The sequence below is a fragment of the Papio anubis genome, chromosome 9, assembly GCF_008728515.1.
Source record: "Papio anubis isolate 15944 chromosome 9, Panubis1.0, whole genome shotgun sequence".
Taxonomy (NCBI): Eukaryota; Metazoa; Chordata; class Mammalia; order Primates; family Cercopithecidae; genus Papio; species Papio anubis.
The window spans coordinates 30,673,177-30,745,265 of record NC_044984.1 but is presented as its reverse complement, the minus strand read 5'-3'; the positions used below and the strand labels follow the sequence as shown (position 1 = coordinate 30,745,265).

Below are 72,089 nucleotides of genomic sequence, written 5' to 3'. Positions count from 1 at the left end.
GCAGCCCGTGTTATTGGGAATAGATCTAATTCCTTGAAATCATCCTTTTCCTTTGATTCCTTCTTTTCTCCTACAGGAGGAAAGGCACAGAGAAAACCTGACCTGACATAGGCAAAGAGATTGGAGGTGGAGCCAAAGGGAAATCTTTTTCCAAAGGAGCAGAAGGGAAGGTAACAGGGAAGGCTTGTGGCAGAAGGAGAAACAGGAGCAGCAGCACCTTGCAATTTTAACAACTGTTGTAACATCTCTAAAATACGCTGCAAATCAGAATTTCCTTCAGATGAAGGAGGCATTAGCTCTTCTTCTAATTCCTTGTCCTCAGCAACCGGGGCGTAAATACGTTCCTCTCTAGGATCATTCCTCTCTAAAGCTTCAGATGCCTCACCTCCCGTGGCAGTATCGCCACGCTCTGAGTCCATTTCAAGTAACTCTAATGCCTGAGTAATGGAACTACACAAAGTCCACAAAGTCAGAGGCATCGTTTGCCCTCCCTGATGAGCTCGACGCAGGACTTTAACCACTTGTAACCATTCCTTTCGATTTAACTGCACTTTGGTTTGATATTGAAACCAATAACAATGTTGTTCAACATGGGCAAACAATCGCTTCAAAGTCTTTTGTTTTACTTCTACTCCTATAGACATCAACAATCCCTGGAGTAACCGCAAATATTCAGAGGCCAGAGAGGTGAAATTCCCCATAATTTTCCCGTGGGTCCCCCTTTCTTTATTTACCTGCCCGGGGTGTTCCCCCTCCAGTTCCTTGCTCTCATGGAGCCACGGACCCTGCTCGCTGCACCAGATGCTGGGGTCCGTGTGTTTCCTAAACAAAGGAATGAACACACAAGACAACACAGGACAAGACAAACATGGCGGCCGCCCTGAATGACATGCTCTGCTTTATTTTATACAGTTGTTTGTGGAATGTTTGTGGAATGTTGCCAAGTCACAAGACACATTGTTGTTTTTCTGACTGTTCCCTTTCTGGAGTTTCAAGATGTGTACACATAAATCAGCCCCCAGGGTCTGCTGTTTGCGGCTGGCTCCTTTGTCCTCCCTGTTTGCAGGGAAGGAACGCCCTGCTTCGTTTGCAAGAGCAGGACTTATCGGAACGTCTCGTTTGCGAGCACATAGTCCTCTACAGCTTAGTGCTGGCAGGACCATGTCTGGCAGGCAAATTCATATTTGCAATATGTTTCTATTCCCAAAGGGACAAATTGCTTCTTCTTCCGTATAGAAAGGGTCCAATGTATCAATCTACCACCAAGTGGCTTATTGGTTCCCTGCAGAATAGTGTGATCAGTCAGGGGCCCGGCACAGCCTTGACTATTGGTGCATGGGCAGAGAAGCCTCAGTGAGAAGTCCATGCAGACCTCCTTTCCTGTTGCCATGGCACTTTATAAATGGGCCTATTAAGCACCAGGGTGGCTGAGGAAAAAGGCTGACATCCATAGGACTAGCTATCTTACCCACCTGATTGAAAGCCTACTCTGCAGTAGATGCCAAACAGGGCATTTTCTACATATGTTCCAGTAGTTATTTACCATTGCTTTTTGCCTGTCTGCACTATGCCAGTTTGCAGATGCTATGAAGTACTATTTTTGCTTTTCATTTAATCATGCCCCAGAATTTGCTCTTGTAAAGGCTGTGGTGTATTATATCACAGTATAGATAACTCAAAAGCTATTTATTTATTTACTTAATTTATTGAGGCAGTGTCCTACTATGTTGTCCAGGCTGGTCTCAAGCTCCTGTGCTCAAGGGATCCTCCCACTTCACCCTCCTGAGTAGCTGAGATTTTAAAGCCTCTTAAAAGAATTACTCTCATCTGCTTCTGGTAGCATGATGTGAGGTTGGCTTTATCACTGTCTTTTAGGGTCATCTCTAAGTGAGGCTATGTAATACTTCCAGCTGGACTCAGCAGACTGTGCAGACCAATTCATAAACCAGGACCCTCCATTCTTGTTTTCGGTCAACTCTCATGAAGCCTTATGTGTGGACTGAGGGAAAGCCAGAGAAGCAGAAGGAAGAGGTGTTATGGAACCCTGAGCAAGCTACTTGCTTGTATGTTTTAATTGTGTCCTCAGGAACTGCTTGGGCTAGTCTTATATATACTATTTTCATTTAACAATGAAATGCTGCTGCACAAGTCAAATTTTATGGTTTTTGGAATCAGATAACATCAAATTCATGAACAGTTCAGGTTTTACAATTTGTGTTCAAATGGAATGTACTTGTCAGAAAACAGGTCATGGTCATAGGGGGTTTACTAGGATTCTCCCAAAAGCAAGAGGTTTCATACAGAGTAGAAATTCCCTGTACCATTGGGCCTGCTGGGCCACTAGGCCTGAGGGGCAGGGCAGGTTGCATCACAGCCTGGTCCTGCTGTGGAGTCTTTGCTTGCTTGAGGCTTCACATAAAATTAGAGCTGTGTGGGCTGGGCGTGGTGGCTCACGCCTGTAATCCCAACACTTTGGGAGGCCGAGGCGGGCAGATCACGAGGTCAGGAGATCAAGACAATCCTGGCTGCCTGGTGACCCTCTAAAAAATACAAAAATTAGCTGGGTGTGGTGGTCGCCTGTAGTCCCAACTTCTCGAGGCGCTGAGGAGCAGAGATGGGTGAACCCGGAGGTGGAGCTTGCAGTGAGCGAGGTCGTGCCACTCCAGCCTGGGTGAGCCTGAGACCTCTGTCTCAAAAAGAAAAAAGAAAGAAAGAAAAGAAAAGAAAGGAAGGGAAGGAGGAAGGGAAGGAAGGGGGAAGGGAAGGGGAAGGAAGGGGAAGGGGAAGGGAAGGGAAGGGGAAGGAAGGGAAGGGGAAGGGAAGGGGAGGGGAAGGGAAGAGGGAAGGGGAGAAGGGGAAGGGGAGCTGTGTGAGTTACCTGATAAATTGCTTAGGGTGGCATGTCCATAGATGGTGTACGTTCCCTCCAAACTTCACACAGGCTCATCAAACATTCCTCTTTCTTTGTGGTAGATAGTACAATATACACAAGACTACAATCAGACCCTAAAAACTTCACGGATGTGGTCAATCATGAATTTTTATTCAAGATTTCCTTCCCATCCCCTGTCATGCATGTGTTTTATTAAGTCTTGTAGGATGTATATTATTTTCTGCTTGTCAGGTCCAATTAGCACATCATCAAAGAAATGGACCAATGTTGTGTGGGCTATCAAGATGACAAAATCCATTCTATTATAACAGAAAGCAGGATACGGCCAGGCATGGTGGCTTATGCCTGTAATCCAGCACTTTGGGAAGCTCACATGTGAGGATTGCTTGAGCCTGACCAGACTGGGCAACACAGGGAGACCTCATTTCTCCAAAAAATAAAAAATTATCCAAGGATGGTGGTGCACGCCTGCGGTCTCAGCTACTCGAGAGGCTGAGGTGGGAGGATCACTTGAGCCCAGAAAGTCAAGGCTGCAGTGAGCTGTGACCACACCATTGCACTTGAGTCTGGGTGGCAGAGCAAGACCGTCTCCAAAAAATAAAAGCAACAACAAAAGAATCACTAGACATTTGTATTTTATTTGAAAAAAAAGTAGAATATTCAAAGACAAATATCTAAGCTTAAAGTAGCCACAGCCAAGTATACTAAATGTTAATGGTCCATGTCCTAGAGGTTGAAAGATTCATGATCAGGAGAATATAAGGCAACCAGGTGCTGAGTCAGCCCACAGGGGAATGCAGATAAGACCTCAGGCAGGCTTTAATAGGGTCTTAAAGATAAAATAACTATCCCGTCTAGGCACAAGCTTATAGGAATCCCAGTGACAGAGACATACATTTTCATTTTTTTGAGACAGAGTCTCACTCTGTCACCCAGGCTGGAGTGCAATGGCATGATCTCAGCTCACTGCAACCTCTGCCTCCTGGGTTCAAACCATTCTCCTGCCTCAGCCTCCCAAGTAGCTAGGATTACAGGCACATGCCACCATGCCTGGCTAATTATTTTGTATTTTTAGTAGAGATGGGGTTTCACCACATTGGCCAGGCTGGTCTCCAACTCCTGACCTCAAGTGATCTGCCTGCCTCGGCCTCCCAAAGTGCTGGGATTACAGGTGTGAGTCACCGTGCCAGAACCAGATATACATTTATGGAAATTATTCATCTATCCTATAAGACTGTGCTATCCAATAAGGTACCCATAGCCAAATAGCCAGAGGTAGCTATTTAATTAAACTAATTAAAACTAAGGCCGGGCACGGTGGCTCATGCCTCTAATCCTAGCACTTTGGGAGGCCGAGGCGGGTGGATCACTTGAGGCCAGGAGTTCAAGACCACCCAGCCTGGCCAACATGGTGAAACCTAGTCTCTATTAAAAATACAAAAAATTGATGGACGTGGTGGCATGCACCTGTAATCCCAGCTACTTGGGAGGCCAAGGCTTGAATCCGGGAATCACCTGGATCTGGGAGGTGGAGGTTACAGTCAGCTGAGAGCATGCCACTGCACTCCAGCCTGGCAACAGAGCAAGAAAGATTCTGTCTACAAAAATAAAACGAATTTAGTTCTGCAGTAGTCACAAGTGCCCAGCAGTCACAGGGCTAAGACAGTGCAGATACAAAACTATCAGACAGTTTTGCCATAAAAACTCAGGGTGAAAGGAATAGCCCAGTGATATTCCCCTAAATACGTAAGGGACAAGGTTCTTAAAGGCCCATCAAACCAGACAGGACATTCCCCGTGCATGTTCTGCCGGTTGTTTAATGTTAGCTTTTCCCTGTCTGCACTATGCTGGTTTGTAGAGATATAAATGTGAATGAACCTCAGCCTCCTGAGTAGCTGAGAGTACAGGCATCCATCACCAGGTCCAGCTAATTTTTTTTGTATTTTTAGTAGTGATGGGGTTCACCATGTTGGCCAGGCTGGTCTCGAACTCCAGACGTCAGACCTCAAGTGATCTGCCCACCTCAACCTTGCAAAGTCTTGGGATTACAGGCGTGAGCCACTGCTCCCGGTCGGATTTCCACTTCACTTTTAATCACTCCCCAAAATTTGCTCAAGAAGGGCTATACAATACTGCAGAATAAGCAACTCAAAAGCTAGTATTCTCAGTCGTTCCTGGTGGCAGGATATAATCAGGTTGGCTGCAATATCAATGAATTCTTTTTTGGTCACATACCATAATATCACAAGTGTCTCTTAATGCTTATTTCCATAATATCCCCAATCACTTTTGTATGTTTTCTGATATTTAGTTATATACTAACTGCTTCATATAGCGATAAATGATGGATTAGTTTTTTGGTAGGGCTTAAAATCCTTATTAATGTGCTAATTATCAACTTATCAGCTCGCCCATCTGTCCGTAGAGGAGGACATGAGAGCGCAGAGTTGGTCAGAGTGGGTTTGAATCCTGGTTCTGTCATGCACCTGGACAAGTTAACATTTTTAAGCCCAAATGTTCATTCCTCAGTAGTCATTCATTTACTTATAGAATAAATATTCATTAAGAAAACAAGACAGGAATTGCGTACAATGGTGAATAAAACAGTTTTCTTTTTAACATTGGGGATAAAGATACCGGCCTGTCAGGTTTGTGTGTGTATTAAATGAGATAACTATATACCAAGGATCAAGCAATAAATTGGCATAGCACTTGACAAATTCGCAAAAAATGAGCAACTCCCAGAACAGCGATTATCAAAAAGACAAAGAAAACTGTTGACAAGGATGCAGAGAAAGGAGAACTCTTACATACACTGTTGCTGGGAATGAAAATTAGTACAATCATTATGGACAACAGTATGGAGGTTCCTCAAAAAACTAAAAACAGCCAGGCAAGGTGGCTCACACCTGTAACCCCAACACTTTGAGAGGCCAAGCAGGGAGGATTGCTTGAGGCTAGGAGTTTGAGACCAGCCTGGGCAACACAGTGAGATTCGTCTACGAAAGAAAAATTAAAAAATTAGACAGGTGTGGTGATGTGTGCCTGTAGTCTCAGCTACTTGGGAGGCTGAGGTGAGACCACTTCTCACCTGGAATGCCACCACACTCCAGCCTGGAAAACAGGAGCAGACTGTCTCAAAAAACAAAAATAAGGCCAGGAGTGGTGCTCACGCCTATAATCCCAGCACTCTGGGAGGCCAAGGCGGGTGGATCACCTGAGGTCAGGAGTTTGACACCTATCTGGCCAACATGGCAAAACCCCGTCTCTACTAAAAGTACAAAAATTAGCCAGGCGTGGTGGCAAGCACCTGTAATCCCAGCTACTCAGGAGGCTGAAACAGAACAATAGATTGAACTTGGGAGGCAGAGGTTGCAGTGAGCCAAGATTGCAGTACTACACTCCACCCTGGGCGACAAGAGCAGGACTCCGTCTCAAAAAAAAGAACAATTACGTATGAATTAAAAACAACAGTTTAGTGCTTTGTGTGTAAAAAAAACCCAAAAAGTAAAATATTAAAAAATGAGCACCTTTTATGTGCTAGCCTGTGATGTCCATTTTTTTTTTTTTTTTTTTTTTTTGAGACAGAGTCTTGCTCTATTGCTGAGGGTGGAGTGCAGTGGCATGATCTTGGCTTACTGTAACCTCCACTTCCTGGGTTCAAGCAATTCTGCCTCAGCCTCCAAGTAGCTGGGATTACAGGCATGTGACACCACACCAGGGTAATTTTTCTATCTTTAGTAATATTCTATCTTTAGTATTTGTATTTTTAGTAGAGACGGGTTTCACTATATTGGCCAGGCTGGTCTCAAGCTCCTGACCTCAAGTGATCTGCCTGCCTTGGCCTCCCAAAGTGCTGGGATTACAGGTATAAGCCACCATGCCTGGCCTGTGCTGTCCAACTTAATTGCTACTAGCCATGGAGGGATGGTTACTGAGCATTTGAAATGCTAATCTAAATTAGGATGTACATGTGTAATACATACCAGAACTGATTCTCAATATAAAGTGCATTTTAATAATTTTAAAATATTAATTACATGTTGTTTTAAATATATTGGGTTAAATTGTTGTATTTTTTATTGGTTTTTTTTTTAGACAGAGTTTCACTCTTGTAGCCCAGGCTGGAGTGCAATGGGGCAATCTCGGCTCACTGCAACCTCCATCTCCCAGGTTCAAGTGATTCTTCTGCCTCAGCCTCCCCAGTAGCTGGGATTTCAGGCTCATTCCACCATGCCCAGATAATTTTTGTATTTTTAGTAGAGATGTGGTTTCACCATGTTGGCCAGGCTGGTCTCAAACTCCTGACCTCAGATGATCTACCTGCCTCAGCCTCAGCCTCCCAAAGTGCTGGGATTACAGGCGTGAGCCACTGCACCTGCCTTTCTCTCTCTCTACATACATATATATACACACAGACACACACACACACACATATATATTTTATTTTATTTTATTTTGAGATGGAGTCTCACTCTGTTGACCAGACTGGAGTGCAGTGGCACAATCTCGGCTCACCACAACCTCCGTCTCCCAGGTTCACGCCATTCTCCTGTCTCAGCCTCCCGAGTAGCTGGGACTACAGGCACTCCTCACCACGCCCAGCTAATTTTTTGTATTTTTAGTAGAGACAGGGTTTCACCGTGTTAGCCAGGATGGTCTCAATCTCCTGACCTCAGGTGATCTGCCCACCCTGGGCTCCCAAAGTGCTGGGATTACAGGTGTGAGCCACCACACCCGGCCGTGCCTGGCTAATTTTTGTAATTTTAGTAGACACAAGGTTTCGCCATGTTGGCCAGGCTGGTCTCCAACTCCTGACTTCAGGTAATCTACCCACCTCAGCCTCCCAAAGTGCTGGGGTTACAGGCATGGCCATGGCACCCAGCCTCCAGAAACTTTTAAAAAGCACATTTCCTAATATTTATGCCCTTGGGTAAGTAACCCTCTTGAGTATGGGCTGGAATTCTGTGACTCACTTCCAGCAAATAGAAAGTAGCAAAATTGACAAAGATGCCATTTCTGAGATTAGGTTACAAAAAGACTGACTTTGAGACTGGGCATAACGACTCACACCTGTAATCGCAACACTTCGAGAGGCTAAGGTGGGCGGATTGCTTGAGCCCGGTTCACCATCCTGGGCAACATGGAGAAACCCCATTATCTACAAAAAAATCCCCAAAATACAAAAATTAGCAGGCCGGTGGCATGGGCCTGTGGTTCCAGGTACTTGTGTGGCTAGGGTGGGAGGACTGCCTGAGCCCAGGAGGTGGAGGTTGCAGTGAGCCGTGATCACGCCACTGCACCCCAGCCTGGGTGAGAGTGAGAGACCCTATCTCCCAAAAAAAAAAAAAAAAAAAAGTATTTATTTTTACAAGCTTAAAAACTGAAGACTACCAAGAAACATTTATCAGTATCTATTCCATGAGAACTTGAGACAAATTTTGAAGATACTTCATTTTAAAATGATGAACCCATTACATTTACATATATATATTTTTTGAGACTGAGTCTCGCTCTGTCTCCCAGGCTGGAGTGCAGTGGCATGCAGTCTTGGCTCGCTGCAACCTCTGCCTCAGACTCCTGAGGAGCTGGGACTACAGGCGAGTGCCACCACATCTGTTTAACTTTTTTTTTTTTTTTTTTTTTTTTTTGAGACAGAGTCTTACTCTGGTGCCCAGACTGGAGTGCAGTGGCTTCATCTTGGCTCACTGCAACATTAGCCTCCCGGGTTCAAGCAATTCTCCTGCCTCAGCCTCCTGAGTAGCTGGGACTACAGGCACGAGCCACCACACCCAGCTAATTTTTGTATTTTTAGTAGAGGCGGGATTTCACCATGTTGGCCAGGCTGGTCTCGAACTCCTGACCTCGTGATTCATCTGCCTTGGCCTCCCAAAGTGTTGGGATTATAGGCGTGAACCACCAAGCCCACCAATGTTTGCATTTTTTAGAAGGGACGGTGTTTCACCATTTTGGCCAGGCTAGTCTCAAACTTCTGACCTTAGGTGATCCGCCCAGTTCGGCCTCCCAAAGTGCTCGGATTACAGGCATGAGCCACTGCACCCAGCCAAATGTTTACGAAAAATACTCACCAGGAGAATGAGGAAAGATGGGCAGTTGTACATTTTTGCAAATCTGATTTAAAAATATATATAGTACATAATATTTGACAGTGATAATGACTGTTAGTGGTTTGTGTTTAGTATATTATGCTTTTTATGTATGTTAATGTATTCCTACTTATCTTTTTTTGAGACGGAGTCTCACTCCGTCGACAGGCTGGAGTGCAGTGGTGCGATCTCAGCTCACTGCAACCTCCGCCTCTGAGGTTCAAGCGATCCTCCTGCCTCAGCCTCCTGAGTAGCTGGGACTACAGGCGTGCCCCACCATGCCCAGCTAATTTTTTGTACTGATGGGGTTTTACCATGTTGGCCAGGATGGTCTCAATCTCTGGACCTCATGATTCGCCCGCCTCGTCCTCTCAAAGTGCTGGGATTACAGGCATGAGCCACCATGCCCAGTTTTCTACTTTTTAAAAAATTAAAAAATATTTTAAAAATTTAAATAAAATAAAAAATAGGCTGGGTGCGGTGGCTCACGCCTGTTGTCCCAGCTACTCGGGAGGCTGAGGCAGGAGAATCACCTGAACCTGGGAGGCGGAGGTTGCGGCAGAGCCAAGATCGCGCCACTGCACTCCAGCCTGTGCAACAAAGCTAGACTGTCTCAAAACAAACAAACAAACAAAACCTATAAAACAGCCTCAGCCAGGTCCTTCAGGTGTTCCAGAAGGCATTGTTATCATAAGAGATGACAGCTACATGCGTGTTACTGCCCTTGGTGACCTTCCAATGGGGCAAGATGTAGAGGTGGAAGACAAGTGATACTGATGATCCTGACTACATGCAAGCCAAGGTTAATGTTTTTCTGGTTCTGTGTGTTTTTCGCAGGGGGACAGGACTGAAGTCATCCTCCCACCTCAGCCTCCCAAGTAGCTGGCATTACAGGTGCACACCACCAAACCCCGCTACTTTTTGTACTTTTTGTAGAGACAGGGTTTCAGCACGTTGTACTGGTCTTGAACTCTTATTCAAGCAATCTGTTTGCCTTGGCCTCCCAAAGTGCTGGGATTACAGGCGTGAGCCACCATGTCCGGCCCTGTTTTAGTTTTCAATTTGAAAAAAAGTTTAAATTAAAAAAACAAAAATTAGTAAAAAAGAGCTTATACAAAAAGTATAAAGAAAATTTTGAAAAGGCCAGGTGTCGTGGCTCACACCTGTAATCCCAGTACTCTGGGAGGCTGAGGCGGGCAGACCACCTGAGGTCAGGAGTTTGAGACCAGTCTGGCCAACCTGGTGAAACCTCATCTCTACTAAAAATACAAAAATTACCTGGGCAAGTGGTGGCAGGTGCCTGTAATCCCAGCTACTCAGGAGTCTGAGACAGGAGAATCACTTGAACCCAGGAAGTGGAGGTTGCAGTAAGCCAAGATCACACCAGTGCACTCCAGGCCTGGGCGAGACAGCAAGACTCGGTCTCAAAAAAAAAAAAGATTTTGTATAGCTCTACAGTGTACTTGTGTTGTTTTTTTTTTTTTTTGAGACGGAGTCTCGCTCTGTCACCCAGGCTGGAGTGCAGTGGCCGGATCTCAGCTCACTGCAAGCTCCGCCTCCCGGGTTCACGCCATTCTCCTGCCTCAGCCTCCCGAGTAGCTGGGACTACAGGCGCCCGCCACCTCGCCCGGCTAAGTTTTTGTATTTTTAGTAGAGATGGGGTTTCACTGTGTTAGCCAGGATGGTCTCGATCTCCTGATCTCGTGATCTGCCCGTCTCGGCCTCCCAAAGTGCTGGGATTACAGGCTTGAGCCACCGCGCCCAGCCTGTACTTGTGTTTTAAGCTGTTATTACAAGTTAAAAAGCTAAGAATTTGGCGGACAGGCACAGTGGCTCACACCTGGAATCCCAGCACTTTATCGTGGGAGGCCCAGGCGGGAGGACTGCTTCAGCCCAGGAGTTCGAGACCAGTTCACAGCAAAACCCCGTCTCTACCAGAAATACAAAATTAGCAGTTTCATAACCCTGTCTCGAAATGAATTAAAAAACTAAAAATTAAAATTAATGGTCAGATGTGGTGGCTCACGCCTGTAATCCCAGCACTTTGGGAGGCCAAGGTAGGTGGATCACCTGAGGTCAGGAGTTCAAGACCAGCCTGGCCAACATGGTTGAAACTCTGTCTTCAGTTAAAATACAAAAATTAGCTGGGCGTGGTGGCACATACCTGTAATCGCAGCTACTCGGGAGGCTGAGGCAGGAGAACAGCTTGAGCCTGGGTGACGGAGGTTGCAGTGAGCTGAGATTGCACCACGGTACTCTAGCCAGTAAGGGGGAGAGAGCAATACTGCGTCTCAAAAAAAAAAAAAAAAAAAATTAAGTTAAAAATTTAGAAAGTTTATATAGTTACCATAAGCTAAGTTCTACTGAAGTTTTAAATAAATTTAGTCACAAAAAATTAGCTGGGCATGCTGGGTTGTGCCTGTGTTCCCAGCTACCCTGGAGGCTGATGTGACAGGATTGCCTGAAACAGGGAGGCAGCGGTTTCAGCCAGCTGAGACTACAGCAGTGCATTCCAACCTGGGTGACAGAGTGAGACCCCGTTTCGTGATAAAAATTAAAAATAAATTTAGTGCAGCCTAAGTATACAGTGTTCATAAAGTTGATAGTAGTATACAATAATGTCTTAGGCCTTCACATTCACTTGCTCAGAACAATGCACTCAACTTGCAAGCAACCTCTAGTCCTGCAAGCGCCATTTATGGTTCATATTAAGTGCCCAATACAGGTACATCATTCATTCTTTCATTGAGATGGAGTTTTGCTCATGTAGCCCAACCTGGAGTGCAGTGGCACAATGTCGGCTCACTGCAACCTCTACCTCCTAGGCTCAACTGATTCTCCTGCCTCAGCCTCCCAACTAGCTGGGATTACAGGCATGCACCACCACACGTAGCTGATTTTTCTGTTTTTAGTAGAGCCGAGGTTTCACCAAGTTGGCCAGGCTGGTCTCGAACTCCTGACTCAGGTGATCCACCCCCCTCGGCCTCCCAAAGTTCTGGGTTTACAGGTGTGAGCCACTGTGCCCTGCACCATTTATTTTTTATACTGTATTTTTACAGTAGCTTTTCTATGTTTAGACCCAAATACTTAACTACTGTTATAATTTCCTACAGCATTCAGTACAGTAACATGAGGTCCATATTTGCGGCCTATAAGCAGTAAGATATACCATACAGATTAGGTATGCAGTAGGACATCTAGGTTGACTACACCTTATTAGAGATACTTGGGACAAAATATTTCAGATATTTTTGGATCTTGGAATATTTGCATTACACTTACCACCTAGGCATCCTTAATCCAAAGATACAAAAATCCAAAATGCTCAAATGAGCATTTTCTTTGAGTGTCACATTGGTATTCAAGAAGTTTCAGATTTTGGAACATTTTGGATTTTTTTTTTTTTTTGAGACAGAGTTTTGCTCGTGTTGCCCAGGCTGGAGTGCAATGGCACAATCTCGGCTCACTGCAACCTCCGCCTCCAGGGTTCAACCAATTCTCTTGTGTCAGCCTCCCAAGTAGCTGGGATTACAGGCATCTGCCACCACACCCGGCTAATTTTTTTGTATTTTTAGCAGAGGCGGGTTTTTTACTAGAGATGAGGTTTCGCCACGTTGGTCAGGCTGGTCTTGAAACTCCTGACCTCAGGTGGTCCACCCAACTCAGACTCCCAAAGTGCTGGGCTTACAGGCATGAGCCGTGCCCAGCTCTGGATTTTAGATTTAGGATATTCAACCTGTACCATCTAGGTTTACACAAACCTAGTACATTCTAGGATAGTCACACAAGACCAAAATTGGCCAGGTGCAGTGGCTCACACCTGTAATCCCAGCACTTTGGGAGGCCAAGGCAGGCAGATCACCTGAGGTGAATCAATCTCTTTTTTAGGCATTTAAGCATGATAATATTTACAGTTTTTAATTATTTAAAAAATGAAGTAGGCTGGGCGTGGTGGCTCACATCTGTAATCCTGGCACTTTGGGAGGCTGAGGCGGGCAGATCACTTGAGGTCAGGAGTCCAAGATCAGCCTGGCCAACATGATGAAACCCCATCTGTACTAAAAATACTTCAGCAAGGCGTTCTGGTGTGTGCCTGTAATCCCAGCTACTTGGGAGGCTGAAGCAGGAGAACTGCTGGAGCCCAGGAGGTGGAAGTTGCAGTGAGTGGAGATCATGCTACTGCACTCCAGCCTGGGCAAAAGAGTGAGACTCCATCTCAAAAAACAAACAACAACAATAAAAAAATCACCTAGAGATGTATTTCTCAGAACATATCCCTGTCATTAAATGATGCATGACCGCAGTTGTTTCCTAAAGGTTGGTTGTAATATGAAAGCTAAAAGCACAAGAAATTGCAATGTTTCATTAAAATCCATTGGTCTGCCTTGTACAGTTTTTAAATGAAAATTATATATATATATACAGCATTAAGATTTTATAAAAATAACCAACATGCTCTGGGCATGGTAGCTCACATCTGTAATCCCAGTACTTTGGGGGTCAAGGCCAAAGGATTGCTTGAGCCCAGGAGTTCAAGACCAGTCTGGACAACATGGTGGAATCTCATGTCTCCAAAAATGTATGTATTTTAAAATTACATGCTCAGGGCCGGGTGTGGTGGCTCACATCTGTAATCCCAGCACTTTTGGAGGCTTAGGCAGGCAGATTACGAGGTCAGGAGTTCAAGACCAGCCTGACGACCAACATGGTGACACCCCATCTCTACTAAAAATACAAAAATTAGCTGGGCGTGGTGGTGGGCGCCTGTGATCCCAGCTACTAGGCAGGAGAATCCCTGGAGGTTGCAATGAGCCAAGATGGCGTCACTGCACTCCAGCCTGGGCAACAGAGCGAGACTCTGTCTCAAAAAAACAAACAGGCAGGGAATGCTGGCTCAGGCCTGTAATCCCAGCACTTGGGAGGCTGAGGCGGGCGGATCACCTGAGGTCAGGAGCTCGAGACCAGCCTGGCCAACCTGGTGAAACCCCACCTCTACTAAAAATACAAAAATTAGCTGGGCATGGTGGCAGGCACCTGTAATCCCAGCTACTCTGGAGGCTGAGGCATGAGAATCACTTGAACCTGGGAGGCGGAGGGTGCAGTTAGCCAAGATCACGCCATTGCACTCCAACCTGGGCAATAGGGCGAGACTCGATCTCGAAAAACAAAGAAACAAAAAAACATTAAAAAATCCCAAAGATTAACAAACAACAACAACAAAAAAACCAAAAACAAAATTATGTGCTCACTTTGGCAGCATACACACTAAAACTGGAAGAATACAAAAATTAGCAAATTAAATAATTTTTTTAAAAAAATTAGCCAGGTATGTTAGCACACTGTAGTCCCAGCTACTCAGGAGGCAGAGGTGGGAAGATTGTTTAAACCCAGGAGCAGTGATTGCAGTAAACCGTGATCACACCACAGTACTCCAGCATTGACAACAGAGTGAGACCCTGTCTCAAAAGAAAAACTCCGACCCTTTTCTAGTAGATAAAGTAAAACTAGAAACAGTTAAATAGTTGTATCTTGCCTTCCACACTTTCTTGAAATTTCCTGAACCTAGTAAATTTTTTGTGTTCTCACGTGAATGCAATCTAAAAATATATACTGTCACAGCTGCTGTGGCATTTAAGCTTTTTTTTTTTTTTTTTTTTTTGAGGAGTCTCATTCTGTCGCCCAGGCTGGAGTGTGGTGGTGCAATTTTGGCTCACCGCAAGTTCTGCCTCCCAGGTTCATGCCATTCTTCTGCCTCAGCCTCCTGAATAGCGGGGACTACAGGCGCCTGCCACCACGCCCGACTAATTTTTTGTATTTTCAGTAGAGACGGGGTTTCACTGTGTTAGCCAGGATGGTCTGGATCTCCTGACCTTGTGATCCGCCTGCCTCGGCCTCCTAAAGTGCTGGGATTACAGGCGTGAGCCACCTCGCATTTCAGCTTTTGAAAGCACTTTCCAAAATGCGTCCTTTTAAAGGTAGGAAACTAAAAAGAAACTGAGCTGTGAGGGTTTCAAATTAGTTTTTTAAAAAATAAATGTTTATTTCAAGTATGAAAAGTAATGTTTAAACGTTGTCCCAAAATTGTGTTCAGTTTCACAAGTATAAAATAAGACTTCCGAAAAACAGTTTACAATTAGTTATAAAACACTTAAGAATATATTTTGACATTCACATCACAGTGGGTATTTTTGAAAAATAAGTTTTGCTAATATAGCTTAAAAACCAAAACATATTTACAGTCCCATTTAAATAAACAAGTCCTTAACTGAGGAACAGTCCTCCCTCAGGATGGGTAGAATTTCAAATTGATTTGTATAAGCACTCCTTTTAAAATAATGGTAAACCTGGCTCAATAAAATAGAAATTCAAATACCTTATGGTTTCCTTGGTGAATACCATCCATTTCTTACACATGGCTACCCAAAGTTCTCAAGCCTTTTCAATTAAGCACTTTCAATGAAATACAAAGAAAATGGGAACCAAACTCTGAGAAATCTTTATCATGGCATTTCTCATTAGCAAAATATTTTGAACAGAAAAGGAAATTTCTCAGTGACAATTACAAAACCACATCTTATAATTATTTCACAGGACTGCTACCAAGGCTTCTGCTTCTCTTCTCCAGGTACATCTGTCTGTAGGTTTGAAACATTTCTTTCGAATCTCTTACTGGGTTTTGTAGCATCTCAAATCCATCTGCACTGAAGCTTCTCTTTGCGAGTCTTGAATTAACATTATCTAAGGGAAATAAAAATTTTACTTACTTTATTTCTCTTAATGTTAGCTGTGATCAATATATAATCAAAATTCAGAAGGAAAATACATATTGGTGGGATAAAAAATTAAGGCAAGGAGTTAAGCAAAAGTACCACAGCTCTTCACCTACAGAATTGTAAGTTACATATACATGACATCTCGTCTTTCTTTTGAGGGCTGTTTTCTACTCCTACCTCCTTGCCCCATCTTCATTGCCCTGGGCTATTCTGTTCTACCTTACTCTTGGCTCAATAAAATGTATCATTGCATATCATTAATATGAATCATTAATATGAATGTGACTTTTTAAATGGCTATCTAAACTAGCAATACAAAGAGTACAAATACGAGTCAGTCCCAAACAGTACATGAAAAGGATAGGTTTCATATTTTGGTCTCACCATGCATTAGATATTCTAAAACATGTCTATAGTTTCCTGTTTCTTTAGATCATTTCAATGTTACATTAGCTTCAGTGTCCTTTTTTCATAATGACCCATCACATCTATTGAAAATATGTTGAGGCTGGATGTGGTGGTTCATGCCTCTAATCCCAGGACTCTGGGAGGCCAAGGAAGGCAGATCACATGAAGCCAGTTCGAGACTAGCCTGGCCAATATTGCAAAACCCTTTTTTTCTAAAAATACAAAAATTAGCTGGGCAGAGGTTGCAGTGAGCCGATATCACAACACTGCACTCCAGCCTGGGCGACACAGCGAGACTGTCTCAAAAAACAAACAAAACAAAACAAAACAAAAAAAGCTGAAAATATACGTAATGCATGTAACCTACTGAATATCATAGCCTAGCCTACCATAAACACACTCAGACCACTTATATCAGCCTACAATTGGGCAAAATCTAACACAAAGCCCATTTTGAAAAAAAAAAAAAAAAAAAAAAAAAAAAAAAAAAAAAAAAAAAAAAAGTTCAATGTCCCGTGATTTATTTAATACTATAGTGAAATGAAAATTAATAATGAATAGCGAAAATGAAAACCAGAATTGCTGTATGGGTATGCGAAATACACTTTCTCCTGAATGTGTATCACTTTCATACCATCATAGTCAAGAAATCCTAAGTCAAATCACTGTAAGTCAGGGACTATCTGTACATTTCATTCCTGCTGCAGCTATTTCCTTCTGAATAATGGGGTCCTGTTTTGTCTTTTTCTATCTGTGTGAGTGGAATATTCTGTCCTGTTAGTTCTTTACAACTGCTGCAAAGTCTTCCACTTTCTTGTTTGTTTTCTTTCAGAATTAGTAACACTAGTAACATTAGAGGCCCAAGATGGGTCTCTTAAGTTGCTTTCCAAGAAATTCTTGTCATTTCCTCTTTATCTCTTTACTCTAACTTAGGACTTCAAGTCTGCTGCAACCTTTGCTACCGAATTTAGACATCTGTTTCTCCTGTGGGGTTTTTTTTTTTTTTTTTTTGAGACAGTGTCTTGCCTCTGTTGCCCAGGCTGTAGTGCAGTGCTGCATCAGAGCTTATTGCAGTTTCAACTCCTGGACTCCGGTGATCCTCCTTCTTCAGTCTGCCAAGCAGATGGGACCACAGGTGCACACCACTACACCAGGCTAATTTTTAAAAAAGTTATTTGGAGAGACGGGGACTCCTGATGTTGCCCAAGCTGGTCTCAAACTCCTGGGCTCAAGTCATCCTCCGGCCTTGGCTTCCCAAGTGCTGGGATGACCCCCATGGGCCCCACACCAGGTCAGATGTATGTTTCTTTATAGCAGTTTGGGAGTTCGTGGCATTTTTCTCAGTTCATAGTTGGTTCACTGTTCTCCAGCCTCTTCGTCTAAGGTGTATAATTCACTATTTCCCAGAGATCCCTTCTCCAGAACCAGCTTCCTTCATCCCTAATACACATTTTAAAAATGCCCATGAGGCCAGGCGCAGTGGCTTATGCCTGTAATCCCAGCACTTTGGCAGGCCGAGGCCGGTGGATCACCTGAAGTTGGAGTTCAAGATCGGCCCCAACAACATGTGAAACTCTGTCTCTACTAAAAATACAAAAATCAGCCAGGTGTGGTGGTTCACGCTACTCAGGAGGCTGAGGCCGAGGCAGGAGAATCACCTGAACCCAGGAACCGGAGGTTGCAGTGAGCTGAGATTGCACCACTGCACTCCAGCCTAGGCGACACAGCGAGACTCTATCTAAAAAATAAAAAATAAATAAGTAAATAAAAATGCCCATGTAGCAGCACCTGAGATTTTTTTCTTCTCCCTTAGGTCTCACCTATTTGTGTCTTGTCATGCTATGACAGAGCTATATGACTTGTCTCCTGGATTGTCTCACCCAGCCTTGCCTTAGTGTACTCGTGACTTGGCTTGTATTTTCTTTTCATCATGATTTTGAGTATTTCAGCCTTACATTCACCATGCATTGCTCATCCTGCTGTGCTGTCTGCACATGTCATTCAACTCATGCTTATCTCTGAGCATCTCTGGTCAATCTGTGTATCTGTCTTTTGAGTGTTTTCAGCTTCAGATTCCAAACATGCCTCTCGCTTTCTCTTTGAGATAATAATCATGCCTCTCCTGTTTCCAAGCTTTTTTCTTACTCCAATCTTCGTGCCCATTTGTATCTTTCTCATTTTTGGCTTTCTGTCTTCCAACCCGAGAGGGGTATTGTTTCCCACTCTCAGGCCTCTCACTGCTCTTCATTCCCTCCTCTTTAGTTATTTGTCCTGTCCTGATTAAGAGTGCATTTCTTCGTTGATGCAAGTTTTTTCCCATATGCATGTTTCCATGCTGACTTTTTTTTTTTGAGATGGAGTTTCGCTCTGTCGCCCAGGATGGAGTGCAGTGGTGCGATCTTAGCTCACTGGAACCTCTGCCTCCCGGGTTCAAGTGATTCTCCTGTCTCAGCCTCCTGAATAGCTGGGATTACAGGTGTGTCCGAACTCCCGACCTCATGCGATCTGCCTGCCTCAGCCTCTCAAAGTGCTGGGATTACAGGCATGAGCCACCTTGCCCAGCCTCTACTCAACTTTTACATGCCTGCTTCTGTGTATCTGTTTGAAGCTCTCTTCACAACCTTTGGCAATTCCTTTTATAAAATGTGCTGCTGCTTATTGTTTCTCTTGGTGAGATTCTGCTGCTCTCCATTTCTGAGGCTCTGAACCTCTCTTTGCCTATTTTTTTGAGACGGAGTCTCGCTCTGTCGCCCAGGCTGGAGTGCAGTGGCGACATTTCGGCTCACTGCAAGCTCCGCCTGCTGGGTTCACGCCATGCTCTTGCCTCAGCCTCCCAAATAACTGGGACTGCAGGCACCTGCCACCACGCTAGGCTGGATTTTTGTATTTTTAGTAGAGATGGGGTTTTACTATGTTAGCCAGGATGGTCTCGATCTCCTAACCTCATGATTCGCCTGCCTCGGCCTCCCAAAAGTGCTGGGATTACAGGCGTGAGCCACCACGCCTGGCCTCCTCTTTGCCTGTGTAATGAACCAAAACTAAGACAAAACTCTTGAGCTCTAGCTTTTAGTTCTCAAAGTCAAACCCTAAAAACAAGGTACTAATTAAATCATATACTCAACTGGACGCAGAGGCTCATGCCTGTAATCCCAGCATTTTGGGAGGCTGAGGTGGGTGGATTACCGAGTTCAGGAGTTTGAGACCAGCCTGGCCAACACAGTAAAAGAAACGCAGTCTCTACAGTTGTTATACTGTATTGCTTTTTAAGTATCTATTTTTATGGTTGTATTAATTTTTTTTCCCAAATATTTTTGATCCACAATTGTTTGAATCCACAGATATAGAACACACAGATGTGGAGGGCTGACTATACCTCACCCACAATTAATGGACTTTGAAGAGAGGGGACCAGATTCAAGTCCCTATTCAGTAACTAGCAATGAAACTTAAGTCAGATGATGTAACCTCTCATCTATAAAATGGAAATACCCTTGCCTAAATTGTATTGACGATAAATCAAATTAACATGTAAATAATTGAATCCAGGGTCTGGCAAACTAAGTCAAGCCTGCTGCCTATTTTGGTAGATAAAGTTTAATTAGAGGCCAGGCACGGTGGCTCATGTTTGTAATCCCAGCACTTTGGGAGGCCGAGGCAGGTGGACTACCTGATGTCAGGCTGAGACCAGCCTGGCCAACGTGGTGAAACCCCACCTCTATTAAAAATACAAAAATTAGCTGGGCATGGTGGTATGCACCTGCAGTCCCAGCTACTTGGGAAGCTGAGGGAGGAGAATCGCTTGAATCTGGGTGCAGTGAACCAAGATCACGCCACTGCACTCCAGCCTGGGTGACAGAGGGAGACTCTGTCTCAAAATAATAAATAAATAAATAAATAAATAAATAAATAAATAAATAAATAGTTAATCAGAACACAGCTGAAACTCATCTACATATTATCTGCAGCTATTTCCTTGAAACAACAGAGTCAGGGCAGACACCTTATGACCCAGAAAACCTAAAGTATTTGCTGTTTGGTCCTGTTAACAGGTAAAATATGCAAACCTCTTAGCTAACTCATTGTAATAAGAATTATTTTCCTGTTAAAAGAAAATAAATCTCAGCTTTTCATTCCACAGCATGACAACACAAAAAAGTGTCCTCCTACCACTCAAACACAAACACTGAATGACTGAACAAAAAAAAATGGATAAAATCATACTTTACAATCGTATCATAACTATAATCCAACTTCCATATATCACATAGGGAGATAAGTAGAATCAAGATTTAAAAAGATGATGACTTTACCTTTCTCTTGGCTGTCTTTCTGTGTTCCTTTCTTTGTAGCAACACATTTTAACCAGTCTTCTTTTGTACTTTTTATTCCTGAAACTATTTAAATATTCATTTTCAGAACTCTAGATATTGCTAATCATCTCCTTTAGTACTAAAACAAAGGAAAATCATGTAAGCTGAAAATAGATTTTGGAAGGCACTAGATACAACCATATATAACACAACCCAAAATAAAGGACTGGAAAAATGATTTCTCCTATTTGAAATGCTTATCTCAAAATTAAAAATGAGTTTATCTTTACTATGTAATTATGTTCCCCTCACATGGGCTGAACAGGTTAATACATCTCAAGATATTAAAGGACACGAGATAGAAAGTTACACTGCCCCGACCCACTTCCAATGTTCCGATTATATCCACAACTCAAGTTCTAAGGATCCAAATGAAAGGACCTACTGAAATCACCAATTTTTTTTACAAATGAATATATCCCTATCTCCTTTTCCAGGAAAATGTATCCTGTTTATGCTACTGTTTTATGAACCCCAAAAATATAGTCAGAAAAGCAGAGCAAAGGCTCCAGTTTCCATTCAAATCCTTCAATTTCCCAATCTGAGTTTCTCAGCACAATGCTTTATATATAATATCCACTACTTCTAAATGTTCCCTTAGTACCACAAATAACTAGTTACCAATTTTCTCCTTCCTTCCTGCACTACGTTGAGAAGTCTACCATTAAGCTACCTAATATTCGTAACTGCCAGCTTGGCTTTACAGATTTTAAAAAAATTCGAACACTGGACAATACTGCTTTCATGGTTCTTCTATCTTATGAGTAGCCTAGATGTTACCATTTTAACTATAGTGATAACGCAGTCATCAACTGTTTCAAAGAGGACAATTAGTTGACCCATTTCCAAATAACAAAAAGACTTCAGTATTAATCATTATTTATCCTCTAACATTCAGAAGAAAATTTCAGGTTCACAGGGCTTTCAAATTACAAGTCCAAAGGAGAATTTACAAAACCAAGACTCTTAACATTATCAGCTACTTGACACTTTTCTGACATGCCCACAAGGAATGTGGAATGTTTTTCACAGTACAGCCTTCTTGGCACTAACTGAAATATTTCTATCTGGCAAGTTTCATATAGCTTGTCATGACTACCAATTTTCTACAATTTACAGTAAGGTGGCAATAAACATAAAACAAATATTGCCCAATGAAACACCGGTTTACCAGGCTAAACAAATACTAGGTAGCGGCATAACACATTGAAGTCTTTCCCAGCAGCCCAGACAGCATGAGAGGTGCTAGCCCAAATATTGACCTACGACTCTTTACAATGTTGTAGACACCACCAAGAAAATCATACTGGACCTTGCACAGTGGCTTGCTCCTTCCTGGGATGAGGCTTTACATCCTTCCGTTCCTCCACAGAGTTTGTACTCTTTAGTAAGATATCTGGACATAATTTAAACTCCAGCATGTTTGATTTTTCTGTGTCACCTCTCACAGGTAAAGGGGTCTTATGTTTATTTTCCTGTCTCTTCTCTTTATCTTTATGAAGCTTCCTGGGTGAACTTTCTAATTTGGTGAGACAAATGCTCTCACGTTCCGTGCATTTAAACGCAACTCTATTCAGATATAATTTATTTTGATCTTTTACTTGGGGAGGCATTTGGCTGAATTGAGCTTCATTGCTTATATTGGTTAATTTCTTGTCTAATTTAGTCTTATCAATCCATATTTTGTCAGGCTGCTTCCCACTAACTTTTTCTTTAACATTTCTTAGAATGTTGTATGTTTTAGACTCCTGAGAATGGTGGATTGTGAGGTTTTTACCATGGCTTGTCAAGCCATTTAATGATTCTTTAGAGGTCTGTACACCGCTGCTGTGTTTCTCATTTGATTTCCCACAACTTCCGACCTGCACAGCAAGTTTACTTGGTCTCATATGTTCGGAATCACATGGTACATTTTTCAAACAGATTTTCTTCGATGCTTTATTACTCATAGCTTCTTTATGCTTCTGCCTTTGTAAATACTCCTTAGGAGTTAGAATTCTACCAAATTTAGATGAACTCGCTTTCGTGTCTACAGACTTAGTATTTGATACTATCTTTTCTTTAACAATGGCTCTTTCGTTTGGGTTTGACAAAGAGTCACCTAATTTGAATGTAGCTCCCACACTTCCTTTCTGTTCTTGTTTATCATGTTTCTTCTTCTTTACTTCCGTATCTAATACATTCCCTTGGTCTAACTTCCGTTTTTGTTTGAAGCTAACTGATTTGAATTTCAATTTTATCTTTTCTGGTGATGACGACTGTCCCAAAGAACTATGCTTCTTATATAGATCTTTATTTGGCAAAAAAGTTGTTTTTGCTTTTAATGGACGTGAGTTCTGTGTTATATGTTTCTTCTGTCGGGTTTCTTGAGAAGCTTGTTCATAAGATGCTGTCATTTTATTACTAGAGTGAAAGGTTACCTCGTGAAACCTCAGTTTTTTTCTTTTGTGATTTTGCAAGGGATCTAGTTTATCACATTTAGATGAAAACTCACCAGCAGTTAATTCTTGTTCCGTCCTTGGCAAGCTTTTATGTTTTGTTTTGGATGTCTCTTTTCTATTGTTGTCTTGTAGTTCAGGAAAATGACTTTTCCCATCTGGAGAAGTTGGAGGAGTCTCTGGATTATTTACAAGGCTCTTAAATTGAACAACAGTGACATCTCTATCAGAGGTTCTCTCTCCTTGTTTACAACTGTTGGTCTCCAAAGAACACTGCTCTTTTTGTTTCTCTTCCTCTGAAGTTGAGTTCTTGATGGAATTACACTGACACTGGGGTACTCCTTCGTAAACCATGGAGAGCCATCCCAACGCACAACAGTGGATATCGTCTTTCTCTGAGTCCAGTACCACAGAATCACGACTTTCTCCTCCTGCAGGTGCCTGGGTAACTACTTCTGTGATGGGCTCATCTTTCTGAGGTTCTGTCAAGTCGTCTACTACACAGGGTTGATCATCCTGTTCAGGAAATATTTCTTTCATTTGCTCTGAGCTTAATACTGTAATTTGTATTTGATCTGCTGGGTCTTTGGAGTCAGAACTGGTTTTATCAGCAGTTTGATCTTCTGAGGTCTGGTATGCAGTCTGCTGGCCCACAGACCTTTCACGTGTATTCACAGCCTCAATGCCATAAGGAAACTCTTTTAAAAGTTCTGACAGCTGGTCGTGTAGGTATAAGATAGGTGCCTTATCATTGTGAATTTCATTTCTTGCAGGATCTTGGGGAGTATAATTGCTGGATGCATCTATTTCCGGAGGGTAAATATCCTCCTGAATAGCAGCCAACGAGCATGTATCATTAGCTGTGCTTTTTTCAGTGGCATGCTCCACACTACTTTTCTCTAGAATTCCTCTGTTTGTTTCAAGATCGTTACAAGATGACTCTAAGGGTGGCTCTAACTTTGACTGATCACATATTTTATGTGAAACATCTGTGCACTGTACAGGTTTATCTTTTTGAAAACCAAAGTCTTTATTTTCAGCTGTATTATCTAATTGTTTTTCTGGTTCTCTGCTGCCATTCCCTTGCTGATTGGGTACAGAAGGTTTCTGTGGCTCAACCATTTTCAAAGGAAGAGAGCTGAATATCTTTGCTATTTGGGAATTGTAAGAGGTATCACCTTCAACCAGAGAACAAATATTGTCAATCTGTAATATATCACTACTCACAACAGTACTATTCCTTGATTCCTGTGAGGTCTGCTGATCGTTCATAGAATGGATAGCTGACTCTAATTTGTTATGCTTCCCTTGATTGACATTAGGTGTAACTTCTGAATTACCATTTGTTGACTCATTCTGCTTTTCCTTCTGAGTTAGTGGAAAAATCTTGGTTGATGTTGCTGTACTTGCTACTGGTCCACTAACGTCGACTTTCAAAGCAGCAGCTGCCTTTGCGTTTTCTGCCAATTGATTTTGTAGACTACAGACACTACCTTCTTTAATAACGGGATACACTGTTTCAGGTAATGCTGCAGGTGTTATTCCTTTGACAGACAATGTTTTGACCTCTGACAGAACTAACGGTGACACTACAGCAATCTGAAGTTCTGTTCCCTTTGTTATATTTATACCTGAAGACTCATAATTGTGCACTACCATCGATAAAGCTGTCTGCTGTGAGGGATTACTTATTTTATTCTGAGAATTTGAATTTCCCACAACCGAACAAGGACTCTTAACGTGGATGTTAGTAGGTTTTGAAATTCCAACTACTGTTGTATTTGTTCTGAGTTTATCACACTGCTTTTCTTTTGTAGTTTCTGAAGGTTGCTTTTTCCACAGGGAAAGACAGGTTGCTAGCACTTCCATGGAACAGCTGTCACTTTTAGCAGGCATTCCTTTTGTTGAGAATTCTTGTCCACTGCAAAAAGAGTTGTCCAAAACCTTGCCACTTACATTAGAAGTACTTGGAGTTTCCATGGTCTTCAAATTCAGTTGGTTACCAGTCATTTGGGTATTTGGATTCATTTCACAACTGTCTAGTTTAGAATCCTGAATAGTTTGATTAGCATCTTTTAATACTGTCTTCTGAGTCTTATGTGCCTGTGAAAGCAAAGCGAGAAGTAGCATATTTTCATTTTGAATTTTTGATTTATATTCCTCAGTGGATATGGACTTAGGAACAGAAATTGTTTCACAAACTGCTGGTGAATTCTGCTCAACTTTGGTAACATTTTCTGATGAAAGCCGAGTATTCAATACTGCCTGGGTCATCTCAACAGTTGATGTCTTCGAAGTGAGAACTTTCACATCATGAGACGGGTCTGGCATTGGCCGCTTTTCAGTATAGACAGGATTTGGTAAAACAGAATCAACTTGGTTAAACCTTCTGCAATTGACTTCCTGAATGTCAGAATTCATCATACATTGAGTCTTATTTGTTTCTGTAGATTCCACTACTGTTGGTGGTTGTCTCTCTGCATTCTCTGGCATTACTGGAGTTACCTGGGGTCCAGACTGGATTTTGGTAGTTTGTTTTAGAGACAATTGAGAATTCTGAGCTGGTTTACTGTAAGAAGTATTAGTCATTTTAATACAACCTGCTGCCATCAAAAGATCTTTATTGATTTTAATTTTCCTTGCAAGTTCTGAAAACTTCTGTTTTATTTCTACTAATGTTTTAATATCCCTTACTAGCTTTTCTTTTGTGACATTTGTGTCCAGTACTTGATTTGAAGTTGGATTACAAGAATCCGTTATTTTCTCTTCATTAGTTTGAGCAAGAGTCTCAATACCATCCACAGAAGATCTAATGGGATCATTAACAGGTTGTTTGCTGCTGGTATTTACTTTCAAGTTAGTGAAATTTCCAATTGTGCTGACATTTTCATTAGGGTTTTGCCACTGCTGTTGAAAGCTGGTCCTTATTTCAGATGAGAGCATTTCTCGACTCTGAGGAACTTCCATAGACAAGTGTTTAGTAACATGCTGAGTACTTTGCAAAGGCTGGCTTATGTACCTACAGTTGTAAGGAGGAGGAGGAGGTCTTTTGTCAGTTTGCGTGGCATACTGCTGTGATGGTACAGCTGCAGTCTGCTTTGATGGTAAAGTTAGTACAGAATTTGGAAGCTGACTGTTTTTAACTTGTAATGATGTACGTGGCATAAAGTTTTGTTTTTGAATGGTAGAATCTTGTAAAAAGCTTTGTGGTGAGTAACGGTACAGCTTTGGAGGTGGTCTGTAATCTGGATAAGTCAGTCCCTTAGATATACACTGTTGTGTCCAATCAACCTGTTGCTCTGAAAAAGACTGGTTTAGTCCCTGATTTCCTTGGTAAGCTACAGGAAGTCGTGTAGGATTAGAAGGGATCATTTGCATTTGCATAGAATAGGTATCTGATGTTACCAGTTGACTCTGTAGTGCAGGCATATTGGGTGCATTAGTTCCAAAATCAGTTTGATGAGATACAGTTGCCCCTATATGAGAATGCACAGGATTCCTCATTGGTGAGTTCAACCATACATTTTGTGTAACTCCTGACGACATCTGCAAATTGTGAGTTAGTTGTTTGGGTCCGTTAACATTTGCATATGTTATTCTTTCTACTGAAGTGTGTGAGGCCACAACTGTCCCGTTATGCATATCAGAAACAGAGATTTCTTGAGGATAATTTTGGATATTCAGCAGTGGCTGTGAAATTGGATTTGAATTACTGGGATACATGCATGCTTCTTGATTACTTCCAGGATAGCTGAAAGAACTTTGAGGTGTTGCGGTAATTTGGTTTATCAAAGACTGATGCAAAAAAGGTGGCTGGCTTTTAGGATACAGTGGTGGTAATGTAGCACTCTTTGGTTTTTCATTCCAATTCATTGTCGGTTTGATATAGTAGCAGTGTATTACAAGTCAGTTATAAGTCAGTTACAAGTCAGTTGTTTGTATGTCAGGAATCTGTAAGAAATAAAGATATTTTATTAAAATGCTGTTTTGCCTAGATAGAATATCTAAGAAAATTAGTAACTGACTGTCCATCCTAATTACTGAATCTTCAGAGCAGCCTCATCTTTAATTTGGGAAGTGGTAGAGCAATAGATACAACAATAAATAAGGCAAGTGTCAATGAAATTTCTAAAGTGTTTAACAGAAATTCATTCCACAAAATAACAGCTAGCTTTCTGTTACATTTAAATGCCAATCACCTTCTGTTTTTAATTTTTTTAAAAAAATTTTTATTTCTTTTTTTTTGAGATGGAGTCTCACTGTCGCCCAGGCTGGAGTGCAGTGGCGCAATCTTGGCTCACTGCAAGCTCCGCCTCCCGGGTTCACGTCATTCTCCTGCCTCAGCCTCCCCAGCAGCTGGGACAACAGGTGCACACCGCCACGCCTGGCTAATTTTTTGTATTTTTAGTAGAGACGGGGTTTCACCATGTTGTTAGCCAGGATGGTCTCGATCTCCTGACCTTGTGATCCACCCACCTCGGCCTCCCAAGGTGCTGGGATTACAGGCGTGAGCCGCCACGCCCGGTCTGTTTTTACTTATTTTTAACAGACTCTCTTCTAAGTAATCCATGCTAACTGTATTTTTTTAAAAAGCTAAGATGACAGTAAGAATGAGAATTTTTTAAAAAATTCAAACATATGGCTAAAAAACATTCTCACTGTTCATTCGCAAAGTCTAAACTCCTCAGGGCTATTCAAGGTTACTTTAATGAACTCAGTCAATTTCCGGCATAAGGACGGGTGCTGCGGTTCATGCCTGTAATCCTAGCACTTTGGGAGGCAGAGGCAGGTGGATTGCCTAAGGTCAACAGTTTGAGACTAGTCTGGCTAACATGCCAAACCCCATCTTTATTAAAAATACAAAAAATTAGCTGGGTGTGGTGGTGCACACCTGTAATCCCAGCTACTCAGGAGGCTGATGCACAAGAATCACTTGAACCTGGGAGGTGGAGGATGCAGTAAGCTGAGATCATACCACTGCACTCTAGCCGGGGTGACAGAGTGAAGATTCTGTTTCAAAAAAAAAAAGGAAAAGAAAATTTCTGGCACAAGCAAACACTAATTCATAAATATCTTGTTATTCATAATGAACTCTGTTTGCACACACCTGAGTCTATGCTACTGAGGTGGCTTAAAGTGGGGGCCCCTAGATACCATCAGGATAGAGCTGAGAGTCACCAGGAATACCAAGTATTAGAGGGTTGGAACTTTTAGTTCTAACCACTGACCTCCATAAAGCTGGTGGGGGGAGCTGGAGATTGCACTCTATAAAAACTCTCAACTGGGTGTGGTGGCTCATGCCTGTAATCCCAGCAGTCCGTGAAGTTGAGGCAGGAGGATCTCCTGAGCCCAGGAGTTCAAGATCAGCCTGGGAAACATAGTGAAACCCTGTCTCTACTGAAAATTTAAAAATTAAAAAAAAAAAAAAAAAAATAGCCCGTCATGGTAGTGCATGCCCATAGTCCCAGCCACCCACTCAAAACAGAAGGCAGTATGGGAGGATCATCTGATCCTGGGGGTCGAGGCTGCAGTAAGCCATGGTAGCACCACTCCACTCCAGCCTGGGTGACAGAGTAAGACTGTTTTTTTAAAAAACAAAACAAAACTCTTGAACATTGAGATTTGATGAACCCAGCTTCTGGGTTGGTGAACAGAACACACTGAAGTGCTGGGAAGGCAGTGACCTCAGAGAAAGCATACCTTATTTGCTTTATAGCCAGTTGGTCAGAAGTACGAGCCTGGACTTGTGACTGGCTTCAAGTGGGGGCAGTCTTGTAGGACTGAGCCCTTTAATTTGTGGGTTCTGATGGTAATGTCAGGTAGACAGTGTCAGAATTGAATCGAATCACAAACCACCCAGTTGGTATGTGGAAAGAACTGGTCAGTTGGGAAAAAATTCCCACACATCTAGTGTCAGAAACATTGTGGGGCCGGGTGTGGTGGCTCATGCCTATAATCCCAGCTACTCGGGAGGCTGCGGCAGGAGAATTGCTTGAACCTGGGAGGCTGCAGTGAGCCGAGATTGCGCCACTGCACTCCAGCCTGGTGACACAGCGAGAGCCCATCTAAAAAAAATCAAATCCCTACATAATTAAAAAATTATAAAGGATAGAAATTTCTTTTGAAGTAGGTGAAGCAATTAAATAGTAACATAGAAGATGCCACTATCACTCCTATTAATCATTTTACTGGAGATCCCAGCTGCTATAAAGAAAAAAATATTAGGAAGTATAAGAAGCAGAGAGGAAAACACAAAACTGAGTATCAGATATTATATAGAAAATCCAAAACTATGTAGAGATTTTTTTTTTGTTTTACTGTTTATTACAATCCCTGAAAATAAGGTCAATATGTAGGAATATTATCAGCAGTAATTTTTAGAAATACCATAAAAAAACAAATACTTCAAAAATGAAGGATGTGTCACATCTCTAACAAACAGCTGAGTGTAAAGATATGCCATGTTCAAGTTTTTGAAGGCAGCATTAAAGATGCCAATGATCTCAAAATTTAGGTCAAGCGCAGTGGCTCTTGCCTATAATCCCAGCACTTTGGGAGGCAGAGCTGGGCGACTGTTTGAGGTCAGGAGTTCAAGACCAGCCTGAACAACATGGTGAAACCCTGTCTCTACCAAAAATACAAAAAAAAATTAGCCAGGTGTGCACATCTGTTGTACCCGCTACTTGGGAGGCTGAGGTGGGAGGATTACTTGAGCCCAGGAGGTGGAGGTTGCAGTGAGCTGAGATTGCACCATTTGCACTCCAGCCTGGGAAACAGAATGAGATCTTGTCTCAAAAAAAAAAAAAAGAAAAAGAAAAAGTAATAAAGAGTCAATGCAATTCCAATAATCCCACTGGATTTTTTGGTGTAAATTTATAAGCTTGATTATAAACTTTCCATAGAAATGCAAAACAAGCATGAATAGTGAAGACATATATACACTTTCATATATACAGACACTTGTTTTATGACAAAGTTAGGAAAAAGTTCTTTTCAATACATGAAGCTAGGTCAATTGGTTATCTATATGCCACAAATGAAAATAAGCCTTATCCAATTATACACCCAGAGACATACACAAACAAATCAATCCCAGGTAGATTATCGTTTTAAAGTTTCCAGAAACAGGCTGGGCATGGTGGCTCACGCCTGTAAATCCCAGCACTTTGGGAGGCCGAGGCAGGCAGATCACCTGAGGTCAGAAGTTTGAGACCAATCTGACCAACGTGGTGAAGCCCCGTCTCTACTAAAAACGCAAAAATCAGCTGGGCATGGTGGCACATGCCTGTAATCCCAGCTATTCATGAGGCTGAGGCAGGATAATCGCTTGAACCAGGGAGGCGGAGGTTGCAGTGAGCCAAGGTCGCAGTGAGTTGAGGTCGCACCACCGCACTCAAGCCTGGGCAACAAAAGCGAAACTCCATCTCAAAAATAGAAGAGAATATCTTTATGCCCTCGGGATAGGGGAAGGTTTGTAAAACAGGACACAATGAACAATAAGAAAAAAGGTCCATAAAATGGACTGCATCAAAATTAATCACCCCTGTTTATCAAAAAACACCATTAAGGAAGTGAAAAAGTAAAGTCACTCTCTAGAAGAGTACACTTACAATACATACCAAAGAGCTCATATCCAGCCTGTATAGGGAATTACGTAAAAAGAAAAATGTAGACAACTCAATAAAAAATAAGCATGAAGCTTAATTAAATACCATGTGATAGACACTACAGTTGATCCTTGAATGTGGCTTTGAAGTGCGTGGGTCCACTTATATGTGGATTTTCTTTTGTCTCTGCCACCCTGGAGACAGCAACACCAACCCCTTCTCTTCCTCCTCCTCTGCCTAGTCAAGATAAATGTGATGAGGATAAAGACCTTTATGATGATCCATTTCCACTTAATGAATAGTAAATATATCCTCCTCTTCCTTATGATTTTCGTTTTTTTTTTTTTTTTTTTTTTTTTTTTGAGATGAGTCTCGCTCTGCTGCCTAGGCTGGAGTGCAGTGACATGATCTCGGCTCACTGCAACCTCTGCCTCCTAGGTTCAAGCAATTCTCCTGCCTCAGCCTCCCGAGTAGCTGGGATTACAGGGTCCCGTCACCATGCCAGGCTAATTTTTGTATTTTTAGTCAAGACAGGGTTTCACCATGCTGGCCAGGCTGGTCTCGAACTCCCGACCTTGTGATCCACCCACCTTGGGATTACAGGCGTGAGCTGTAAAGTGCTGGGATTACAGGCGTGAGCCACTGCACCCGACCCCTTATGATTTTCTTAATAAAATTTCCTTTTCTCGAGCTTATTCTAAGACTACGGCATATAATACATGTAACATACAAAATGTGCGTTTATCAACTATTTATGTTATTGGTAAGGCTTCCACTAAACAGCAGGCTATTAGTGATTAAGTTTTGGTGGAGTCAAATGTGGTCATTTGACTGCACAAAGGTCAGTTATCCTAATTCCTATGTTATTCAAGGGTCAACTATATTTAAATGGCAAAATTTTTGGTTAAGTGCTAAATTCATTATTAATATCAGAAATGTAAATGAAAACCATAAGGTGGTAATACTATACTCTCACAATGGCTAGAATTTTTCAACTCTCAATACCAAATGTTGGCAAGAAAGTGGAACAAATGGAACTCTCATACAATGGTGACAGGAGTATATAATGACCCTTAAATTGACCAACACTTTGGAAAGATGTATGGCATCATCTACCAAGGGTTAATAAACGCAAGCCCTGAGACCTAGAAGTTTCATTCCTAGGTTATGTACCAAACAGAAATGCATAATTATAACACTGCCAGCAGCATTAGGTGCAGTAAGCAAAAACTGGAAACAAACAAAACAGAAATGTATTCATATTAATGAAACACTATAGTAACAAAAATTAATAAACTCAGCTATATGCAACAATATGAATTAATCGAACAAACACACTACTGAGTGAAAAAGGCCAGAGACGAAAGAATAAACCATGATTCCATTTATATAAAGATTGAAACACAGACAAAACCAATCATCTAGGGACTGTAGTGGTACTTTTTACAAGGTGTGATGGAAGAGCAATTGGTAGTAAGTAGCATGAAGACAGCTTTTGACCAGGGTGGTGCTTACACACAAGTATGTTCCCTACATAACCCACTGGGTTATACACTTACCATTTTTACCCTTTCTTAGGTATGTTTTGATTTCATAAAGTTATTTTTTAAAACTCTTATAATAGTAGATGCATAGTATTATGCATTTATCAAAACCCGTAAGACCCACAAGATACAGAGAAAACTCTAAAGTTAGTGAGGGACTTTAATAACAACATATCAATATCACTAATCCAAGTTGCTAATAGTGAAACCTTAGAGTTGTGGAGATGGGAGGTTCCTATAAAGCTCATATATGGGAATGCTCTGTACTATAAGCTCTATTTTCTTTTTCTTTTTTTCTTAGACAGGAGTCTCGCTCTGGCGCCCAGGCTGGAGTGCAGTGGCACAATCTGGGCTCAGTGCAACCTGCACCTCCCAGGTTCAAGCGATTCTCTTGCCTCAGCCTCCTGAGTAGCTGGGACTATAGGCATGAGCCACCATGCCCAGCTCATATTTTGCATTTTTGGTAGAGATGTGGTTTCACCATGTTGGCCAGGATGGTCTCAAACTCCCTCCAGACCTCATGATCCACCTGCCTCGGCCTCCCAAAGGGCTGGGATTACACGCGTGAACCATCATGCCCGAGCTCAATTTTCTTTAAACCTAAAACTCCTCTAGAAAAGAAAGTCTATCTTAAAAAAAAAAAAAAAAAAAAAAGGCAGCCACCATATACTGACACTCATGTTGCCACTCTCACACGTTAGGACTTTGTTCCTCACTGGTTTGACTAGTCTACAAGGCTGGAAGCAGAATGGGTCACAGTGTTCACTGACAGCAGAAAAGCAGTACTTCTAAGGAGAATTAATGATGCCTAATAACTGCCCCTGACCCCCTCAGTGTCCCCTGGCTTTTACGTCCACTTGGAGGAGGGAATCTCATCAACTGAATTGTACCCTCCCCCAAATTCACACATGAAAGCCCTAAGTCCCAGTGTATTTGGAGATAGGGCCTTTAGGGAGGTAATTGGTTAGTGAGGTCATTCGAGTGGGGCTTTAATCCGAACAGTATCCCCCATAGGAAGAGGGACGCCAGCGACGTTGGCCTGCAGAGGAAGGACTATGTTAGGACACAGCAAGAAGACAGTCACCTGCAAGCCACTGAGAGAGAAGCTTCAGGAGAACAGAAATCAAACATACTGACCCTGGACTTCCAGCCTCCAGAACTGGGAGAAATAAATTCCTGTTGTTTACACCACCCAGTCTGTGGCATTACTGTCATAGTAGCCCACAATAAGAAATACATACTTGGTCTCTGCCCAGGATTCCAGACACAGGACACCTAAAACTCTTGTAGACCGGGGTATACAATCTTTTGCACTAATACGTGGTCTTTGAACTAGGTTCCTGACACAGATCTCCTGAGACCTCTATAATCTCCTAGGAGTGTCTGGTAACGTCGAGGTGACCATAGGGTGGACAGGGCATGGAAGCGCTCACATATGCATTCCCCCATGCATCTCTTCCACCTGGCTCTTCATCTAATAGCCTTTATAATAAGTAAACTGTTTCCCTGAGTTCTGTGAGCTCTAGCAAATTAATCAAATCCACAGAGGGAGTCTTGACAATCCCCTCTTTGTAACAGGTTGGTCAAAAGTACAGGTCACAACCCGGGACCCGGGACTGGCGAACTCAGGGGCAGTCTTGTGGGACTGAGTCCTCAACCTGTGGGCTCTGATGCTTTCTCCAGGTAGATGGTGCCAACATGTAATTGAATTGTAGGATACCCAGTTGTTGTCAGCTGGAAAACAGTTTGCGGATGGGGAGAAATCCAAATACAGTTTGGTGACCAGAGGTGAAGTGGTCAATTGCGTGAAGAAGTTTCAGTTTTCCTATCTCAAACATAGCCCTAGCAAATTAATACAGAGCATATGGGTAGGAAGGGAAACCGTCTTTATGTTAACTTGGGTTTTTTTTTCTCCATCCCTCTCCTTTACTGGCATAGAAGAAAACTGAAAACTGGAAAAGCACTCCTGAACGACGTAAATTGATGTTGCATTCTTCGGAAGATTGCCTCTAGCTACACAAATAGATTGTGAAAGGAAAATACAATCGACCCTTACACAACACAGGGATTACGACTTAGGGTGGCAGATGCAGAAGAAACTCCACGTATAGCCAGACAAGGTAGTGTGTGGATGCAGTCCCAGCTACTCAGGAGGCAGAGATGGGAGGACTGCTTGAGCCCAGATGTTTGAGGCTGTAATGAGCTATGACTGTACGCTGCACTCCAGCCTGGGCAATAGAGAGTGACCTCATCTCTCCAAAAAAAAAAAAAAAGTCAAATCCATGTGTATGTGGATCCACATGGTTCAAACTCAAGTTGTTCAATGGTCAGCTGCAGTCATAATCTGCTGGGGTGGATATAATGTATTCTCAGAACTTTTGAGAATATACTGTAACACAGATTACCACAGATAAGGTTTCCATAGTCCATCATTACCATTTCTCTGAGAAAATAAATTCTTGCCCCAAGTTCTCTGCCAGCCTCCATCACTGATACTTTAAAATAAAAAATACTTTTAAAAAGAATTTGTGCTTCCATGAAGTAACAATAAATACAGTGAAAATATTGTTAAAGAAATTAAAAACATGAGGTGGCTCACACCTGTAATCCCAGAACTTTGGGAGGCCGAGGCGGACGGATCACAAGGTCAGGAGATCGAGACCATCCTGGCTAACACAGTGAAACCCCATCTCTACTAAAAATGCAAAGAATTAGCTGGGCGTGGTGGCGGGCACCTGTAGTCCCAGCTACTCGGGAGGCTGAGGCAGGAGAATGGCGTGAACCCGGGAGGTGGAGCTTGCAGTGAGCCGAGATCACATCACTGCACTCCAGCCTGGGGAACAGAGCAAGACTCCGTCTCAAAAAAGAAATTAAAAACAAAAAAGCAAAAAAAGAAATTAAAATGCTACATTAGAAAATACTCAGTTATGCAAAATAAATCCCACTAAGGAATAAAAAAGGAATAAAAAGAAATGAGACATAAAAACAAAAACAGAGGTAAATGTAATTATATTAAAAAATCACATTTTTATATAAACAATTCTGAGAATATAAGACTAAAGCTTCCCACACTTCTGACACCAGATGTGTGGGTGTCTCACCCCACGTAACAAGAAATCAGTTCTGCAGTGTACACACCAGGTGGGTGTCCTAATTCATTTTAATTCCGAGACCATCTATATGAAGATAGTGTCAGATCTCATAAGTTTAGGGCTCAGTCCCACAAGACTGCCCCCTTTTTATTTTTATTTTTATTTATTTTTTTTCTTGAGAATGAGCCTCACTCTGTCGCCCAGACTAGAGTGCAGTGATGCGATCTCTGCTCACTGCAAGCTCTGCCTCCCAGGTTCACGCCATTCTCCTGCCTCAGCCTCCCGAGCAGCTGGGACCACAGGCGCCCACCACCATGCCTGGCTAATTTTTTGTATATTTAGTAGAGACAGGGTTTCACTGTGTTAGCCAGGATGGTCTCGATCTCCTGATCTCATGATCCACCCACCTCGGCCTCCCAAAGTGCTGGGATTACAGGCGTGAGCCACCGTGCCCAGCCAAGACTGTCCCCACTCCTGATGCCAACACCAAGCCCCAGGTTATTTTACCTGTGCTTCTGACCAACCAACTGTAAACTGGGGTTCCCATGATCCGCTCCTTTGGTTTGACTAATGTGTTAGAGCAGCTCACAGAACCCAGGGAACACCTGATCAGTTTATTTATAAAGTGCATTACCAAGGATATAGATCAAGAGATGTAGAAGGCAAGGTCACATGAGAAGGGGCACATAATTTCCATGCCCTCTCTGGGTGCGCCCCCCTCTAGGAACCTCCACTTGCTCAGCAATCTGAAAAGCCTTCCAAACTCTATCCTTTCCAGTCTTATGGAGGCTTCATTGCACAGGTTTGATTAATTAAACCATTGGCTACTGGTGATCAACTTAACCTCACCCCCTCCCCCTCAACCAGGTGTACCCTTTTCAACACTAGAGTTCACAGGTGTAAGAAATAAATTCCTTTTCTTCATAAAGGCCCCTGTTTCAGTTACTCTGCTATAAGTAACAGAAAATGGACTAAGATCGACAATTGGTACCAGGAATTAGGAGGAGGGCTGAAAAGTCCCAATCCTTTAATTGGGCCTTGGTCTTTCAGGTGACCAGCCCTCCATTCTGAAACTAGGGGATGCCAGCCATAAGTCAACTTATTAGCATACAAAAAAACCCAAACAAACATTTATCACTTTGGAGATTGCACGAATTTTAGGACTTGTATGCCTGAAAACAGGGATAAAGACCAGAGATACATTTCATAATATCACAATCCAAAAGACAGAGAATGTCAGTCTGGATTTTAAAAACTATCCAACTATACGCTATTGTCTCCAGGAGATACACTTTAGATCCAAAAACACAGATTGAAAGTAAAACAATGAAAAAATATCACACAAATAGCTCCAAGAAAGCTGGAATGCAGGCCAAGTGCGGTGGCTCACACCTATAACCCCAGAACTTTGGGAGGCCAAGGTGGGTGGATCACCTGAGGTCAGGAATTCAAGATCAGCCTGACCAACCTGGTGAAACCCCGTCTCCACCATATACAAAAAATTAGCCGGGCATAGTGGTACATGCCTGTAATCCCTGCTACTTGGGAGGTTGAGGCAGAAGAATCACTTGAACCTGGGAGGCAGAGGCTGCAATGAGCTGAGATTGTGCCACTGCACTCTAGCCTGGGCAACAAGAGTGAAACTCCGTCTCAACAAAAGAAAGTTGGAAAGCCTATACTAGTGTCAGACAAAACAGGCTAAAACAAAAAATGTTGATAAAAAGATGCATTCTATAATGATAAAAGGATCAACCCACCAAGATAACAATTACAAACATATGTGCACTGTTGTCTAAAACGAAGGTTGTTGAGGTAGAAATAATCTGATAAAAGTTTACTGGAGGCCAGATGTGAGGATCAATCTGAGAAGACATACCAACAGAGTTTGAAGAGTTCTGGAGTCCGCTACAAGTTGGAAGGCTTTTATAGGAAACTTTAGGAGAAGGGAGGGGGACTCCTAATACTCAAATTGTTGTTTTTCGTTGGAGGATACAATACTGAGGTTATAATCATTGGCTACTGATTGCAACATATAGGCTAAAATGTCTAAGTGCAAGAAAACTTGCATCAATAAAACCTGATGATTTACAAATAAAAGCAGCACCCTTTTGAGCGTTAGGTTATGTATTGATCAGTATATCAATTTGAGGAATGCATAAGATTCTTTACTCAAGGACAGGATGTCACCACCTTGTATCACAAGACCCCCCCAAAGCAGGTTAATCTGGAAGCCTGTTTACTTAAAACTGCCAAATGTGATCTGTAGGTTATTAATACCTAAGAGAGCATCAAAATACAAAAAGCAAAAACCACAATTCACCAATAAGAGTGGAAGACTTCAATTCCCTACTTTCAATAATGAATAGAACAAATAGGCGGAAAATCAACAAGGAAGTAGATGTCTCAAATTCCCACCCACATTCCTTTCCAGTGAGGGTGAAAGAAAAAGGCCCAAAATACCTCAACATGTAGGTGGGTGACTAACTGTCCATTAGTTGACTTCTAGGTATAATTCTGCTTCTCTTCTTCTGCAGATTACTGCGGATTGAATCCAACAGGACAAGTATTCTTGGAAGTTGTCAATTGCAAAAATTAATTTGTGAATCAGGAAATAATTAGAAGTAAACAGCTGCAAGAAAGCATAAATTTAATTATGGATGTGGATTTTCATATCAAAGATCTCACTAAGATTAACGATATCTGTGAAAATTTAAAAATACTCTATATCCACACAATGCAAATAACTGAAAAGCTGTTAACCCAGCAGCTTCCTTTATTTGTAAACTGGGCTTACTACAGAAAATTACAAAGCAAAAAGTAATCTAAAATAATACCTATAAGGAATAACCATATACTATCCATGTTAAACATACATGCACAAGCACACATACACATGAATAGAAAGAACTATAAGAAAATAGACCCAGGCTGGGCACAGTGGCTCACGCCTGTAATCCCAAAACTTTGGGAGGCCAAGGCAGGCAGATCACTTGAGCTCAAGTTCGAGACTGGCCTGGGCAACATTGTGGTAGTGCAAGCCTGTATTCTCAGCTACTTGGGGGGCTGAGGCATTGGTTGAACCCAGGAGGTTGAGGCTGTGGTGAGCGGGAATCATGCTACTGTACTCCAGACCGTGCGACAGAGCAAGAAATGTCTCAAAAACAAAAGAAAACCAACCAAACCAGAAAATGAACCTAACACTGTGCATATGGCATGGTGGCCAGGTCTGCTGTAGGTCAGATAAAATAGCAAAAAATAGAATATGGAAGTATAAACTGAGTCACAGCAAGAATTTGTTTGTTTTTTTTTTTGAGACAGGGTCTCACTATGTCACCCAGGCTAGAGTGTAGTGGCGTGATCTCAGCTCACTGCAACTCCGACTCCTTGGCTCAAACAACTCTCTCACCACAGCTTCCCAAGTAGCTGGGACTACAGGTGAATGCCACCGTGCGGCTAATTTTTTTTTGTGTTGTAGAGATGAGGTTTCGCCATGTTGCCTAGGCTGGTCTTGAACTCCTGAACTCAAGCGATCCACCCACCTCAGCCTAAGAATTGTTTTATATATAGCGGTTACCACTGGCCAGGTGTGGTGGCTCACACCTATAATCTCAGCATGCTGAGAGGCTGAGGCAGAGTCCAGCAGTTCAAAACCAGCATGGGCAACACAGTAAGACCCAGTCTCTACAAAAAAATAAAAACAAAAATCGAAACATTAGCTAGGTGTGGCGGTACATGCCTATAGTCCCAGCTACGTGGGAGGCTGAGGTGGAAGGATCACTTGAGCATGGGAAGTTGAGAGTGCAGCGGGCTATGGTAGTGTCACTGTACTCCAGCCTGGATGACACAGCAAGATCTGTCTCAAAAAAGGAAAAGTGGGTTGACAATTTATTAAAGGTAAGAGCAACATTATTGGAGTAAATCAAAGTACTATTAACAGCCAATACAACAGGCATAAAAAAGTCTTTCAGGCCAACCCAAAAGACACACGCCATCTAGATAATGTCTAGCAGGTTTCAGTGTTTTCTGAATAAACAAACATTATCTGAACACCACATTAAAGAGAAGTCCTAATGTAAACTTCTAAATGGGAAAAAGTCCTGACCCCTTCTGTTTCCTTTTCTATCTATGCCAACCACAGACACAGCATGATTTCATCTGTAAGCATTTCAGTACCGAAAACACATAGGACTTAAGAAATATATAATATACATTGAAATACTATTCTCAATACCTAAAATATGTAAATTTGCTCTGGTATTTTAAATTGAAAATTTCCCTTATGGCTTTGTAAGTTCCATCTCTTATGTTCCACAAAGCAAAGTTTATCTGAAGAGTATCCACTGACATGGTTAAATTGAGAAAAGTCTATTTTCCATTGAAAACCTGATTTGCAATATAAGCATTAGAAAAATTAGAGACACCTCTAGAAAGTTAACAAAACCACCACTACTAACAATTCAGTGTAAAAAGCCACTTTTCAGGAATTCCAAATGTAACACAATTTATTCAACCTGTACTAGCTCTGGCTTTCTGTATCCTTAGTCACAGGAAAAATTAGCCTATCAGTCCTTAAATAGGCTTTCTAGAATCCATTTTTCTAAGCCCAGATGGTCCTGGACCACAATGCAATGGTATTACTTAATAATTTTGACTTTACAATGATGCAAAAGTGATACAGGCATTCAGCAGAAATTGTACTTTGAATTTCTATCTTTTCCCAGGCCTGTGATAGGCAGTATGATATTCTTCCACGCTGAGTGGTGGCAGCAAGCCACAGCAGCCAGTCACGTGATCACGAGCATTAACAATCAATACAAAAAAAAATCCCTCCTGCAGAGGCACGCTGGTGTTTCGGTGGGGCGGGGGGCGGGGGCTGCCCCTCCCACAGTGCGTTAAAACAAAACAAAACAAAAACGATCAATGGTGTACTGTGCTAGCTAAGGTTTTTTGGATGTTGTGTTTTCCCATCCCATCGTGTCTATAAAACCCCATTTTTGACTTTATTTTCTACTTAATATGGGTTATTGAGATGTAACTCCATCATAAGCTGAGGTACATCTGTACTATTATAAACAACTAACTTTTGAACATCTGTATGTAAAGAACTATGTGGAATGCTTTATATACTTTATCTCATTTAAATGTTACAACAAATTAACAAAGACTTGCAATCGTCCCTCTACAGCACAGTGGTTAGAAGGGGCAGAACAGTTCTCTACGCTTCTGTAAGTGCAGTCAGCAAAAGGCCAAATGGATTCATGTATTACTAAGTCCAACAGCAAAATCAAGATCAGTATCCTCAGCCCCACAGGATGACACCAAGTCAGATGAGAACACCAAACTGTGGCCATTTTATAGCCAGCAACTATACCTCCCAAGGTGGTAAAGTCCTATGCTCAATTGAAACCAAGGAGGCAGATGAGAAATAGCTTTGTGACTGTTTCTCACGGGGCTGCTTTTCTCTCACTTTGTTCTTGGAGGACCTGCAGGGTGTCCGGCCAGAATATGGGTCAGCCTGTGATTAAGCCTAAGCTTTGCCTCCATGGTCTATGAGAAGAGCAAGTCATCAGGGCACCATGGTGAAGCTGTTCACCTACAACTCTGCCTTCCCATCTTTCATGTATCCAGCTATAAACTCTATTCAGAACCACAGGCCATCTGATCAGATACCCTAATCCATTGTACTTTGTCTTAAGCAACAATGGATTAAAAAGTGCCTGCAATGGTGATTCCCAGCAGGATGATCACACCTACTGTGGAGGATATACCGCAAGGTTCCCCATGCAGAGACAACTAAATATATCCCAACTACAAAGCTTCACCAGTGAGAGTGACAGGGCTTTCTCCCTTAAAAAGGAAGAAATAAATTGCTCTACTTTTTCTGACTCATTAACACAGGTACAGCAAGAAGTGCTCGCAATCACATCTATCTTGACTGGCCAGCAGGAAGTTCAGACCAATGCAACAGACTATCGTCATTCAGGCTAGCATACTGACACTAGTCTGTTGTGCCTTCAGAGCAGAGATGCCACAGACAAATTTTAGACCATGTTTTATATTGTATTATTCCCTAAAATGGGAATTAAAGACAATAGAGAACACATGAAGTGGAAGCCACTTACCCTACCAGAATTCTGCCAAGTAATTCATTTTGGAGCCCTCTGGATACCCACCTCAAGGAAACATCTACTAGATCAAGCTTGTCCACTCTGCAGCCCAAGATGGCTTTGAATGAGGCCCAACACAGATTTATAAACAGTCTTAAAACATAGAGAATTTTTTTTTGCAATTTTTTTTAAAGCTCATCATCTATTGTTAGTGTATTTTATGTGCGGCTCCAAACAATTCCTCTTCCGAAGTGGCCTAGGGAAGCCAAAAGATTGGACACACAGTGTACTAGAGGTCTGGTGATCTTAAATATCTGAAAAGCGCTGACAAGTACCCCCAAGTACACATGACACATCAGTGTGTGGCAGGCGGGTACAAACCATATTAAGACAATACTGTGTTGAGGTAAAAACCGTATTCGAAGTATAAGTATCGCTTCCTTTTTTTATTTATTTATTTTTTGAGACAAAGTATCGTTCTGTCACCAGGCTAGAGTGCAGTGGCGTGATCTTGGCTCACTGCAACCTCCAGCTCCTGGCTTTAAGCGATTCTCCTGCCTCAACCTCCCCAGTAGCTGGGATTACAGATAGCGCCACCATACCCAGCTAATTTTTGTATTTTTAGTAGAGATGGTGTTTCACCATGTTGGCTAGGAAGTATTGCTTCTTATAATACGAGTAAGCCAATTTTCGGCCACTGGAGATAGACAAAAGGCCTTCAGTGGAACAGAAGAGTTCCTCTAAAGCATGCAGTTGAGGGTAGTTGTCCAGGTTCTTGGCATCTTAAAGAAGAACTGAACAAACTACACAAGCAAGGCAGCCAAAGCAGAGATTTATTTTAAAGTAGAGTGCACTCCACAAGGTGGGAACAGATGCAGCAAGTGGCTCAAGACAGTCAGTTACAGAATTTTCTGCGGTTTAAATACTCTCTAGAGGTTTCCCATTGATTCACTTTATGTAAGTGAAGTAGTGGCCAGCCACTAGCCTGATTGGTTGTGGGAGGGGACCAATCAGAGGTACTTTCATTTTCTGACTGCCACTCAGCAACTTCCACGCAGAAAAAGGAGGGGTTGAAAAGGGAGTAGCCGGCAGGGAGCAGTGGCTCACGCCTGTAATTCCAGCACTTTGAGAAGCAGAGGCACGCTCATCACTTGAGGTCAGGAGTTCGAGACCAGCCTGGCCAACATGGTGAAACCTCGCCTCTACCATAAATACAAAAATTAGCGCGGCGTGGTAGCAGGTGCCTGTAATCCTAGCTACTTTGGAGGCTGAGGCAGAAGAATCGGAGGCGGGGGTTGCAGTGAGCCAAAATCACACCACTGCACTCCATCCTGGGCAACAGGGTGAGACTCCGTCTTAAAAACAAACAAAAAAAACAAAACGACAAAACTACAATAGATAAAACCATATAGTACTGACACAGGACAGGCATCAATCAATAGAATAGAACCTAGAACCCAGAGATAAACCTTCACACTTATGGTCCCTAGTAAGGAATGAGAAGAATCCAGGATATCTTAAAAACTTACAACTTGACAATCCAAAGACAACACAAATTTAAGGCCAAAGGTTTTGAATAGATACTTCTCCAAAGAAATCAATATGCACATACAAAGATGCTTAACATCACTAATCATCAGGGAAATGCAAATCACAATCACAATGAGCGACCACTTCAGGCTCACTTTAATGGCTATAAAAGTTAACTATGGATGTAGACAAATGAGGACTCTAAAACACTGCTTTATAAAATGGTGCATGTCTATTCACAATAGCAAAGACCCGGAATCAACCTAAACGCCCATCAATGGTAAACTGGATAAAGAAAACAGTACACATACACTAGGGAATACTATTCAGTCATAAAAAAAGAATGAGGCCGGGCGCGGTGGCTCAAGCCTGTAATCCCAGCACTTTGGGAGGCCGAGACGGGCGGATCACGAGGTCAGGAGATCGAGACCATCCTGGCTAACACGGTGAAACCCCGTCTCTACTAAAAAAATACAAAAAACTAGCCGGGCGCGGTGGCCGGCGCCTGTAGTCCCAGCTACTCGGGAGGCTGAGGCAGGAGAATGGCGGGAACCTGGGAGGCGGAGCTTGCAGTGAGCTGAGATCCGGCCACAGCACTCCAGCCTGGGCGACAGAGCAAGACTCCGTCTCAAAAAAAAAAAAAAAAAAAAAAGAATGAGATCACGTCCTTTCTAGGTGCTTGGAGTTGGAGGACATTATCCTTAGCAAACTAACACAGGAAACCAAATATTGCATGCTTTCACATAAGTGGGAGCTAAATGATGAGAACACATGGACATGTAGAGGGAACTAACACACTGGGACCTACAGGCGGGTGAAGGGTGGGAGAAGGGGGAGGATTCAAAAAAAACAAGCAATTGGGTACTAGGCTTAATACCTGGGTGATTAAATAATCTGTACAACAAACTCCCATGACACAATTTTACCTATATAATAAACCTACACACGTACCCCCAAACGTAAAACAGAAGTTAAATAAAAAATAAAAATAAAACAGTAAATCTACTTTGGATAACAGTCTGGCAGTTCCTCAAAATGTTAAACAGTTATCATAACCAAGGAATTTCACTCCTAGGTATTTACCCAAAAGAACTGAAAACACACATCTACATAAATATATGAATGATCATAGCTGCACTACTCATAGTAGCCAATAGTGAAAACATGTCAAAGGTCTGTTAACTGATGAAGAATAAGCAAAAGTGGTATATCCATACAATGGAATATTTGGCAATAAAAACGAATGAAGTAACATACATGTGTTAACATAAATGAGCCTTGAAAACATGCTGGGGGAAACCACATCACACTACATATTATGACTTTAGTTACGTGAAATGTTCAGAATATGCAAACTTACAGAAATAGATTAATGGTTACCTGGGGAAAGGTGCATTGGAGAAAATGGGGAGTTACCACTATTCAATATGGAGGTATTTTAGGGGTCAATAAAATGTTCTTAAATTGATAGTGGTGATGGGTACACAAATCTGAATATACTAAAAACCACTGAAACTGTACACTGGGTGTAAATGGGTGAATCAATGGCTTATAAATTTTATCTCTAACTATAGTCACAAAAGGTATGCTCTGAACAACTTGAAGCTGCTTGCATATATATCTGGAGATGTCAGGGCTGCCCAGTGGAGAAATGGTCTGCCTGAGAACCAAGGCAGAGGACAGCAGAGCTCAAAGATACAGTGTCCCAAATCTTTAAAACTTTCCTTCAGATTTAGATCCTGGATCTATCAAAACCCAAAGGTTCTGATCCATGAACTTTTTTTTTTTTTTGAGACACAGTCTCGCTCTGTCGCCCAGGCTGGAGTGCAGTGGTGTGATCTCAGCTCACTGCAACCTCTCCCTCCTGGGTTCAAGTGATTCTCCTGTCTCAGCCTCCTGAGTAGCTGGGACTATAGGCACATGCCACCATACCGAGCTCATTTTGGGATTTCACCTTGTTAGCCAGGGTGGTCTCAATTTCCTGACGTCATGATCCACCTGCCTTGGCCTCCCAAAGTGCTAGGATTACAGGCATGAGCCACTACGACTGGCCCATGAACTTTATTTTCTGAGACAGAGTCTCACTCTGTCACCCGAGCTAGAGTATAGTGGTGTGATCTTGGCTTACTGCAACCTCTGCCTCCCGGGTAGCTGGGATTACAGGCATGTGCCATCACACCAAGCTAATTTTTTGTACTTTTAGTAGAGACGGGGTTTCACCATGTTGGCCAGGCTGGTCTCCAACTCCTGACCTCAGGTGATCTGCCCACCTTGGCATCCCAAAGTGCTGGGATTACAGGTGTGAGCCACCACGCCCGGCCCTGCTCCATGAACTTTAAAAGTATGTCATCTAATGAATTCTCCTCTGGGGCTTGGAAAATAATAATCTCCTTATGGTTTCTGTTTCTTGAAACTTAACTGGACAATACAACTTCTTTTAATACACTTTGTCATTTTAATCACAAGACTTTATTTACAAATGAAACCTTGTAATTTGATACATCAAAAGAATCTAAGTTACTGTCATTAAATCTTTGCGATCATGAAAACCAGGAGCATAAAATGTACAGTTCCAATCTCACTTGAGATATTTACCTCAACAGCCTCCAACTTTGCTCTTCACGTACGAGTACACTTAAGGTATTAGGAATAGTATAAGTATTGCATAGTTGCCACCCAACAAAGCATTTAGAATTCCTCAAGGTCCAAGATTCTTTCTTCACAACCTCCTTCCAAAGTGAATGTTAACTTGTGTATCTATAGCCAGGGTTAGTCGACTATTCTCCTGGACTTATCTCAAAATGAATGCACTCCCTGTCTGTTTTACATAATAGAGTGTGCCTCTAATGGGGAAGGGAGGGAGGCCTGATTAGATTCTTGAAATTCACCTTCATAAATACCTTTTTTTTTTTTTTTTTTTTTTTTTAAAAAAAAGACAGAGTCTTGCTCTGTTGCCCAGGCCCACAGTGCGATGGGGTGACCTCAGGTCACTGCAACCTCTGCCTCCCGGGTTCAGCCACTCGAGTAGCTAGGATTACAGGCGTGTGCCACCACGCCTGACTCATTTTTGTATTATTAGTAGAGACAGGGTTTCGCCATGTTGGCCAACTTGAGTCCAGGGCTGGTCTCGAACTCCTGGCCTCAAGTGATCTGCCCGCCCCAGCCTCTTAAAGTGCTGGCATTGTAGACATGAGCCACCACACCTGGCCTACAAATAAGTTTTAAGCAACATTAAATCAATTCCCTAAGCATTTGAGCTCCAACTATCTCCAAGACACTGATAATCTAGGAGGGAAGAGAGATTCCTGTACAATCACAGAGATAATGTAGAAGAACAAAGCTTTGGGGCAAGTTTGTCCTGCCTAGGAATTCAGTGGAGGCATTTTTTTATTTCAAACAACACTGCAGGTAAATCCAGATGTGGACCAGTAGTGACGGATACTTTCTAACAAAACAGGACCTACAAAAAAGAGAATCTAAGAGCATCTACAGTGATGGGTTTAATCAACAAAAAGCTCATGAAGTTAGAGCTTAAATGAACCAGCTGAATTTCTGCTAAGACAGCATTACATGTCCCAGGCCACAAAATCTATTTCCTCTAACATGACAATAGCTAACATTTATTGGGCACTCACCATGTTTCAAGAGCTGTTTAACTGTGATATGCATGAAACTCCTGTAACTCTACCATAACAATCCTATGACATTAGTACTTTTCCCCATTTTATAGATGAGAAAACAGGCAGAGGTTTATTTTTCCAGGGTTGTACAGATACTGCTGAGTGCTACAGCTAAGATTTAAACCAAAGCAGTGTGGTTACAGGGACCATGATCTTTATCATTAGGTGAGACTTCCTAAGACATTTTGTGGTTACAGATGAAAGCCCTGGACATGCCCACTTTGGCTGTACAGGATGCATCCTTCAGAGTGGTGCTCTGTGCCACATTCCCCTATGTGCCACCAACAGTAAGAAAATATAATAAAAACAATCACATAAGAAACACAGCACAGACAGAAGCAGACCTCTGCCCAGGTAACTTCCACTACAATTACCTTACCACAGACCTCTTTCCCATTTTGCTAAGATTAACAACTGATTTTTCAGTACTATGCCGACAACATTTCTTCGTCTCAAGCTTTGTTGTCAAATCCATTGAGTCCCACAGTTTAATTTTTAACCAATGTTGATTCACTGAGCTAGTAATTTTAATTCGGTAACAGGTAAATTACTCCATAGTTACGTGCGAATAACTGCCTGGTTAAATCAGGGTGGGTTTCTTAGAGGTGATAATACTTACCGTTAAGCACAACTTTAGTCTTTAATTATTGTGTATGTTCCCATTTCACTCCAAACACATCAGTCCCCCTCCATACAGTATTTACTTCTTTGGTCCTAGGGACAACAAGAAACGTTTTATAATAAAAGAGGACATGCTAATGTGTTTACTAGATATGACACTGCTGTGCAAAACTGTTTTCTTTTAAGGTTGCACAGAAAGCATGCGAACTTTACTGAATTCTTATTAAGTGTCCTAAGTAACAGAAATAGAAACTAGGTCTGGCCTGAAAACACCATTCACTTAAGTCAGAATCTATGTGCGCTCCTCTAGGTCGGCTATTGTAGTATCATTGCAAAACAGTAACACTTTATCTCTGCACTTGTCTTTATTGGATTAATGTTAAATAGAAAAAAATCCGACTGCAGAGGGGAAAAAAACCTAAAACCTTAACACACATGCACATTAACAATGAATGAAACATGATTAAAGCTAACACATTTAGCAGAAAAATACAATCTCCAAACAAGCTCTGCGGCCCGCCTACTGAGATGCACCGGCCCCCCACAAAACGAAAACGCGCCTCAAGCTCATACACATCCTTGTCTTAAGACGGTTATGCACTCGATGTACTACAAATTGTTTCCACGGAAATTATTCCCCGAAAGTTTGCTGCTAAACTCAGGACCCTAAGGACGTTTGCTTAGGGAATCCGTGTCCCTCGAGAACACCTAAGATGGGTATGCGTTTGTGCATTTAAAAATGCCTCAAGGAACTATTGCCGAGGAACAGAAAGCATAGCCGGCGCAGAAGCGTTCGCGGACCACTTGGAGACAGATGCCAGTACAGCAATTCCGTTCCAGGAGGCTTCGACTTAAGAGGGCAGGGGAGGAGGAGAACGCTCGGGAAATAGGAAAACAAAGATTTTTTTTTTCCACTCCAGTGACAGCAAAGCCTTAAAAACATAAGCAGCTCTCATACCCACCCGCCTCACCAGCCGCGCCTCGCAGTTCAACAAAACGCGTCCTCGCCCTCGCCACTCGCGACCTCTACCGCGCAGCGCCAGGCAATGAGGGAAAACAGCCAGCGAGGCCCGCCCTCCGGTCCAAGGCTCGGCGTCCGCGGAGGCCCAGGGCCGTCCCCAGTACGGCGGGCAGAAGAGAGCGCGTCGGCGGAGCCCAGCTTCGGGCGGCGGACTACGGGACGCGCGAGCCGGCGGGGCCCGAGGCCCGGGTTCCGGGGCCGCCCGCGACTGCGTTCTCGCCGCAGAACAAAAGCGCTCCGCGCCGCGCGCCGCGCGCCGGCCCCGGCCGTGAGCGCCTCTGGCTCCCGGCCCCCGCCCCGCCCGCACCCCGGAAGGCGAAGGAGGGACCTCGGGGTGCTCGCCTCACACTTACCGACAAGGGAAGAGGACCACCCCAGCAAGCAGGGGTAAAGCCGGCGGCCTCCCGGGCCCCAGAGTTTAAGTCAAGTGGGGTCCGCCTCCAGGGGCGGGTCGAGGAGCCAGGCCCAGGATCCTGGAACAGCTAGGCTCCGCCTCACGCCCGAGGCGGTGTCTACGAGGGCCGCGCCGCCGCGGTCCTAGTGCCACCCGAGAAGCCGCGGAACGGGCCAGCGGATCGCACCAGGGCTTGCAGAGCGCTTTCATCTGCCCGACGCGGAAATCTCCCGCAGCGATCTTCTACCTTTAAGGGGCATCCGCAGCACCCAGAGGGCATGTTAAAGAGAGATTGAGAACCGCCAGCAAAACTACTGATTCAGTAGGTTTGGGGTGGGGGCTGAAAATGTGCATTTCTAACAAGTTCCTGAGACCCACTGTTGTTGCTGGCCTCAGGACCAATTTTTTCTATAAAGCGCATGGGAGTCAGAGTGCACCCAAGAGACTGTTAACCCTTAAAAAAAAGAAAAAAAATCAACAGTTTAGAGGCAAATAAGTGTGAAAGACAGTGGATAATCTATTTGGGGCTTCTGAAAGTCCCTGAGGAAAGTTGACTTTGGAGACCAGATCATGAAGCACGACCTCTTAATTGCCAACCTTTTGTTATAGATTAACTCCCTTATTTTCTTGTTCCCAGCTCAGACCAGATGGCATCTGAGATAAAATACGCCTTGAATAAGATAAATGACCCCTTGACTATTACATCCTTAATGTGGAATGTTAAATAGACCCTTCCCAAAAAGAAACACTGCCTAGAACCAATTAAATTGCTATACGTTAACCTTCTATGGAAAATGTTGATATCCTGTTAAGCTTCCCAGACCCTGCCTGTATAAACGACCCTCAGACTTCTCGCTTTCGAAGCACTGACCCCCATCTTTTGGAGTCTGTGGCCTATCAGGTCGCCATCCTCAAAATTTGCACTCAAACCAATATTTAATCATATTGCTCGAATCTCATTATTAAGGTTTACATAAGCGTTTACTTAGTAATGAAGGTTGCAACCAGGATAGCAAATCAGAGATTGTGCCACTGGAGAGGAGCAAGGGAGCTTATGTTTATAGGAATTTATTTGTTACATAAATTGTCAGATTATTTCATTGGTGGATTAAACGAAGAAGTCTTTAATCATTAGTAGAAGGGTGCATTTGCGTCTGTCAGAAACAAAACAAAAAAAAACTATATACAGAATATTTTGTGTGTGTGTGTGTGTGTGTGTGAGACAGAGTCTCGCTCTGTCGCTCAGGCTGGAGTGCAGTGGCACGGTCTCGGCTCACTGCAAGCTCCGCCTCCCGGGTTGACGCCATTCTCCTGCCTCAGCCTCCCCAGTAGCTGGGACTACAGTCGCCCACCAGCACGGCCAGCTAATTTTTTGTATTTTAGTAGAGACGGGGTTTCACCGTGTTAGCCAGGATGGTCTCGATCCCTGACCTCGTGATCCGCCCGCCTCAGCCTTCCAAAGTGCTGGGATTACAGGCGTGAGCCACCATGCCTGGCCAGAATTTTTTTTTTTTTTTTTTTTGAGAGGGAGTTTCGCTCTGTCACCCAGGCTGGAGTGCAGTGGATCTCAGCTCACTGCAAGCTCCGCTTCCCGGGTTTACGCCATTCTCCTGCCTCAGCCTCCCCAGTAGCTGGGACTACAGGCGCCCGCCACCTCGCCCGGCTAGTTTTTTGGTATTTTTTTTTTAGTAGAGACGGGGTTTCACCGTATTAGCCAGGATAGTCTCGATCTCCTGACCTCGTGATCCACCCGTCTCGGCCTCCCAAAGTGCTGGGATTACAGGCTTGAGCCACCGCGACCGGCCTAGAATATTCTTAAAGATTGGGGGTGGCCAGGCGCCCTGGCTCAGGCCTGTAATCCCAGCACTTTGTATCCCGTGCCTCCGTGTGAAGAGACCACCAAACAGGCTTTGTGTGAGCAACAAGGCTGTTTATTTCACCTGGATGCAGGCGGGCGGAGTTAGAAAACAGTCAGCAAAGGGTGGTGGGATTATCTGTAGTTCTTACACTTTTTGAGATAGGCGGTGAAGTTGGGAGCAATGCTTTGCGGGCAGCGGGTGGATCTCACAAAGTACATTCTCAACGATGGGGAGAATTACAAAGAACCTTCTTAAGGGTGGGGGAGATTACAAAGTACTTTGATCAGTTAGGGTGGGGCAGAAACAAATCACAATGGTGGAAGGTCATCAGTTAAGGCTATTTTCACTTCTTTTGTGGATCTTCAGTTGCTTCAGGCCATCTGGATGTATACTGCAGGTCACAGGGGATATGATGGCTTAGCTAGGTCTCAGAGGCCTGACAATTTGGGAGGCTGAGGCGGGTGAATCACTTGAAACCAGGAGTTTGAGACCAACCTGGCCAACATAGTGAAACCCTGTCTCTACTAAAAATACAAAAATTAGCCAGGTGTAGTGGTGGGCACCTGTAATTCTCAGCTACTCCGGAGGCTGAGGCGGGAGAATTGCTTAAACCTATGAAGCAGAGGTTGCAGTGGCCATGATGTTATGCCCAGACCGTTTGTTCCCCAAAGAAGACCACCAGAGTCCAGAGTCAAAGCCAAGCGGCAAGGATCTTTTACTGCAAGTTCGAACTTGGTCCCTCCATTCCACAGCATACAAGAGGGCCCCGAACAATGCGAGTGCTTGCCTTTTTATAGCCTGATGTAAACAGGATATGTAAAGTTACAGAGGAACAAGGGAATTCTTTTGGTTACAGCACTATAATTGGTTAACACTATACATTTAGCATTTTTTATTGATTCCCGCTGTGTCCTTATCGGAGATTTCCCAGGTGTTGTTTTTCTAAAGTTGAGAGACATATGGAGGAATGTGTTTGTGCTGGGCTCAGGGAGTTGGGAGATATATGGAGGAATGTGTTTGTGCTGGGCTCAGGGAGTTGGGAGATATATGGAGGAATGTGTGTGTGCTGGGCTCAGGGAGTTGGGAGATATATGGAGGAATGTGTTTGTGCTGGGCTCAGGGAGTTGGGAGATATATGGAGGAATGTGCCTGGTTTCTTTCAATTGCACTCCAGTGTGGGCCACAGAGTGAGTCTGTCTCACGAAACAAAACAAACAAACAAAAAAAGATTGGGGATTGGGCGTGATGGCTTATGCCTGTAATTCTAGCACTTTGGGGTGGATCACTTGAGTCCAGGAGTTCGAGACCAGCCTGGCCAACATGGTGAACCTCATCTCTACAAAAAATATACAAAAAACAAACAAAATTAGCCAGGAGTGGTGGCATGAGCCTGTAGTCTCAGCTACTTGGGAGGCTGAGATGGGGGGATCACTTGAGCTTGGGAGGCAGAGGTTGCAATGAGTCAAGATTGAGCCATTGAACTCTAGCCTGGATGACAAAGTAAGAGCCTGTTGCAGAAAAACAATAATAATAATATTGAGACCAGCTTTCTTGGGTTGTGTGTTGAGAAAACGGTTGTGTTAGATATGAATTCTAAATTTCTGTTCAAAGAATCCATATGTCAGTATGTTCAGTTCTTTGCCTTCTACTTTTAAACTTCCTCGTAAAGCAACCTTTTTCGATCACCTGCTCCACCCTGACTCATTTCAGTCACCTGCTCCACCTTGACTCATTCTGATTACATGCCCCACCCTGACTCACTCCGATTTCCTGCGCTGCCTTAACCATTTTTCTTGCCAAACCACTCACCCCATCACTCTCTTTAAATTAGCCCATCAGAATTAGTTTAGCTTGCGCAGTCTAGCCCTAGCCAACAGGGGAACGACAGAGCAGCAGGGGCCACGTGCGTCAGGAATAAGAACCCTTTCACCTCCCTTGCCCAGGTGTGCTCTCACCATTGCTCCATCTGTGAAGGCACACCCTTCTATAGAAGTACATTGCCGCTGGGCACAGTGGCTCACGCCTGTAATCCCAGCACTTTGGGAGGCCGAGGCGGGCGGATCACGAGGTCAGGAGATCGAGACCATCCTGGCTAACACGGTGAAACCCCGTCTCTACTAAAAAATACAAAAAATTAGCTGGGGGTGGTGGCGGGTGCCTGTGGTCCCAGCTACTCAGGAGGCCGAGGTAGGAGAATGGAGTGAACTCGGGAGGCGGAGCTTGCAGTGAGCCGGGATTGCGCCACTGCACTCCAACCTGGATGACAGAGCAAGACTCCGTCTCAAAAAAGAAAAAAAAAATGTACATTGCCTTGCTGAGAATTAAGAATATTTTATATTCGAGTGCTATTTCTTTTGCAGTGCCGAAGCTTTATTTATAATAGTTGTTTGTGAAGGAAATATTTTTCACAGTTCCTTTGTGGCCCTCAAAGTTTAGCAGCAGCTCAGCCTGGAGTCAGTAGCCTGAGATGGAGTCACTGATACCAAGCCTGGAAAATTGCTAAGCTGCATGAGGAGACTTTTTTTTTTTCTCACGCTATTGCAGTAAGGACAACATTCATTAATGCAGAGGAATCTTTTCAAAGAAAAGGAAATAGACTTAGGGATTTTATAGGAGGAAGTAAACAAGGAAATCTTGTCTGAATGATTAAGGAATGAGAAAGGGCAGAGGTGGTTAGTGCTTGTGATATAAGAGGGCAGACTATTCCTTTGCCCTTGAGGTTTGTTGATTTGGGTTTTTAATTTTTGTAGTCTTCAATATCTGCGGTATCCACCACCATCACCACCTCCTCTATATGGATCTCCATAATCTTTTCCACCATAATCTCCCCTTCCGCCATCATCTCCTCTGCCTTGGAAACCTCCTCTACCACTTCCACCCCACCTCCTTCTCACTACCCTTCTCCCTCTCCCCCACCATTTCCGCATCTTCCTCCACCCCAGCCACCTCTTCCACTTTCACCCCCACAGCCTCTTCTACTACCACCTCCACCTCCACCACCACCACCACCCCAACCACCCGCCACTGCCTTGTATCTTTTGTCAAGGGGGCATTTCAGAGGGTGGTGGTTCAATTCCACCTTCTTGCTGTGTCGCCCAGACTGGAGTGCAGTGGTAAAATCTCAACTTACTGCAACATCCACCTCCCAGGTTAAGCAGTTCTCTGCCTCAGCCTCCCAAGTAGCTGGGATTACAGGCACCTGCCACCAGGCCCAGCTAATTTTTTCGTATTTTTAGTAGAGATGGGATTTCACCATCTTGGCCAGGCTTGTCTTGAACTGCTGACCTTGTGATCCGCCTCACTTGGCCCATCTTGGCCTCCCAAAGTGCTCGGGTTACAGGTGTGAGCCACCGCAACCGGCCAAGGCTTGTTAACTCTTAAACTTATAAAATATGTTTTAGAACATGTTTTAATGACATCTTTAATATATCTATAGGAAAAATTATGTTGGTTTGCAAAAAAAATGCCTAAGTTGTAAATGAGGTCATTAGTTCTTTTTCTTTTCTTGATTGCTCACTATAATCTGTTTCCCCTTATTCTTCTTTTTTTTTTTGAGATGGAGCCTCACTCTTTCATCCAGGCTGGAGTGCAGTGGCATGATCTTGGCTCACTCCAACCTCCGCCTCCCAGCTTCAAGCGATTGTCCTGCCTCAGCCTCCCAAGTAGCAGGGATTACAGGACTGCACCACTACACCTGGCTAATTTTTGTATTTTTAGTAGAGATGGGGTTTCACCATGTTGTTCAGGCAGGTCTAGAATTCCTGACCTCAAGTGATCCGTTTGCCTCAGCCTCCCAAAGTTCTGGGATTACAGGTGTGAGCCACTGTGCCAGGCCTCCCCTTCATTGTTTGTTTCCCCTTCCTGTTAGTAAAAGTTAGTTGGGTACAAAGTCACTTTGTATGTAGTCTCGTGGAATGTAAGTAGAGATTACATTCCCCTAAGTCTCTCTTGCAGCTAGATGTTTTCAAGTTTCAGTTCTCACAGTAACATATAAGCAGAAATGTTATATGCAACTTCTGTCTAAAGGAATGGCTTACTGTGAAACTTCTTACATTTACTTGGATTGGAATGTGGAAATGGCAGTAATTTAATTTCAACCTTGCAAAAAAAAAAAAAAAAGATAACTCCTGAAGGCAGGAACTCGTCTCTGTTTTTTTGACCATAAGCCTCTTTGGTAGTTTGGTAGAGCCCATGGACACCTTCTTAGAATAATCTTTTTTTTTTTTTTTTGAGAAGGAGTCTTGCTCTGTCGCCCAGGCTGGAGTGCAGTGGCGCAATCTCAGCTCACTACAACCCCTGCCTCCCAGGTTCAAGCAATTCTCGTGCCTCAGCCTCCCCGAGTAGCTGGGATTACAGGCATGGGCCACCGTGCCTGGCTCATTAGAGGCAGGGTTTCACCATGTTGGCCAGGCTGGTCAGAAACTCCTGACCTCAAGTGATCTGCCTGTCTCGGTCTCCTAAAGTGCTAGGATTATAGGCGTGAGCCACCATCCCGACCAGAATAATCTTTTGAATGCATAAAATAAAATATGTGAGATTACAAAGGAAATTAATTCAAAATGAAAGTTATCAAATATTTTTAAAAAATCAAATGTGTAAGCTGTGGTAAGGCTCTGTTTCCCCACCCAAATCTCATCTTGAATTATAATCCCTATAATCCCCATGTGTCAAGAGAGAGACCAGGTGGAGGGAATTGGATTATGGGAGTGGTTCCCCCATGCTGTTCTCGTGATATTGAGTGAGTTATCTTGAGATTTGATGGTTTTATAAGGCACTCTTCCCCCCTTGCTCAGCATGTCTTCCTGCCACCTTGTGAAGAAGGTGCCTGGCTTCCCCTTCTTCTGCTGTGATTGTAAGTTTCCTGAGGCCTCCCCAGCCATGTGGAACTGTGAGTCAATTAAATCTCTTTTCTTTATAAATTACTCAGTCTCGGGCAGTTCTTTATAGCAGTGTGAAAACAGACTAATACAGTATTTATACATTTCTTTAAAGGGGAGAAGGCATGTGGGATGGAGGGGGTAGGGTGGTGAGGCAAATGGTTATACTTTTGTGGGACTATTAATTAATTAGAGCTCAGTAAATCTACATTTTATACAAGATAAGGTGAATATTCAGAGAAAAAGGGAGTAGAGGAAGAATCAATTATGCAAACGTCTCAGGGTAGGTGGAGGAATGATTTGTTCTGCACCTGGGAAGATAAGCTTGTAATTGACATCAGTGTGACTCTAGCAAACTTTAGTTTTAGGAGCTAGACTTAGATGGTACACCTAAAGTTACAATGGACATGTTCTTATTTTATGGAGGATGTACATCTTGAAAGGTTTTGAGGCCAGCAAAGAGTTTACTTGGGAAAAATTTATGAGGGCCGCCATCATCTGGAGATGTATGAGGCCTTCTGCCTTTCTGTGAGGGTCTGGGTAATGTGTGATGCTTTGACACCAGGTCGTAAAGTAATAGCTCTCTATTTGGGAAAAGGATAGCAGTGCTGCATGACCCAGTCTCTAGGCATAACTTTCCCTTTGCGTAACAAGTTTGGGGGTCCTAAGATGTTTTTATTTCTCCTTTACAAGTCACAAGGACTGCTCAGCTGAATGAGCCCTGCTTCCAACCGTCTCTCAACTTAGAATCATCACCTCAGCCTTGTTTGTTTGTTTGTTTGTTTGTTTTAATTCAGGTGAGGTCTCACTCTGTTGCCAGGCTGGAGTGCAGTGGTAAAATTACGCCTCACTGCAGCCTCAATCTCCCAGGCCCAAGAGATCCTCCCACCTCACCCTCCAGGGTAGCTGGGACCACAGGTGTGTGCTAGCACACCTGGCTAATTTTTGTATTTTTTTGTAGAGATGTGGTTTTACCATGTTACCCAGATTGGTCTTGAACTCCTGGGCTGAAGTGATCCACCCACCTCAGCCTCTAAAAGTGCTATGATTACAGGTGTGAGCTACTGTGCCTCGCCCACTTAAGCCTTTTTTTTTTTTTTTTTTGAGACAGAGTCTCACTCTGTTGCCCAGGCTGGAGTGCACTGGCACAGTCTCAGCTCACTGCAGCCTCCGCCTCCCGGGTTCAAGCTGTTCTCCTGCCTCAGTCTCCTGAGTAGCTGGGACTACAGGTCTGGGCAACCACGCCTGGCTAATTTTTGCATTTTTAGTAGAGACAGGGTCTCACCGTATTGGTCAGGCTGGTCTCGAACTCCTGGCCTCAGGTGATCTGCCCTCCCAAAGTGCTGGGATTACAGGTGTGGGCCACCATGCCCAGCCCCACTTAAGCCTTTGTTATCTTTGTTGTCCTTGATATAAACCTCTGGATGTGATTTGTTTTTACTACTCAAGGTTCTCACAGATGACCTGGGCTCATAGTTCCAAGAGATTTTTGGGTCCTGTATATTTATTTCTTCTTTGTTCTTTTTATTTCAATATGAGCTCAATATTGTGGGGCAAATAGAATTAAACAGTGGATGCTGTGGCAGAATCTTACTAAGGACATTCTAGAACTTTAGTGGCTGTTCTGGTGAACTTTGGATGTGAATAAGCTAATCCATTTTTGGCACCTTACAATCACTGGTTAAAAGTTTCCAGATATTCAATAGTTAGTGTTTTTAAATGACCAGGAAGAGCCCTCCCAAAGGAAAATTCTAAAATAGCTTCTATTACGGACTTATTAGAAAAGGCCAATAAAAATGCAGAGAACCTAAAAGCCAACCTTGAAATCTCTTCTCTGTCTCTTGCCTAACCTGGGATTAACTTACATCCTAGACCCCTGGCCCTCAACTTCCTCCTGCCTTTCTATTGGGGGAACCTGCCTCCAATAGTTCAATGTAGGTTCTTTCTATTTTCCATAAGTGTCATCTGGCTGAGAAATAAAGAGAGACAGTACAAAGAGAGGAATTTTATAGCTGGGCCACTGGGGTGACATCACTTATTGGTAGGACTGTGATGGCCGCCTGAGTCTCAGACCAGCACGTTTTTATTAAGGATTTCAAAAGGGGAGGGAGTGTAAGAACAGAGAGTAGGTACAAAGATCACATGCTTCAAAGAGTGAAAAGCAGAACCACTGATAAGAGTCTAACAAAGATCACATGCTTCTGAGGGAACAGGGCAAAGGGCAAAAGCAGAACCACTGATTAGGGTCCAACAAAGATCACAGGGCAAAGGGCAAAAGCAGAACCACTGATAAGGGTCTATGTTCAGCGGTGTACGTATTGTCTTGATAAACATCTTTTTTTTTTTTCTAGTTGTCAAATGATCCTTTATTGTAATATTTTCCTTTGTGCTTAACTGGCTGGGCATTCCACAGCACCACTGTTGATGTCATCTATCATGTCATGAGGGTGGCGGCCATCAACATTACAGCCCACAGACTGGGCAGTCCCCAGGATCTCTTTAATGGTTCCAGAGAGTTCTCTGGCTAAGGATAGGTGCTGCATCTGTTGAGCAATGTCGATGATCTCATCTTAAGTGATATTCCTACTGTGTTTAATGTTTTTCTGTTTCTTTCTGTCTCTTGGTGATTCCTTGAGGGCTTTGATGGTCAGGGCAGAGGCAGAAGGCACCACCTCAATCTGGGCCTGTCTGTTCTGAATGCTCAGTTTCACTGTAATCCTCAGGACCTTCCGATCACCTGTTGCCTTGGCAATGTCATCACCAGCCTTTTTTGGAGAGAGACCCAGGGGGCCGATCTTGGGGGCCAGCATAGAAGTGGCACCGACTTCACCTCCAGTGCACCTCAGGTATACTTTGATCTCATTGGGGTTGAACTTCGGCAGCATGGTAGAGGCGGCTGGTGTCGGATGAACCCGGATTTGGGATGACTGAAGAAAGTTGCACCTTGGCCTCCTCCGAGCCGAAAGCTGAGAGCGATAAACAAAACAACAGAAAACAGGGTTTGAGAGCAGAGAACCAATCTAACCACAAGTTTACCAGGGCTGAGTTTTCCCAACCCTAGTAAACCTGAGGGTTCTACAGGAGACCAAGGCTTATCTAAGTCCTTATCTCAACTGTACAAGACAGACATTCCCAGAGTGGCTGTTCATAGACCTCCCCCCAGGGACACATTCTTTTCCCAGGGTATTAATATTAATATTCCTTGCTAGGAAAAGAATTTAGCAGTATATTTCCTACTTGCACGTCTGCTTATAGGCCCTCTGCAAGAAGAAAAATATTTTTGCCCGACCCCGTAGGCAGTCAGACCTTATGGTTGTCTTCCCTTGTTCCATAAAAATCGCTATTATTCTGTTGTTTTTAAAGGTGCACTGATTTCATATTGTTCAAACACACATGTTTTACTATCCATTTGTACAGTTAACACAATTATCACAGTGGTCCTGAGGTGATGTACATCCTCAGCTTACAAAGATAACAGGATTAAGAGATTAAAGTAAAGACAGGCATAAGAAATTATAAAAGTATTATTTGAGAACTGATAAATGTCCATATTAAGAAGAAATCTTCATAATTTATGTTCCTCTGCCGTGGCTTCAGCAGGTCCCTCCGTTCAGGGTCCCTTACTTCCTGTAACACCTTTCTTCTACTCATTCCCTTCCTGCTGTGTCTTCCTTAGATCCTCTTTGCTTTCCTCCATTGCTTCTTCCTAAACACCCCCCTTTCAATGGACAATATCCCTTTGTGATGCTTTACACCTAAGTGATGATGATGACCAACTTAGCTAACTTTATTGTTTTAAACCTTAGTCAAGTTCAGGTTTGCATAATCTAGTTAAGAACCTTTTAAATCCTCCTACATAAAGAGGAAAATTCATTGAAGAATTTAGGATTATTTTAAGAATTTGTAGGATAGAGGCCAGGTGCGGTGGCTCACGCCTGTAATCCCAGTACTTTGAGAGGCCAAGATGGGCAGATCATGAGGTCGGGAGTTCAAGACTAGCCTGGCTAATATGGTGAAACCCCATCTCTATTAAAAATACAAAAATTAGCCGGGTGCGGTGGCATGCGCCTGTAGTCTCAGCTACTCAGGAGGCTGAGGCAGAAGAATCACTCGAACCCGGGAGGCGGAGGTTACAGTGAGCCAAGATCATGCCACTGCACTCCAGCCTGGGCAACAGAGCAAGACTCTATCTCAAAAAAAGAAAAAAGAATTTATAGGATGGATACTGTAATCTCTATCCATGAGTTCATCTCCTTACAGAATTCAGAGATGATGAAACTCTTATATAATTAATGGATCTTCTCTTATGTTCTCCAGATAGAAGATCTTGAAGAATTTTTATTTTTTATAAATATATTTTAAGAGACAGGATTATGCCATGTTGCCCAGTCTGGTCTCAAACTCCTGGGCTCAAGCTGTGCTGCCTCATTCACCCAAAGTGCAGGGATTACAGGTGTGAGCCACTGTGCCCAACCAAATCTTGAAGAATTAGTTAGGGATATAACTTCTCAAAGGATAAATCCAGTTTTATTTTGTTTTTGAGATGGAGTCTCACTCTGTCGCCCAGGCTGGAGTGCAGTGGCACAATTTCAGCTTACTGCAACCTCCGCATCCCAGACTCGAGTGATTCTCCTGCCTCAGCCTCCCAAGTAGCTGAGATTACAGTCGCCTGCGGCCGCGCCTAACTAAATTTTCGTATTTTTAGTAGAGATGGGGTTTCACCATCTTGGCCAGGCTGGTCTTGAACTCCTGACCTCCTGATCTACCCGCCTCAGCCTCCCAAAGTGCTGGGATTACAGGTGTGAGCCACTATGCCTGGCCATAAATCCAGTTTTATTAGACTAAAGTGAATTATCTTGATCATGACATCATCATGCAAAAGAGAAAGTCTCTTTACCTTCAGAGAAAGGAAGTTGTTTATGATTTTACCTGGCCAATTACCAGAACATAGTTTAGAGAATTTCATGGACTCATGATATTGTAGACACTGGATTCTGAATTTGTCTATACTGGCTCCCACTTTATATAATCAAAACTAGTCGACACACCTGAGTTCTTGTCCCAAATAAACTCACTACCCTTAAATTCCCTAATTGTTATAAACTCTACTTTCTGTTTGTGTATAAAAAATCAGGAGAAATTTTAGAGGTGTTAACAGTATGATGGACATCAAACATCCATTTCTTCTTACATCTTCTCATTTGGCCCTGTAGCAGATGCCTACCTTCTTTGGGTACTTGCAGCTGCAAAGTTAACTAAAGCCACTGAAGACTTAATCTTAGTAGCTTCACTTAACCTCATGGTCAAGCCATTCAGATCTTATTGTTCTTTTATTTTTTAGAGATGGAGCCTTGCTATGTTGCCTAGGCTGGTCTTGAGCTCCTGGGCTCAGCAAACCTTCCATCTCAGGCTCCTGCATAGCTGGGACTACAGGCAAAAGCCACTGTGCCCAGCTCAGCCCTCATTCTTGAATGAAAACACCACTTTTCTGCCTCTAGATTTGAGGCAGAAAAATAGGGTCTGGAGGCAGGGAACCTAAGGCCAATTGCTGACTGGATATCAGAGGCCACTCCCTTTTCAACCCTCCTTTTTCTGAATGGCAGTTGAAAAATGAACGTACAGCCAGGTGCAGTGTCTCACACCTGTAATCCCAACACTTTGGGAGGCTGAAGTGAGTGGATCACCTGAGGTCGAGAGTTCGAGATCAGCCTGACCAACATGGAGAAACCCCGTCTCTACTAAAAATACAAAATTAGCCGGGCGTGGTGGTGCATTCCTGTAATCCCAGCTACTCAGGAGGCTGAGGCAGGAGAATCACTTGAACCTGGGAGGTGGACGTTGTGGTGAGCCGAGATTATGCCATTGCACTCCAGCCTGGGCATCAAGAGCGAAACTCCCTCTCAAAAAATAGGAAAAATGAAGGCACTTCTGATTGGACCTCTCTCACATCCAATCAGACTGATTGTTGGCCACTACTTCATTTGCATGGAACCAATGGGAAACCTCTGGAGAGTATTTAAACCCCAGAAAATTCTGTACCTCAGTACCACTTGCTGGAGATCGCTCCAACCCTGGGGAGTGTACTTTCATTTAAACTAAATCTCTTGCTTTTGCTGTCTTGCTTTGTGTGTTTGTCCAATTCTTTGTTTAAAATGCCAAGAACCAGGACAACTACCCTCAACTGGTAACACATTTTGGTGAGCCAGCCAGGAGGTAAGCCCAAAGTTTGGGATTTATTTTTCTCTTTTTCCTCTTTCTCTTTCTCTCTTCCTTTCCAATTTGGGATCCTTGGTGGACAGTACCTAAGCATGGAGGCAACAGCATGTTTCTGGCCAGGGCCACTCTCCGTGTTTCAGGTGACTTAAACCTTCTTTCTTTATGCTGAATTCTTTCCTTCCCTACTCAACTGGCTAAGGACAAGTCAGAGGGCTTGGACATGTTGTAGATGGTCTGTGTGAGTTATGGGGGTGGATACATAAGAGGGGATTTATATACAATTTAATCTTGCCTAAATGTAGAGAATTAAAGAATTATTTTAAGTGGGATGGGAAAAAAATCCAAAGGTTGAACTACAAATTAATTATAGAAGTCAAGGCCTTCATCCAAGGACAAGAGGGAAAGCTCATGTTGGGCCATCAGTAGTAGAGAGAACCATTCCAAAGTGGTGCTAGCACCCATGTGAGTTTAGTGATGTCTGACAGACTAAGATGGGGCCCTTAAGGGGTACGCCCCCTGGGAACCCCAGTCAGGGGCCAGAATTTTTCAGTGGGATGCTCCAGCTAAAATTTGGGTTACCTAATGAGCCCTTGACTTTTCAAAGTTCTCTTCTCTTTTCCAGACCACTTTGGGCAATTCTCCATCGATTCCACTTGATTCCCCACTTGGCTGCATCCTCTAGCATTGAAATCAATTTGACCCTGACAATCTAAAGAGAAAACATATAATTTTTGTTTCTGCAATACTCTTTGGTCCCATTATGAGCTGCCCAGCCTGGAACAATGGGTGGTCAATAGTAACCTTAATTATGACACCATCCTGCAATTAGACCTATTTTTTAAAAGGCAGGGCAAATGGTCAGAAATCCCATATGTACAGGACTTCATGGCCCTATACCAAAACCTAATAATTCCCCCAAAGGAAAGTCCAAAGGCAGAACTAGATATTATAGATGACCCCCTTTTACAAGGGCCACCTGTCTCAGAGTGGACAGCAACTGCCCCCATATAGCCCCTTGCCAAGTGTTCCTGAGGCTAAAACCCAAACACTGGGGACCCTACTGGGTTCCCCTCAAACTCAGAGGGGAACAGCACATTCAACTCTACCTCCAGCCCTGCTACCCCTTAGGAAGTAGCAGGAGCTGAGGGGCCAGTCCTAGTGCAGGTCCCCTTCTCTATAACTAATATACAATAATGTAAGGGAAAGCGAGGAAGCTATTCTGAGAATTCCAGGAAATTCGTAGATGGGCTCCAGACTTTGACCTTAGCCTTTGATCTCTCATGGAAGGATATTCAATTCATTCTAGCAAACTGTTACATCCCCTTTGAAAAGGAATGCATCCTTGAGGCTGCCCTCCAGGAAGCAAATGATTTATTTGCCCGAAACTCTCAGGGCAATCACCCAGGACCAGACACAGTCCCTACTACTGATCCTAACTGGCACCATAACACATCCATGGGAGTGAGCAACTGGGCTAAATTTCTTTAGGCTCTTCTTGGAGGAATGAGAAAGGGAATAACTAAAGCAGTAAATTATGATAAAGTAAGGGAGGTTACACAGGGAAAGGAGGAAAATTCAGCCATGTTTCATGGCAGGCTGGAGGAAACTTTTAACAAATATACTAATCTGTACCCTTCCTCTCCCAAAGGCAAAATATGAATGGCACAACATTTCATTAGCCAATCTGCCCCAGCCATTAGACATAAGCTCCAAAAAGTACAGATGGGGCCACAAACTAGTCAAAATCAGCTTCTTGATATCACCTTTATGGTGTATAACAGTCGTGACCTGGAGGAAGGAAAAAGGGAGCAAAATAAAACGGCAAGCAGGCCGAGCGCATTGGATCACGCCTGTAACCCCAGCACTTTGGGATTCCGAGGAGGGCGGATCACCTGAGGTTGGGAGTTTGAGACCAGCCTGACCAATGTGGAGTAACCCTGTTTCTGAAAATACAAAATTAGCTGAGCCTGGTGGCACACGCCTGTAATCCCAGCCACTCAGGAGGCTGAAGCAGGAGAATTGCTTGAACCCGGGAGGCAGAGGTTGTGGTGAGCCAAGATTGTGCCATTGTACTCCAGCCTGGGCAAGAAAAGTGAAAACTGTTTCAAAAAAAAAAAAGGAAAAAAAAAAAAAGAAAAAAAAAAAAGAAAGAAAAATAGCAAGCCAAAATTATGGCAGCCATCATTGGCGATGCCCTGAATGCCCAAAGAGTGTCCAAAGGAAACCAGAAGGGCCATAAGGATAATGCCAGCAAGGGTTCTTGCTTCAAATGCAAGAAAGCTAGACGCTGGGCAAAGGATTGTACTAAGCATATGCCAGGCCCTTGCCAAAACTGTGAGGGTACTGGTTATGACCCCTGGCACTGGAGGATTGACTGCCCCAGCTCCCACTGAGGGGCTCAGTCAGTCAAAACTCTAGCACTGCAAAAGGAGGAATTGATGAAGACTGAAGGGGCCTGGGGTCTTCCTCACTGCCCCTGTCCAGGAACATTATAATTGCTACTGAGGAGCCCTAGGTAACTCTGGCCGTGATGGGCTCCCAAATTCAGTTTCTTTTTGATACAGGAGCAAATTAGTCTGTCCTTACTGCTTGTGCAGGAAGACTTTCCTCCCAGTTCATGAGTGTTATGGAAATGGAAGGAAAGCCACAAAGAAGATTCTTCACTCCTCCGTTGATCTGTCAATTTGAGAAACAAATCTTCCAACAGGAATTTCTAGTAGTCCAAGCTGCCCAGTCCTCCTGTTGGGAAGAGATATTGTGGTTGAAATAGGGGCACTACTACAACAGAAGCATCAGTCAGTGAAATTGCTAATAGTCAAAAATACAGTGTGCCAGACCACATTAATAAACAGGCTAACCTGCTAACATGGTATACTGGGAAACCGGGGAAGGCTAAAACAAGAGTGCCAGTCAAAACACAGCTTAAAGACCCCAGCTATTTTCCCAATCAAAAATAATACCAAGCCAGGGCCGGGTGCAATGGCTCATGCCTGTAATCTTAGCACTTTGGGAGGAAGAGGTGGGTGGATTACAAGATCAAGAGATGGAGACCTTCCTGGCCAACATGGTGAAACCCCATCTCTACTAAAAATACAAAACTTAGCTGGGCGTGGTAGTGCACACCTGTAGTCCCAGCTACTTGAGAGGCTGAGGCAGGAGAATCACTTGAGCCCAGGAGGCGGAGGTTGCAGTGAGCCGAGATCACACCACTGCACTCCAGCCTGGCAACAGAGTGAGACTCTGTCTCAAAACAACAACTACAGATCAAAAAAAAAAAAAAAAAAAAACCCAGCCAGGCATGGTGTCTCATGCCTGTAATCCCAGCACTTTGGGAGGCCAAGGTAAGTGGATCACCTGAGATCAGGAGTTCGAGACCAGCCTGGCCAACATGGTAAAACCCTGTCTCTACTACAAATACAAAAATTAGCCGTGGCACATGCCTGTAATCGCAGCTACTCAGGAGGCTGAGGCACGAGAATCACTTGAACCCAGGAGGCGGAGATTGCGGTGGGCCAAGACTGCATGCCACTGCACTCCAGCTTGGGCAACATAGTGAGACTCTGTCTCAAAAACAAAAATGAAAATAAGAAACCAATTAAGCTGGAAGCAAGAAAAGGCTTCATAGTTAAAATAGTTGAGATATCCAGAGCTGAGATATTACTTACCCATGGGCTCTAAAAACCCTTCAATTCTCCCTGAACATCCTCATCTGACCTGTTCTAAAGGCTTTGAGGCAATACCGGCTAGTACAGGATCTCAGAATAATTAATGAGGCCATTATCCCTGGCCACCCATTGGTGGTGGATCCATATATGCCATCTTGGCTCAGGTGCCAGGGGATGCAAAATAGTTCTCAGTCCTAAACCTAAAAGATGTTTTCTTCTCCATTCCTCTGGCCCCAGAGTCCCAATACCTTTTTGCTTTTGAATGGGAAAATCCTAGTACCAGAAAAAAATTAAATACACTTGGATAGTGCTCCCTCAGGGCTTCTGGGATAGCCCCCATTTCTTTGCCTTAGAGAGGGATCTGAGGGGTCTGCAATTGGAGAATGGGAGTTTAGTATGTGGATGACCTTCTTGTGTATAGCCAACCTGGGTGGCTTCTGACCAAAATACTATACAAACTTTGAATTTCCTGGAAGATGGGATACAAAGATGGCTCAGATTACCCTCCATTGGGTCCAATATTTTGGATATGTGTTAACACCTGGAGCCTGGCAAATATCCCCAGTATGAGCACAAACCATATGTGGTTTGAGCGCCGCCCCCCACCAACACCAAGCAGCAGCTTCATTCTTTTTGGGGAATGGCTGGGTTTTGCAGAATATGGGTACCAAATTTGGGCTCATGCAAAGCCCCTATATGAAGCAACAAGTGGGCCTGAAAATGAGCTAATGGAATGGGCCCCAGAAATGAGAAAAACCTTTGCCAAGCTAAAACAGGCCCTTACCCAGGCTGTCACTCTTGGCATCCCAGACCTAATTAAGCCCTTCTCCTTGTATGTAGTGGAGAACAGGGGCATAGTTGTGGGAGTACTAGCCCAGAAATTAGGATCAGAACCCAGACCAACTGCCTACTTTTCTTTTTTTTTTCTTTTTTTTTTTTTTTAAGATGGAGTCTCGCACCGTCGAAGAGGCTGGTGTGCAGTGGAACAATCTCCGCTCCCTGCAACCTCCACCTTCCAGGTTCAAGTGATTCTCCTGCCTCAGCCTCCTGAGTAGCTAGGATTACAGGCGCCCGCCACCTCGCCCGGCTAATTTTCTTGTATTTTTAGTAGAGACGGGGTTTCACTACATTGGCCAGCCTGGTCTTGAACTCCTAACCTCGTGATCTGCCCACTTCGGCCTCCCAAAGTGCTGGGATTACAGGCGTGAGCCACTGCTCCCGGCCCCAACCTCCTACTTTTCAAAGAAGTTGAATGGAGTGGCCTCACGATGACCAAGTTGCCTGCAGGAATAGCAGTCACTGCTATGTTAGTGGAGAAAGCCACTAAAATCAACCTGGGCCAACTGCTGAAAGTTCTAACTCCCAATCAGGTAAAGTCAGTCTTAGAGATAAAGGGACACAGCCAGGTGCAGTGGCTCACACCTGTAATCCCAGGACTTTGGGAGGTGGAGGTGGGTGGATCACCTGAGGTCAGGAGTTCGAGACCGGCCTGGACAACATGGTGAAACCCCATCTCTACTAAAAATATAAAAGTTAGCTAGGCATGGTGGTGGATGCCTGTAATTCCAGCCACTCAGGAGGCTGAGACAGGAGAATTGCTTGAACCAGGGGGTTGGAGGTTGCAGTGAACCAAGATTGCGCCACTGCACTCAAGCCTGGCAACAGAGTGAGACTTCGTCTTAAAAAAAAAAAAAAGATCAGCTTCTTCCAGATTCTGAGGGTGACTGGTTCATAGATGGCAGTAGTTTTGTGTCAAATGGGGGGCGCAGAGCTGGATATGCGGTAGTAAATCACAACACCATTATTGAAGCCCACCACTGCCCCCTGGCACATCAGCACAAAAGGCTGAAATAATTGCTCTTACTGGAGCATGAATGTTGGGACAAAGGAAAAAACTTAACATCTATACAGATTCTAAATATGCATTTCTTGTGGTTCATGCTCGTGCTACAATCTGGAAAGAAAGAGGACTACTACTAACGAGCAAACACTGCCTATAAAGCGTAGGCTTGAAATTCTTCAGTTATTACCAACAATACACCTGCCAAAGGCCGTAGCTATAATCCATTATAGGGGGCATCAAAGGGACTTAATTCCTATGGCACAAAGGAGCAGAAAGGCTGATAGAGAAGCCAAAGCTGTAGCCCTCAGGGTGCAATCCCAACAGATCCTAGCACTTCTTCTTTTCTACAACTCCCCAGTAGAACCTGAATACACACTGCAGGAAGTAGAGTTAATAAAGGAGAGGGGGACAAAAACAAGGATCCTGGTGGTATAGGGGATCAAAAGCATATCTGCCTCAAACAGTCCAATGGAGAATTGTAAAAACCCTGCTTGACTCCTTCCATGTGGTGAGAGATGCCACCCTGGCCATGGTTAACGGGCTCTTCATTGGGCCTAACTTAGCAGGTCTGTCAAGTCTGCTCACTGGGTGCACTTAATAACCCAGGACACAAAATGCCACCCCTAATAGAACTAGTCCAGAGAAGAGGAACTTACCCAGGGGAAGACTAGCAATTAGACTTCACCCATATGCCAGCTTGTAGAGGATGTAAGTTTTTTTTTTTTTTTTTTTTTTTAAGATGGAGTCTTGCTTTGTTGCCAGGCTGAAGTGCAGTGGCATGATCTTAGCCCACTGCAATCTCCACTTCCCAGGTTCAAGCCATTCTCCTGCCTCAGCCTCCCGAGTAGCTGGGATTACAGGTGTGCGTCACCACACCCAGCTAATTTTCGTATTTTTTTTTAGTAGAGATGGAGGTTTCACCATGTTGGCCAAGTTGGTCTCAATCTCATGACCTCAGGTGACCTGCCTGCCTTGGCCTCCCAAAGTGTTGGGATTACAGGCATGAGTCACTGTGCCTGGCTAATTTTATATTTTTTAGTAGAGACAGGGTTTCTCCATGTTGGTCATGCTGGTCTCAAACTCCTGACCTCAGGTGATCTGCCCCCCTCGGCCTCACAAAGTGCTGAGATTACAGGCGTGAGCCACCTTGCCCAGCCTAAAGTTTCTCTTAAAAGAAATAATCCCTAAGTTTGGGTTACTTTAGAGTCTCCAAAGTGATAATGGCCTGACCTTTATCTCCCAAATAACTCACAGTGTTGCCAAGGCTGTCGAAATCTGTATTAGTCGAGGTTCTCTAGAGGGACAGTACTAATAGGATAGATGTATATATAAAGGGAAGTTTATTAAGGAGTATTGACTCACACAATCACAAGGTGAGGTCCCACAATAGGCCGTCTGCAAGTTGAGAAGCAAGGCAGCCAGTCTGAGTCCCAAAGGTGAAGAACTTGGAGTCTGATGTTCAAGGGCAGGAAGCATCCAGCATGGTAGAAAGATATAGGCTGGGAGACTAAGCCAGTTTAATCCCTCCACATTCTTCTCCCTGCTTTTATTCTGGCTGCACTGGCAGCTGATTAGATTGTGCCTACCCAGATCGAGGGTGGGTCTGCCTTTCCCAGTTCATTGACTGGAATGTTAATCTCCTTTGGCAACATCGTCACAGATACACCAAGGAACAATACTTTGCATCCTTCAATCAAGTTGACACTCAATATTAGCCATCATAGAATCAAATACTATTTATATTCAGCATGAAGGCCTCAATCCTCCAGGAAAATAGAAAGGGCTAACCAAACTCTAAAATGAGTGTTAGCTAAGCTGTGTCAGGAAACATTAGAAACTTTGGTCAGTCTACTGCCCATAGCCCTCTGAAGGATCTGTAATACCCCTAGAGCAGAAATTAATATAAGCTCATACCAAATGTTATATGGAAGGCCATTCTTAACTAATGATCTAATTACGATTCAGAAACAGTTGGTTTAGTAAAATACCTAGCTAACCCAAGTCAGTTTCAGCGGGCTTTACAAAAGTTTGGAACTCAAAGGCTCCCCATACTGGGAACTAACCAGTAACCCAAAATCAAGCCAGGAGATCAGGTACTTGTTAAAACATGCAAGGAGGGATCACCTGCTCAACAATTGCAACCCAAATGGAACGGACCATTTTCAGTGGTAATGGCCACACCTTCTGTGGTCAAAGGACTGGGATTAGATCATTCAATACATCTTTCAAGGATCAAGTCTACGATACCTGAAGCCCCAGACCTGGAACCTGAAGTTCCCGTTAGCCACTACACTGTGAACTATGGAAGCCCTGAAGTACCTGTTTAGAAGGCAGCCAAAAGAGAAGAAGCAGCCTACCAATTTTCCTTGGTGTTTTTGTTGCATAGTTACTATAGGCTGGATAACAATAGCTTTGTTTTATATTTTTTGCAGATTAATTTCCATCTTTCAAACGGTTGGAATCACTTCCTTTGTAGTAATTAAACAGAATTTTTATTTTTTATTTTTATTTTTTATTTTTTGAGAAGGAGTCTTACTTTGTCACCAGGCTGGAGTGAGGTGACGTGATCTCCACTCACTGCAACCTCCGCCTCTCGGCTTCAAGTGATTCCCCTACCTCAGCCTTCTGAGTAGCTGGGACTACAGGCACGCACCACCACGCCTAGCTAATTTTTGTATTTTTAGTAGAGATGGTGTTTCACCATGTTGACCAGGATGGTCTCGATCTCTTGACCTTGTGATCTGCCCGCCTCAGCCTCCCAAAGTGGTGGGATTACAGGCATGAGCCACTGCACCCGGCCTAAACAGAATGTTTTAATTCATTCCTATAACAAATATCCCTGACAGCATAGGTATTCACCTCTGAAATTCCCATTAAATCTTTTAACCAAATTCATTTCCTCTTGTCTAGAGACCATCAATCTTCAGATGATCATGCAACAGGGTTTCCAGCCAGTTCCAAATGAAGACAGCACCCCGGCCATCAAGAAACTACTCTGTTGGCCGGGTGCAGTGGCTCACGCCTGTAATCCCAGCACTTTGGGAGGCTGAGGTAGGTGGATCACGAGGTTAGGAGTTCGAGCCCATCCTGGCCAACATGGTGAAGCCCCGTCTCTACTAAAAATACAAAAATTGACTGAGTGTGGTGGCTCATGCCTATAATCCCAGCACTTTGTGAGGCAGAGGTGGGCAGATCACCTGAGGTAAGGAGTTCGAGACCAGCTTGGCCAACATGGTGAACCCCATCTCTACTAAAAATACAAAAATTGGCTGGATGTGGTGGCAGGTGCCTGTAATCCCAGCTGCTCAGAGGCTGAGGCAGGAGAATCACATGAACCCGGCAGGGTGACAAGAGCGAAACTCCATCTTAAAAAAGAAAAAAAAAACTGTCTGTGGGTGGGCGCTATGTGAGAATCAAACAAGGAAACTATCAAGCTGCACACACTGTCACAACCCACTGAGATTTGTTCAGATCCAGCCATCCCTCAGGCCAAATCTGCACAAGTGTTTGATAGTTTTTATTTGAACAAATTTCTATTTAGTGTGATATATAATTCATTCAAAATTACATCTTCTGAAGCAAAAAAAAAATTTTAAATTTAAGAGTCAGGGTCTTGCTCTGTTGCCCAGGCTGGAGTGCAGTGGTGCAATCATAGCTCCCCTGCAACCTCAAACTCCCGGGCTCAAGTGATCCCTCACCTCAGCATCCCAAGTAGCTAGGACTACCGGCACCACCACCATACTTGTTGTTTTCTGAACTATTGTGGGAGAGCCTAAAAGTCACCTCTACTCATCTTAGTTCTTAAGTAGGACTTTCAGCTGGGTCCAGAAATCAAATTGACACAAGACATCAAAAAGAGAAGAGCATACATGTTTTATTAATTTTTGCATGTACATGGGGACCCTCACAAGAGAGTGAAGACTTAAATGACAAAAGTAGGAAGATTTTTTTGCTTTTCAGATAAAGTGATAAATTTGTGAAGAAATGACAAGACAAAGGTATCTGGGCTGGAGCAGTAAATTCCAGGACAGTCACTAGGAGATTTATGGAGAGGTGTAAAGCTAGTGGAAGACAAGGGTTAGTGTAGTAAGTTTATTTATAACAGGCCTGTTGTAGCATCAGTTCCCAGTCTCTAGAGATAGGGGTTATTTTCTCACCCTGGACAAAGAAGCATCCTCTTCAAAGGAATTTTTATGGATTATAACAGGTAGGAAAGGACAGGTCAGCTACCTCTTTCTTTCCTTTTTTTTTTTTTTTTTTTTTTTTTGAGTCAGGGTCTTGCTCTATCTCCCAGGTTGGAGTGCAGCAGCATGGCATGGCCTTGACTCAGTGGAATCTCTGTCTCCCTGCCTCCCGGGTTCAAGCAATCCTCCCACCTCAGCCTCCCGAGTAGCTGGGACCACAGGGCATGCTGCCACACCCAGCTAATTTTTGTATTTTTTGTAGAGATGGAGTTTTCACTGTGTTGCCCAGGCTGGTCTTGAACTCCTGAGCTCAAAAAGATCCACCCACCTTGGCCTCCCAAAGTGCTATGAATAGAGGCATGAGCCACAGCACCTGGCCCTTTCTTTCCTTTCCTCTTGACAGTGTCTCACTATTTTGCCAAGGCTGGAGTGCAGTGGCACGATCATGGCGCACTGCAACCTCAAACTCCTGGGCTCAAGTGATCCTTCCACCTCAACCTTCCGAGTAGCTGTGGCACAGGCAGAAATGCAACTACAGTTTCTCAAGTGTCTTCAGCTTGAAACATTCAGAATACTAATTCAGCAGTTTTTGGAGTGGCACATCCTTCACTCCTTCACTATGAATTCATCTCACAGAAATGAGAAGGTAACTGACTTTGCTGTTAGAAGTCCTCGAATTTCAAAATAAAAGTCCTGGGCTTAAAAAGTCTGAATGTTATGCTGTATGTTTTTTGCCTCCAAGTTTTTAGTTTCAGACTAAAGTAGCTGGGGTTATAAGTAATGTAAGAAGTGTGATGGCTTTGTACTCTGTCGACTTAGCTAAATTCAAACTAAGCGTCGCAGCTTCCTTCCCTGAATGA

The 72,089-nt window shown here is 43.4% G+C and overlaps 1 protein-coding gene and 1 pseudogene across 9 annotated transcripts; both read right to left on the bottom strand.

Moving 5' to 3' along the window:
• Positions 1-15,015: 15,015 nt before the first annotated feature.
• RESF1 (retroelement silencing factor 1) lies at positions 15,016-48,659 on the bottom strand. Of its 9 annotated transcripts, XM_021922163.2 has the most exons (7): positions 48,545-48,659; positions 47,169-47,263; positions 37,693-37,861; positions 30,702-30,833; positions 21,864-26,940; positions 20,492-20,575; positions 15,016-15,738 (listed from the first exon to the last, which is right to left on the bottom strand). In XM_021922163.2, the coding sequence occupies exons 5-7, from the start codon at positions 26,860-26,862 to the stop codon at positions 15,581-15,583; spliced, it is 5,241 nt and encodes a 1,746-aa protein (XP_021777855.2). In that variant the 5' UTR covers positions 26,863-26,940; positions 30,702-30,833; positions 37,693-37,861; positions 47,169-47,263; positions 48,545-48,659; the 3' UTR covers positions 15,016-15,580. The 9 variants fall into 9 exon arrangements, 8 of the variants coding, with proteins under 8 accessions (XP_021777855.2, XP_003906231.3, XP_009178746.3 ...); XR_002515600.2 differs by lacking the exon at positions 30,702-30,833 and having other exon boundaries at positions 20,492-20,630; XM_003906182.4 differs by lacking the exon at positions 30,702-30,833.
• Positions 48,660-57,656: 8,997 nt separating this feature from the next.
• Positions 57,657-59,012, bottom strand: LOC101020122 (annotated as a pseudogene).
• Positions 59,013-72,089: the final 13,077 nt, after the last annotated feature.

Bases quoted from the DNA above. Each gene is read 5' to 3' on its own strand.
- RESF1 (XM_021922163.2), bottom strand. From the start codon at position 26,862: ATGAATTGGAATGAAAAACCAAAGAGTGCTACATTACCACCACTGTAT. The intron at 20,576-21,863 runs GTCCAGTATGAT...ATATTTAAATAG, and splicing joins GGAGCAAGCCACTGTGCAAG to TTTCAGGAATAAAAAGTACA. The intron at 15,739-20,491 runs GTAAAGTCATCA...TATTTCCCTTAG, and splicing joins GAAAGACAGCCAAGAGAAAG to ATAATGTTAATTCAAGACTC.